This window comes from Gymnoscopelus braueri, assembly GCF_963280865.1.
Source record: "Gymnoscopelus braueri genome assembly, chromosome: 16".
NCBI lineage: Eukaryota > Metazoa > Chordata > Actinopteri > Myctophiformes > Myctophidae > Gymnoscopelus > Gymnoscopelus braueri.
Window position 1 is genome coordinate 108,667 of NC_137616.1, and position 72,089 is coordinate 180,755.

General features: G+C 44.6%; 1 protein-coding gene across 1 annotated transcript; it reads left to right on the forward strand.

Moving 5' to 3' along the window:
* Positions 1-12,277: 12,277 nt before the first annotated feature.
* Positions 12,278-31,249, forward strand: LOC308103905 (extracellular calcium-sensing receptor-like; the record flags this gene model as incomplete). The annotated part of the gene is made up of 10 exons (XM_080454114.1): positions 12,278-12,430; positions 12,574-12,843; positions 17,901-18,129; positions 19,080-19,135; positions 24,470-24,745; positions 25,197-25,335; positions 26,274-26,476; positions 29,811-30,038; positions 30,128-30,251; positions 30,333-31,249. The coding sequence occupies 10 exons, from the start codon at positions 12,278-12,280 to the stop codon at positions 31,247-31,249; spliced, it is 2,595 nt and encodes an 864-aa protein (XP_080310240.1).
* Positions 31,250-72,089: the final 40,840 nt, after the last annotated feature.

The following is a 72,089-nucleotide window of genomic DNA, read 5'->3' on the forward strand; positions in this document are numbered from 1 at the left end:
CCGACATAGCATGATTTGGCGTGGCCTATTTGCCTGATCTTCTCTGTATCGCTCCAATTTCCGCTCATTCCTATGGTGGGTCCCAATCTTCTCTGTATCGTTCCAATTTGTGTCCTATTTGTCCTATTTGCCTGATCTTCTCTGTATCGCTCCAATTTCCGCTCATTCCTATGGTGGGTCCCAATCTTCTCTGTATCGTTCCAATTTGTGTCCTATTTGTCCTATTTGCCTGATCTTCTCTGTATCGCTCCAATTTCCGCTCATTCCTATGGTGGGTCCCAATCTTCTCTGTATCGTTCCAATTTGTGTCCTATTTGTCCTATTTGCCTGATCTTCTCTGTATCGCTCCAATTTCCGCTCACTCCTATGGTGGGTCCCAATCTTCTCTGTATCGTTCCAATTTGTGTCCTATTTGTCCTGGGTTAGGGTTAGGGTTAGGCTGTCCGATTTGGCCCCCAGTTACCCAGCATGAAACTGTGCTTCCACACAGACATTTTACAAGCATTTATATTCTGACACACGCGTTTTATCGCGTATAAAACCGCAACCGTGTAAATCCAAGATGCTAAACTGAGACCTATATATCTGTGGTCAAGGCAGGGTGCTCCTGTGTCAGCTTCTGCTGCACATATACTAAAATTGGAACGATACAGAGAAGATTAGCATGGCCGCTGGGAGCAGCCCCCTGCCCGTTCTTTGAGGTTTTGGGCCCCCACGCCGCATGCCCCCGCAGGGGACCTGCGGCGAAAAATGTTCGACCCGGTCCCCGGCCCGGGATCACCCGGGCTCGGGAAACGCGGCCGGCTCGCCCCGGCGCGGCCCGGTCCGCCCGTGGCGGGCGTCCTCGCGGAACATCGGAACGCCCCGGCGTTGCGTTCCCATTCCGCCGGTGCGTTCCGTTTTCTCGAACACGCCCTCAGCGCCGGGGAGGCGGGCACGGCCCGGACTCATTCAAATTAGCCATGCTGTCGACAACGTTCTGCTCTTCTCTCTGATCCATTTTGAAATCACAGATAAATGTCTAAAAAGTACTGGAGCTGACTTTGTCCTGTGTGCTTATCAGAGCGAGTGACTGTCTGTCTGTCTGACTGACTGACTGACTGAATGCTTGTGTTCATTTTAAAGGGTGTTAGATGGTGCTAGATCGTCAGTGCACTGCGGGACAGTTTCATTTAGTATTTCAAAGTGTAAAGCAGAAATGTCTATTTGTATTGTAACTCAAAGTGACATTAATATAACCTCAGTGACATTTGAATAGGGTTTGTTTGTGCAGGCTTACTGTCTTGGTGTCATTTTTGTTCTCTGTGCAGGCGAGTAATAGAAATGAATGACCACTGGATGGATTTGCACTTAAACAGTGACTATTTAAAATAAGGTTGTAATCTGAACACAGCATCTTGACACTCTAGTTTAGTGAAATTGTGAATTGTGAACATACAACAGGACACAGGTGATACAGTCAGCAGGGCATTGCAGGGAATTGCACCCTGTATCCAGCAGAAGCTAGAAGTACTTTACTACCAATGCCGTTTGGCTTTGTAACACCATTATTTCCCTTCAAACATGCAGTGAATAATCATGTATGTGTGTGTTATCAATTCAATTTTATTAGTGTCCCCCACCATATCCCGTGTCAAATCACAACAACTTGTCTCAAGAGACTTTACATGTAGAGAGACCCGACAGTCTGAGCAAGCAATTTTGCGACGAAAAACTCCCACTTAACCCATTTTGGGCGGGAACCCCCATTTGTAACTATACCTTTCAGGACGGGAACCCCTTTTGGGGTTCCTGTTGCCATGTTCAGTATATAGCAACAGGCATTTTTTGTTATTTTTGAATACATATTTCAAGTTTTTCAGAAAACTGTCAGTACGGCAATACACACAAGATAAAGAAAGGGAAATCCACAATTGCATAGTGATGAATAAATGTAGGGCTACTTCACCTCTGCACTGGAGGCTGGCGGCTGGGGAAGAGGCTCTCTTGGCCCTCTTGGAGCCGTAGCAGACGAGGCAGCAGACGACGACGCAGCAGCTGGTGTCTTGGCTTTAGCTTCTGCAAAGGACAGACTCACTCAAAGCCATTCTTTCACGCGAAGCGCATTTTCCCCCAGCAAAGTAAGGAAGCGTGTTATACCTTATTACATCATGAAGCCGACATGACAAAGTGCTGAATTGCATTAAGCCTAGGTCCTATGTTAGTGAAATGAGAAATGGCACAGCATGGCCTGAGGACAGACAGTGATATGAGCGGCGACTGAGGGTGAAAACGATTAACTATTAATTTTAGTTCAGGTTACATGTGCAATGACTCTTAAGACAGTGTGTCTCTTAGACAAATGTGATTATTCACAACACAGCTACATGTTCTACAACTACACAAAGACACAGTCAAAGCACCCTAGCTCATGATAGCACATTCATTATTTGAGCATTACGATACGATGAAGAGATGACTGAATGAAATGTTTGAATCAGCCACATCAATTTTCCAGAGCAGCAAAGCCATGCAGCTACAGATAACTAACGCCCGGGACCACACTTACCAATTGTTATCGCAACTGATATTACCTGATTCACTATCGACATTATCCATGGACAGCTAATAAATACAAATGATATAAACAGACATGGTTATTTATAAAAAATATATTTCTATATGGGTGTGTGTGTGTGTGTGTGTGTGTGTGTGTGTGTGTGTGTGTGTGTGTGTGTGTGTGTGTGTGTGTGTGTGTGTGTGTGTGTGTGTGTGTGTGTGTGTGTGTGTGTGTGTGTGTGAGTGAGTGAGTGAGTGAGTGAGTGAGTGAGTGAGTGAGTGAATTTGCACGAGCGCGCAAAAGTGTACTCACCCAGAGCATCGACCTCTTGAGCAGCAGCGAGCAACTCCTTGTCCTCTTCCTCTACGCACTGAGGACGGGATGCTGCTCGTGCTTGAACACAAAGGGATAAAACACATTTTGACATGTACATTCCTGCAATAAGTTGGACATTGGTTATACACTTTGTAAACAGATTCATTACTTGTGCGCTGCTGGGTGGGAGTTTGAGCTGCCGTCTCCTGGTCCCGGGCCAACACATAGGTCTTCAGTTTATGGAACTCACTCCCCTGCGTGATGACCGGATGTGTCCTCACAAACTGCACATACCTGACAGACATGACAGCAACAAAGGAGCGCCTAAGTCCACAAACGTCATCACATCATCTTTGACATCACTTTCAGTACTTAACAGATAACAGGCAAGAGGACATCAGCACTTCCATATATACAGCAGACAAAATATCACGGTGAAAAAACACAATGAAGCCCTAAGGCTTGTTTACATCGTGGTCCTCAAACTTACCCTCGACTCTCCTGGTTGGTGGACTCGTAAAGAACACTGAAGGTGACACCTTTGCCCTTCCACTGTTGCAAAGTCACCACACACTCGTCATTCACCCTCGCTGGCCTCCAGGGCCCTACGCTCCCTGATGGAAGTTGCTACCTGTCGGAACAACACAGCGTACGACTGGAGGGCATCTTTGTTGTCCATGAGGGGACTGTGTGTAGTGTCACCACTGTCTCTCTCCTTCTGGTGGGACGCCACAATCTTTATCACCCAGCCCAAGTCTTGGCTCAACAGCCACTTGAATGTCTGACCCCGGTATATACCAAACTGGATCTCACTCTCACTGAGAACCAGCTTGGTGTTCAGGGGGTCTCCTCCGGCCTGAAGGATGCGATCCTTCGCCTCCTTTTCCACCACTTCAGGCTTCTTAACAGTCGTGGACACCTTGCCCTTGCCGATGCGGGCGGCAACCCTCTCTGCCTCAGGTGAAGCCTTAAGGGTAAGCTCATACATACATACATACATACATACATACATACATACATACATACATACATACATACATACATACATACATACATACATACATACATACATACATACATACATACATACATACATACATACATACATACATACATACATACATACATACATACATACATACATACATACATACATACATAGATAGATAGATAGATAGATAGATAGATAGATAGATAGATAGATAGATAGATAGATAGATAGATAGATACATACATACATACATACATACATACATACATACATACATACATACATACATACATACATACATACATACATACATACATACATACATACATACATACATACATAGATAGATAGATAGATAGATAGATAGATAGATAGATAGATAGATAGATAGATAGATACATAGCTACATAGATAGATAGATAGCTAGATACATAGATAGATAGATACATAGATAGATAGATATATAAATAGCTACATATTTAGATAGATAGATAGATAGATAGATAGATAGATAGATAGATAGATAGATAGATAGATAGATAGATAGATAGATAGATAGATAGATAGATAGATAGATAGATAGATAGATAGATTCATGTAGATTACCTGTGTGATGTGTTCCTCACTGTTGAATGACAGACTCAGTGTTGCCAGATATCAAGGGGAAATAAGCAGGCAGGTCTATGTAATCAAGCCCAAAATAAGCAGTTATAGGCCACATGAGCACTTCAAACCTATATGTATGTATGTATGTATGTATGTATGTATGTATGTATGTATGTGTGTTTGAAAATAGACGAAGTACAAGCTGACAAACACAACTTTCATTTTTTGCAAGCAACTTTACAGGGAAAAATTGCCTGAAAAAAAGGGGATCAGCGCCAACAGAACCTGGCAACACTGGAGCAATGGCACACTGCAGCTTCAGTGAACCAAGGAGAATAATAACACAGAATATCACCTAGAACTATGCTAAATATGTCCCCAAAAATATTAAAACTAAAGTCGGACCTTTATCTAAATTAGCTTTATATTTATAGGATAATAACAATTTTGTAGGTACATTCTGTAATGTATTATAATTAATTTTATGTTGACTTTTTGTCTACTTGTCCTGTGGGCAACAATGGCCGCCGTTCAAAATTTTTCAGACTAGAGAGGGGGCGTCTCCCTGCATGATTGACAGCTTTTAGCACCAATGGGGGGGATTTGATTTAGGAAAGTTTAGGAATGAAGCCAGGGGGGCGTCTCCCTGTATGATTGACAGCTTTTTGGACCAATGGGGGGAATTTACTTTAGGAAAGTGTAGGAATAGGCCCAGGGAGCTTGCAGATTGGGCGAGAGGGAGCTGTCAGTCAAAAGACAGGGTGTGGCTTAGAGTAGGAATCTTTAGGACTTTCTTACAGAGAAGATCAGTGTCCACTAGGCGCGAAGATGACACGCAAATTCGTGAAGCGTTCCTTATTTTTAACCATTTTGAGGAAATAGAGAAAAAAAAATATTTTATATTTTTAAAATTATTTTTAACACATTGGGTGCCAAAACCGTATATATACGTTTTTTCAAAAACTGACGTCGAGTGCCAAAACCGTATATATACGGTTGTTCCACTTTTCATTGGATTACTGTACATTGATCCCTAATGCAGCCTCTCACTGAATTTGGTGCGGCTACATGAAAGAAAACCCCAAAAATCACGTGATGGAAGTCATATGACCAAATCTTGGGCTTTAAAAAGAGGACCAGCGGGCCGCAGTCTTCCTGTGCATTCCAAACTGTTATTTGTAAAGAGCCATTGCGAGTGAGAGAGAGACCGACAGAGACAGACAGACTGAGAGCGAACAAGTGAGTGTGAGGGTGAGGGTGAGTTTGAGTTTGAGTTTGAGTTTGAGTTTGAGTTTGAGTTAGTGATAGTGATAGTGTTATAGTTTAGATAGATAGATTGATTGACAGAGTGATAGATACATTTGATTTAGAGAGTGAGTGATAGATAGATAGATAGATAGATAGATAGATAGATAGATAGATAGATAGATAGATAGATAGATAGATAGATAGATAGATTATAGTTATAGTTGTAGAGTGAGATTGTATTGTGAGGTTGAGTGTTGAGTTTATTGTGAGGTTGAGTGTATATTGTATTTGTATTGTATTGTATTGTATTGTAAGCCTAGTGAGCTATTATTATTTTGGGTTAGAAAGGGCGAGGAGGTTATAGATTTAGCAGAGATAAGTGGAGAGATATAGTGGGTTAGAGTGGCGAAAAGATATAGAAAGGAGAGAAGGAGTATTTACATAGTAGGTTTAGAGGGGCGATACGGTAGATCTATAGGTGAGAGCTATAGATTTATAGTTTAGCGTAGTTATAATGTCAGGACAGAAAGGGAACAACGGCTCTAAGCGGCGCGGTCGAAAACCGTCCGGTGGTCCGCCGCAACAGCAGCAGAGGACAATGCGGGACTTCTACGCTCCCTGTACGAGTGGAACAGTAGCACCACCACCAGAGCTTCCATGTATTCCACCTCCAGTGGGCCCTGGTGGGGCCGGGTCTGTGGTCCAGGACCACGATCACCATGAACCGGTCATTGTGCCTGCTCCCCGTCGGAGCGCAAGGAGGAGGTTGTCAGTTCATCTCCCTGCTGCTTCAGGGAGCGATGAAGAGGAATCATCGTCTTCCCTTTCAGATGACGGCTCTGATGCGTGGGAACCAGCAGCCAGTGGTAAGAATACATACATTTTATCGTGTTTGTGTCGTATTTGATGGGTTATCTAGTTGATATTACGGAGAAAAGTTCGGAAAGTCTTGTCTGGGTTACGCTAATTGTTGCCAGGTCTGCTTATTGTAAGCCACTATGGGCTTGTTTTCTCTGTAAAGCTGCTTGTAAAATGGTTGCGAACTTGCGATTGTGAGCTTGTTGTTAGGCTACAATGTAGGTGAATCGTATGTCTATCAAATATTTACTTTACTGAGACACTACACTGTCTCTCTGTACAGAGAGACAGTGTAGTGTCTCAGTAAACTATAGGATCATAGAATACAGAGACAGTGTAGTTTCTCAGTAAACTATAGGATCATAGAATACAGAGAGACAGTGTAGTGTCTCAGTATGCTACTATGAGATGCCTGACAGAACATATGCATTTTATTAGCTAATTGTGCTTATTGGAAGTCCCTCTGGATAAGAGTGTTTATGGCTAAATAGATTTGATGTACTACACACTGTCTCTGTATTCTATGATCATATAGTTTACTGAGACACTACACTGTCTCTCTGTACAGAGAGACAGTGTGTCTCAGTAAACTATAGGAGAATACAGAGAGACAGTGTAGTGTCTCAGTATGCTACTATGAGATGCCTGACAGAACATATGCATTTTATTAGCTAACTAATTGTGCTTATTGGAAGTCCCTCTGGATAAGAGTGTTTATGGCTAAATAGATTTGATGTACTACACACTGTCTCTGTATTCTATGATCCTATAGTTTACTGAGACACTACACTGTCTCTCTGTACAGAGAGACAGTGTAGTGTCTCAGTAAACTATAGGATCATAGAATACAGAGACAGTGTAGTTTCTCAGTAAACTATAGGATCATAGAATACAGAGAGACAGTGTCTCTGTATTCTATGATCCTATAGTTTACTGAGACACTACACTGTCTCTCTGTACAGAGAGACAGTCTCAGAATCAGAATCAGAATCAGTTTTATTGTCACATCACAGGTTTACAAGGTAAAAAAGTGGGTGAAATTCTTTTTTGTACATCGTTCCCATCGCAACGTTAGTTTCCATAGAAAGAAGGGGGGGGGGGGGGGGGGAGAAGAAGAGGGTGGGGGGCAAGTGGGAAGGAGATCAAAACAAGAGAGCAACAGAAGGCCAGACAAGTTATCTACATATTTACAAATTACCTGAGATAATAAAAAACTAAAAAAAAACTAAACTAAGGTGCCTGAGCATAGCAGCAATGTATTGTATACTGTGCATGTTATACTTATACTGTGCATGATAGATAATGGACGTTAAGGTGCTTAGAGGAAAAGGAGCACAATAAAAAAAAGGAAAAAAAAGTCAGTGCGTTATACAAGGGATTAAGGTGCAAAAGGTCAGTGCGTGTCCACCTAGAGTGGACTGACCCTAGTATAATCCGCAAGTAGCTCCATGAGGGAGTGCAACAAAAAGTAATTTGTACCTGGTGTAGTCCACAGGTGTGTCCGAGGGGGGGCTAAAGTCCAAGTCATTGTCCCTGGTATAATCCACAGGTGTGTTCAGGAAGAGCCAGAAAAGTCTGCGCCGCCTGTTGTCAGGCTGCTGAACAAGGCCTATGCCTCATTCAGGCTTTATGCCCCATTCAGCATTCTGACAGCAGCCGGATTGAAACTACACCAGAACCTGGTGGTGGAACTCTTGATACTGCGGTAGAGCCCCTTGCCCGGTCGCGGTCGTTGTAGGGGGTTGAACAGTCTGTGACTTGAGTGGTGCTTGTCCTTGATGATGCGCTTGGCTTTGACCACGCACCGCTTTTTGTACAGTTCCTGGAGCGCTGGGAGCTCGATTCCCATTATCCGCTCTGCCGATCGCACTACTCGTTGTAGGCTGATCTTTTCTCGGGCAGTGCAGTTCCCGTACCAGGCCGTGACACAGCCTGTTAGGATGCCTTCAACAGAACTGTTGTAGTACAGCCTGAGGATGCGATGTCCTACTCCGAGCTTCTTCAGGCGGCGGAGCCAGTACAGTCGCTGCTGAGCCTTTTTCCTCACGTGTGTGGAGTGCGTCTCCCATTTGAGGTCCTCCTCGATGTGTACTCCGAGGAACTTGAACTCGCTGACCCTTTCCACTGCAGCACCGTCGATGAGGATGGGCGCATGGTCTCTCCGCGGCCTCCTGAAGTCCACGATCAGTTCTTTGGTCTTGTCGACGTTAAGAGAGAGGTTGTTCTCCCGGCACCAGCGTGCCAGTGATTTGATCTCCTCTCTGTAGTCAGACTCGTCGTTGTTGACGATTCGGCCTATCACTGTCGTGTCGTCCGCGTACTTTATGATGGTGTTGGAGACATGTGTGGCTATGCAGTCATACGTGTACAGGGAGTAGAGGAGAGGGCTCAGCACGCATCCCTGGGGTGCTCCGGTGTTGAGGGTCAGGGGGTCGGATGTGATGCTGCCCATTCTCACCACCTGATGTCGGTTGGACAAGAAGTCATGTATCCAGTCGCACATGCTTGGGTGTAGCCCTAGGTCTCTGAGCTTTTTGTCAAGTATTGCTGGGACAATGGTGTTGAATGCTGAGCTGTAGTCCACGAACAGCATACGTACATATTTGTCCTTCAGCAGCTTGTTGTTCATGTGCGAGAGGACGGTGTGGAGAGCCATGGCAATAGCGTCGTCGGTGGATCTGTTTTTGCGGTATGCATACTGCCACGGATCCAGCGAGGCAGGTAGCGTGGAGCTGATGTATTCCCTCACCAGTTTCTCGAAACACTTGCTGACGATCGGGGTGAGAGCAACAGGTCTCCAGTCGTTCAGGCATGTCACTTTGGCCTTTTTGGGAATGGGCACAATGGTTGACATTTTGAACCCTGCAGGGACCACAGCCAGGGAGAGGGAGAGGTTAAAGATGTCAGCGAAGACACCCGCCAGCTGGTCTGCACATGTCTTAAGGACCCGGCCTGGAATCCCATCAGGGAAACAGTGTAGTTTCTCAGTAAACTATAGGATCATAGAATACAGAGAGACAGTGTAGTGTCTCAGTATGCTACTATGAGATGCCTGACAGAACATATGCATTTTATTAGCTAACTAATTGTGCTTATTGGAAGTCCCTCTGGATAAGAGTGTTTATGGCTAAATAGATTTGATGTACTACACACTGTCTCTGTATTCTATGATCCTATAGTTTACTGAGACACTACACTGTCTCTCTGTACAGAGAGACAGTGTGTCTCAGTAAACTATAGGATCATAGAATACAGAGACAGTGTAGTTTCTCAGTAAACTATAGGATCATAGAATACAGAGAGACAGTGTAGTGCCTCAGTATGCTACTATGAGATGCCTGACAGAACATATGCATTTTATTAGCTAACTAATTGTGCTTATTGGAAGTCCCTCTGGATAAGAGTGTTTATGGCTAAATAGATTTGATGTACTACACACTGTCTCTGTATTCTATGATCCTATAGTTTACTGAGACACTACACTGTCTCTCTGTACAGAGAGACAGTGTGTCTCAGTAAACTATAGGATCATAGAATACAGAGACAGTGTAGTTTCTCAGTAAACTATAGGATCATAGAATACAGAGAGACAGTGTAGTGCCTCAGTATGCTACTATGAGATGCCTGACAGAACATATGCATTTTATTATAGGATCATAGAATACAGAGATAGTGTGTAATACATCAAATCAGAGACAGAGACAGTGTAGTACATCAAATCTATTTAGCCATAAACACTCTTATCCAGACGGACTTCCAATAAGCACAATTAGTTAGCTAATAAAATGCATATGTTCTGTCAGGCATCTCATAGTAAGATTGTTTATGCCTAAATGGATTTGATGTACTTATATTGACCAAGTATATTTTATCTTAGGCTCCGACACGGAGGATGAACTGGAGGATGATGCTGGTGCTGCGTCTGTGTATCATCAGCGTGGTAAGTAAAGACATTACAACAGGAATAAAAATGATTCATTCTAAGGTGTGGACGAAATCAGATTATGTTATCATGATTGCTTATGTTACCTTGTTGTCAGTACATTATGTTGTTTATCTTATTCTATTCATTTTTCTGCTCTATGATACATTTTAGTTTACATGATGTAGAGCCAAGATGTCTCTCCTAGGCCTGATGGCTATTGTTTATAGTACAGCTTGTCCTTGTACCATGACAGTATAGCCATGTTCTGATTACTTGTGCTCTTGGCAGAAGGGTTGTACAATCCTCCATCGTCCACAGGGGTGAAATTAGTTGATTTCATTTTGTGTAAATCATATTTACAACTATTTCATATTTTACTGTGATTACAGACACACAGTCGAGGGAGGAGGAGGAGGAGGAGGAGGATGACGAGGAGGACACACCTGTAATGCCACCTGTCAGCCGTAAACGAGGTAAGAACGTTTTCTGTTGTCACATTGAGCTCTCTTTTACCACACAAATGACAAAATATGTATTTTACGCAGGGGTCATCAATATGTCTGTACACGGACACGGCAAGACTTTGCCTTGCCAAATGTTTTTACACACCATTTTATAGTGTTCTTATTTTGATCATAACACCACCCAATTATTGAATGTCAGTCTCCAGGTTTTCTTCAGAATATGTGTGACACTGATTTACTATGACACCATGTATTGAACATTTTATTTTCAAGGACCCCCATAACTCGAGTTACGGGTCCATTTGGTTCCATTTGTACACACTCAGAGTTACAGACTTGTAATGGTCATTTAGGGCTAGCTCTTTATGTGTTTGTCTATATTGTATGTCCATTGCAAAAATAGAATTTTGTCAAAAATGTCCACCACAAGCCAGCATGGCGATGACACCTGATGTTATGGTAACTTATGCATTTCTAATTTCTAGGTGGTGGCAGGCCTCGTAGCGGCGCAGTTCCTGAGCTTGTGTGGTCTGAGTCAGCAGACTCTTGGCAGCCGAAGGACATCCCTTTCACTGCTGGGACTCCAGGTCCTCGGAGCAGGGCCGCTGACCTGCAGTCTGAAGAGCCCATTGATTTCCTGCAGCTGCTCATCACAGATGAGCTGCTTGCTCATATCGTGAAGCAGACCAATATCTATGCAAAACGCCTTGTACCAAGCGACCTGCCATTTTCCAGAGGGCTCGCATGGAAGAAGGATCTGACTGTTGGGAGCTGAAGAAGTTCCTGGCACTGATTTTCCTCACCGCACTGATAGGGAAGCCAAAGATTGCAGACTATTGGCTCACTGATGAGATCCGAACCACTCCCTTCTTCCACAAAACCATGCCCAGGAACCGGTTCCAACTCATCCTGAGTAACCTCCATTTTGATGACAATGAGACCATGCACACTGAGGACCCGCTGTGCAAAGTCCGCACAGTCTTGGACACCTTGCTGTCTAACTTTCAAGAGATGTTCCTGCCAGGCCAGAACATTAGTATAGACGAGGGAATGCTGTGTTGGCGTGGGCGGCTTTCTTGGAGGGTTTACAACCCAGCTAAGCCCATCAAATACGGCATTAAATCCTACATAATGTGTGATTCGGCCACTGGGTACATGTACAACATGAAGCCGTTCTGTGGGGAGACGGTGCCCCTGCAAGCCACCACCACTAACCTCCTTGGTGACCTAAAAGGTTACGGTTTCCATTTATTCATGGACGCACAAACAGAGGGGAGCCACCAGCCATCAGGGAACTGACCATTTCGAAGCTTCCCATTGGGTCAACCCTGATGCGTCACACCGACGACGTGATGGTTGTGGCATGGCACGACAAACGCATCGTGAAGATGATCACCACACTCCACCAGCATGAGACGACCACTGCTTCCCAGTGGAGGAGGGGGAAGAAGAAGAAGGGCCAACAAAGGGCCCACAGCCAGCAGGTCAAAATACAGAAGCCAACATGCATTGTCGAGTACAACAAGTATATGAATGGTGTCGACAAGTTGGACCAAAATCTGGCATACTATCTATTTGTCAGGAAGACATGCAAGTGGCCAAAAAATTTGTCAATTATCTGTTTCAGATTAGCATGTTCAATGCCTTTGTCCTGTTCAAGGCAAAACATCCTAAAGGCACTGCCAGCTGTACAAACCTGAAGTCCTTCATCTACCACGTCATCAAATCCTGGACCTCCCTCGGATACTTTGGGGAGGAGGGGCCCCCCCCTCCTCCCCAAGAGGAGGAGGAGGAGGAGGGGGCGGCACCTGCACCACCTGTACACGACCCACGGTGGAGGGCACCAAAAGAAGACCCCATGAGCAGGCTGAACAGGATCGTGACCGACCATGAACTGGTCAAATACCCTCCAACCAAATGCAAAAGTAACCCTCAGAGGGCATGCAGGATTTGCATCCGGAAAGGAATAAAAACAAAAAAAGACACAAGGTGGATGTGTAAAGGCTGTAAAGTCCCCTTGCATGTTGAATGTACAACATTGTACCACTCGAAAAAATAACCTCACTAAATGGTAGAATCACAGAATGCCCTTTTTTTTGTTGCCTAATGCATATTTTTGCTTATTATTTTGTATTGATTGGCCTAATGCCTACTTTTGTATAATTTGTTCTACTAATCATAAGAAGCTTATTATTTTGAGCCTAATGCCTAATTGTTTTACTTTTCATATGAAGCTCACTAAACTATTTGCTGTGTATATAGTGTGGCCTAATGCCTAATTGTTTTACTTTTCATATGAAGCTCACTAAACTATTTGCTGTGTATATAGTGTGGCCTAATGCCTAATTGTTTTACTTTTCATATGAAGCTCACTAAACTATTTGCTGTGTATATAGTGTGGCCTAATGCCTAATTGTTTTACTTTTCATATGAAGCTCACTAAACTATTTGCTGTGTATATAGTGTGGCCTAATGCCTAATTGTTTTACTTTTCATATGAAGCTGACTAAACTATCTGCTGTATATAGTGTGAAGTGTGCTGTATTATACTGTGAAGTACAACCTTGAACCTCTTATTTTTGTAATACTTTGCACTATTACTTTCCACTAAACTATCTGCTGTATATAGTGTGAAGTGTGCTGCTTGGAGTGAAACTTGTTTTCATTCATTATATTGTTATTACATAATGATGCTGCTGCTGTCTGGTTGGAATCCAACCTGGACACAAGAAAGAACAATAAAGTACAACCTTGAACCTTTGACATTTGATTTATTGTTATTGTAGTATTTGAAATTGAAATTAGCTGAACTAGATGCACTTGAAATACATTGGAGTGAAAACGAACCTCTTATGTTTTCTGTAATTATTCTATTACTATGCTGCTGCTGTCTTGTCTGAAACCAAGGTTGATGTATTATTTATTATTTGAGAACTTTGAAATTGAGTTTGAAATAAGCTAAACTAAACTGTGGTACAACCTTGAACCTCTATTTTTGTAATACTTTGCACTATTACTTTCCACTAAACTATCTGCTGTATATAGTGTGAAGTGTGCTGCTTGGAATGAAACTTGTTTTCAATCATTATATTGTTATTACATATGCTGCTGCTGCCGTCTGGTTGGAATCCAACCTGTACACAAGAAAGAACAATAAAGTACAACCTTGAACCTTTGAAATTTGATTTATTGTTATTGTAGTATTTATTGTGATTTGAAATTGAAATTAGCTGAACTAGATGCACTTGAAATACATTGGAGTGAAAACTAACCTCTTATGTTTTCTGTAATTATTCTATTATTACTATGCTGCTGCTGTCTTGTCTGAAACCAAGGTTGATGTATTTATTATTTGAGAACTTTGAAATAAGCTAAACTAAGATGCACTTCAAAGAGATTGGAGTGACAACGAGCCTTTATGTTTCCATATCATTATTCTATTGTTATTACCCATAGGAGTGAAAACGAACCACAAAAGTATTTTCAAAAGCGTTTTTTTTTCTTTTTCTCTAAAGCAACTACTGTACTATTGAGATGACTACTGTCACTGAAGGCAAAAATAAATGTCAAATTATTTTTAAAAAAAAAACTGAAGAGGAAAAAAAATAGATTTACTAAAATGGCCATAACTCTGATTCTAAAGAAAAGGTGCTGTTTTTGGTGAAATCAAGCTGTATTCAACAGCCAATATCTCAAAAACAGAACATGCTATCAACTCACTTTTTCCTGGTTAAAGTAGAGATTCCAATCTTTCTTTTGAGATATTTGGTGTTTACATAGCAATAGCACAGAACATTCTGTGGTCCTTGAAAGATGAGTCAGAAAGCTCAAAAATGCTGGCACTGACTGTACATTATTTTAGAAAGCCTCTGGCACCCAATGTGTTAATACCCATGTAGCAGGGATTGCTGAAGCTGAACATGGTACATTTTTTTACATTAATAATGCCTGGCTTAGACCCCGTGGAGATCTGTCATTGTTTACAGTTTGGGGGTTATGGGATCATTTGCGTCCTTTGCGTCATTATGTCAACTCCAATGCATACTGAACGGGGATAAATTAAAGTAGTGAAAATAGCCGATCTACAAGCTCACAAAGTGTTGCAAACTACCCCATCCCCCTCTCAAGCTGACTATGACATCAATCAGTCTGAAGTGAATGGTATAGCGACCTGCTTCTAGCAGCTTCTCTTTGGATCCGGAGATTGGTGGTTCGAATCTAGACAATCTCAACCCTTTCCAACAGATTTAAGTTGGAACTAATTAAAAAGATCCATGCAAAACACTGCCTTAATATATTGGCAGTGTTTTGTATTTTCTTTATAATTAAGTTAAAATTCAAGTACAACTAATTAAGTCAAAATTAAAACATATTGAAGTTGGGACAGCTGAACCTTTTTTCAAAATTCAAATAAATCAAACTTTGATGTTTTATTTGTATATTCGTTTCGAACACCATTAGTAAAAAGTCCCTATAAAATAATGTTTAAGTTTTCCCAACGTAAATGTGTTTTCAGTTTGACTCTGACCCTTCAGTTCTCACACTACAGACAGACAGACAGCCAGACAGACAGAGTAAAATACAATGGCCTGCCCGACTGCATGTGAGTGGGGGATGGGAATCTCCATAAACTCTTCCAGTCATGAACTTCCAAATAAGCCAAGGAACTCAAGTTCCCTAACCCCCCCCCCCCCCCCCCCCACACACACACACACACACACACACACACACACACACACACACACACACACACACACACACACACACACACACACACACACACACACATCTCTTCGCCTCTTCCTCAGCTTTTTGGCGGAAGGGCTGTAAAAGTATACATAGTATATTATAATTATAATTATAATGATTCTTATATATATATATATATATATATATATATATATATATATATATATAATGATCATGATCATGATCATGATCATGGTCTACTAGAAGCGGTCTCTCTCTCTCTCTCTCTCGTTCTCTCTCTCTCGTTCTTCGACAACTGTTAATAAAGTATTCAATCAATACTCTGTGCGTGCGTGTGTGTGTATGTGTGCACTTATGCAGTGAAACAAGGTATTTTTACATATACGGTCAAACAACATCTTACTGTAATGAGTGCACTGTAGGCCTAGTAATTATTATACAGGAGTCAGGACCAGTGGCGTTTGGTGGAGTCTAACGTTGACCGGGCCAGAACCGGGCCAGAACCGGTTTGACGGCTAAACTGGTTTTTAATGGCCACTCATTAACAATTCGGCCGAATGCAAATGAGCCCCACTTGAAAACAAAGGCAACTTTCTGTGGTCGGCTACAACAGAATAGGGTGAGGGGCTGCTAATGTTGATTTTTAGTTTTTTCCCCCTGGATTGCCCCTACACAGGGACAAGCTGGGTTTACAGACCGGGCCATGGCCTCGTTGGCCCTAATGACGATATGCGCCTGGTCAGGACATTCAATTGAAACTTTTATTTTTGTACTGCCGCACAATAAAGGCATCAAGTTTAAGAAAGAGACGGCATAAGTGCACACACACACACACACACACACACACACACACACACACACACACACACACACACACACACACACACACACACACACACACACACACACAAACCCGACTATTTCCATCATGTTAGGCCCGAAACCCGAAAGAAACCCGAGGGTGGAAAAAAAAGAAAAAACGTTTTTAGATATTATTTTTTTTAGATTTTTAATATTATTATTATGTTCTGAATGTGTATTTATCTATTATGAAGATGGCGCTGACGGCGCTGACTGACATTAACTTACACTGTGCTGATTTAAATGAAGTTAAATCCTTGTCTTGCTCACACACCTGTGCAATGCAATGCATCGTCTGCATTGTAGGGGGGTACTTTAGAATGGAATGCAAACTATGCAGTGTACATAGACTCATTGTTTAAGTATGAAAGGACTACATTTGCATGGCAAATTCATTAATCAAGTGTCTGTAGGCTACTCTTTTGTTAATGTCCTATAATAATCAACGCTCATTAGTAGCCTACACGTATTTTACATATAAGGGCAAAACAACACCTTACTGTAATGAGTGCACATATAATATAATTGAAAACGAGATATATTCAAAGATATTGATATTGTAGGCCTAGTAATTATTATACTGACTGAACACTGGTTTAATAATGAACGAAATATAATGAATAATTATAAACAAAACACATTGGGCAATTGAAACTTTTATTTTTGAAACACACAAGGACCTCAATGGAAACAATGGAACAAGTCAAAGTACAGTATTATAAATGTAATTGTGCTGTTTACATTTCTTTGTCGAATAAAATCCTCCCACACAAGCAACTACATTAAAAAAGTATGCATTTAATTTGCCTGTTTTGCCATGTACATAAAAAATGGGTCATGGTGGACATCATAAAAAAACAGTATCAAATAATTTAGGTTCTCCTGCTGTGTTTTGTTCTCTCTGTACGGAGATACTCATTAAGTTTATTCATGCACAAATTACAGCATACAGTATTAGAATTAAAAACACACTGTTCTACTACTACTGGATTTATTTCCCAGTAGGCCGTCCACCTTTTGCGATTACGTCACGGCAAACAGTATGCAAGTGACTAATGTACTTGTTGCAGCGTTCCACAGACAGTTTTGTTTCCCAAAATGTCAGAATTGCAGCTCTAAGTTCTTCTTTGTTGCTTGGTTTTGCTTCGCCTTTGACAAACGCCTTCAGATCCTTCCAGACCAGCTCAATTGGATTCATATCCGGAGACCTAATGAGAGAAAAAGACAGTTGATTCGTTAGTGAATATGTTAGGCTACAGTATGTGTCACAAGCGATAACAAATAAAATAACAAATACAGTGTGAGTCAATCATTTAACAAAGACAATGTACTGTGTACTTACTCTGCTGGGGTACGAATCCAATTTATGCCCTCCATGCCCAGGTGGTCGAGCCAGGACCATCCACGCTCAAGCGCCGAGCTACCACTACCCCGACGGGTGAACCTGGAATCGGTCTTTCGATGCCAAAGAAGAAGAGAGCTGCCCAGCTTCCCGCCGGACCTCCCAAGACGTCGCCTTCACTGGCTACACGGGCACAGAAGGCTCTGACAAAGCAGACAAGTCCAGCACTAGAGTTGGCGGCCAGTCGAAATACAACAAGATCAAAGTCAAGTGCACCGATACGCAAGAACATTGTGCGCAACATTGCTAAGAAACGAGCCAAAGCAAATCCATCTACCCTATGGCACAAGTGGCCACTTTCCCCATGCGAAATTTCACGCATGGGAGAGGGAGGGAGCCCTTGAGCTCCTGGGCTTTCCGGAGCGTTTTTCTGGTTTTTCGGCCGCAGTTGCCCCGGGTAGCATCCAGGGGGGTGGGCACTGACGCGTGCGCACCCCCGGCCCGGATCCAACGAGCCCTCTGCCGGGCGCCGGCCCCGGGGACCCACGGCCCGGTCGGTACCGGCCGTTTTAGCCCAAAAAAGAGCAGATCGACAAGCCGAAAAAAGTTTAGATTTTCGGCTGGGGGTCCTCCAGGGGGTCCCCGGGGACCTCTGGAGCCCATGCAGACACTTAGAAACATTTTCGATTTTTTTTTTTAGAACCATGATTTTGGGCCTCGCTGAACCCATCGCTACCCCAGGAAGGTGCCTCTGTCCTGGGCATAACTATCCGATGGCACAGGTCGGCCTTCCAGGCACCTGCAAGAAAATTCCCGGAGGCAGGAAGGCAGGGGCCCACCTCCTCAAGGGAGCCCTGGACTTATAAACATTTTAGATTTTTTTTTGATAACCAGGATTTTGGGCCTCGCTGAACCCATCGCTACCCCAGGAAGGTGCCTCTTCCTGGGCATGGTCACTACCTATGAGATGGCACCAGTCGGACCTTCTCCCTGGCTCTCCCCTTCACCCAGGGGAAGGGCCAGGGAGCCCAGTGCCTCACGGCACAGTGCCGGGTGCACACTCGCCCGCTCTACCCGCCCTGGGAGCCACCGTCCCTGGGTAGGAGGTGGTCCATGGACCCCCGATGGGGACCGGGGACGGCGCCGCCTTGTGGACGCCGGCGGTATTGAGCCCCAAGACAACAGCCTTTTACAGTCTTGTGGATATGCTCTTTTTCCAGCCTTTTTTAGCCCGGATTCCGGCTGTCGGAGCAGCGGGGCGTCGGAGCAGCGCCACGTACCCAGCTGGCAGGCGACGTGCGTCGGGACCTAAGGCCGCTAAGGTCTCTGAGGTTGCGACCTTAACGACCTCGGCGGCTAAGGTCGAGACTTGGACGTCGTAAATAGCTATGCTGGGTCGCGACGCTGCTTCGAGGCTGGCGACGTGGCTGGCATGGCGATGTGCGTCGGGACTTTAGCGACCTCTGCCGCTAAGGTCGCGACTTCCGTTGAGGTTGTGACCTTAGCAACCCCGGTTGCAACCTTAGCGACCCCCATCGAGGTCGCAAATGGATCTCGCTGTCCCTCCAGACAGGCATTCCTCAGTACGACAGCTGTCAGTATAAAGGGTGAAAAGTACAGCTGAGCTTACACAACCCTGAGGAGCACTAACATTACGTCGCCTTGCTAAACTAATAGCCTAAGTATTTTTTTTTTGTTTTTCAGGAAAAATAAAAAACTGATCCAAAACAAAACTATATGATATATAGGTTTAAATAGGATTACATCTGACATAGGCCAAAAAATTACTTAGGCCATTAGTTTAGCAAGGTGACGATTAGTAGTTAAAGATGGAGTGCCATGATATTTTTCAACCCTAAAACCTGATCATAAGGTATTATTATTATGTAAGGATTTTTTTCAACAAAAAAAAAGTGTACAGTAAGTGTTAAAATGTTGTTTTTATGTAGACACACCCACCACATTAAGTATACCTGGTTCTCACCTTAGCACCTCCTCCACCACCTTAGCACTACCCACCTGTCCTAGTCCCTCCTCCTCCTCATGCCCACACCACCGGGGGGCTTAATGAAGTTCTATCAACCTCATAGACACATGAAAAACAGAAAAAGTGCAAAAACATGGCACCACCTCTTTAATGCTGAGGAGAGGGTTCTGTTCGCTTTCACTCTCTGTACTCTGTTAGTAAGGAAAGAAGCATACCAGTGAATTAAGTATGGATTCAGTTCCAACCGTTTTGATTCATTGAATATTTTATTAGACAAAAAAATTAAAACAGCACAGTTATATTTAAAATACTTTGTCTAACAGGTCCGTTCATAAAAGTCCTTGCGGACTTGATTCCAATGAGGGCCTTGGTATTCAATTCATAGGCATATATAGTGGCACCACAGTTCAAATATCATTAAAAAATAAACAGCAAAAAAAATAACACTATGTACAACAAAAAAAAAAGAAGGGGAAAAAAATATATATATATATGTACAAGAAGAACCGTACCATCTTTGACACTAAAATATCAGATTGTATTGTATTGAAAGCTGATGAGAATGTAGTACTGTATTGTTGCCCATCCCTGAATGGCACTCATGTTGTTAATTAATTTCAGCATGTTTTGAGCAGATCTCCAGTGACTCATTCCCCTCATTAGACGTACAAAAATAAATAATAATTATCTTCCATCATTGCACCTGTTGAGCCGGTGTTTCATCAGCCCTGGACCACATGTCATCAGTAGTAAACACACACCTATCCACCTGGGGATAGTCTGCTGTTGGCACATGATGTGAATAAGCAAAGCTCAGAACAGAGGTTCACATGCACATCTACACCCAAAGGACCACTGAGCTCAAAGCTTTTATTGTGTTTTACCCTTTTTACAGATATGATGTACAAATACATGGTTATGTATATGCAAATGTATTATTCCAAAATGTATTGCATTGCATTGCATTGCATTGCATTGCATTGTATGTATTACTGATGTATTGTATGGTATGGTATGGTATGGTATGGTATGGTATGGTATGGTATGTATTACTGATGAATTGAGTACAATGGAAACAAGCCCCCTGGGTTTTTTTTGTTCCCCTGTGACATACTCCAGGGGGTGTACTTGTACATGAAGCCGCCTCACAATACACAAACAGGTAATAGGCTCCTGCCCTCTGGGCCACATGGCCCCCTTCCTCTGCTCAGATTGACGTTGTGAAAGATTACGTAATAGAGGCTATGTGCGTGACATCATCGTACCCGGAAGTTATGCGGGAGCGCCTACTGAGTGGCAAAAAACTACTTTCTGGCCTTGACAGCCCATACATCCAAACAGAAAAGTCCTATCTGATTGTATTAAACAATGTTAAACTCACTAACATGGCAGCTTGAATTATCCTCTTTCTATCTGCAAAGTTTTTGTTTAACAAAAATCCACAGTAGACATTATATGAGCTGCGTTCTGTCAATAAATGATGTGCAGGTAATTATTTTTGTCAGAGTTTGGAAGCGCTCGTTTTCACTAACGCAACTTCCTGCTGCCTCCTGCATTATGTGCAATTTAGAAACAGGTGGTACACAAGACCGTTGAGGGATTTACAACGAGCGCTTCCAAACTCCGACACTCCATGCTGCTCAATGTTTTGCCACTCAGTCTAGATGAGGTGGCGTCTCCCGGGGGAAAAGTGGCGCATGTGCATACTCTCTATAGCACAAGTTGGCACAGGGCACAAAGCACTGTGTATAAAACTGGACAATGGATTTAGAGAAGGGAGGGGGGTTGTTAGACACCGGAGGACAGTCATGAGGGCTTCTCTAGACACACACCTGCTTTCATACTTGATATTGTTCTCTTCCTTCTCTCCTTTGTCTTCCTCATCTTCCTCTTCTTGTGAGTTACAGGCACAGTTTAATCTCAACAGAATCTACAAGCCTGGGGACTTGGTTCTGGGTGCCGTGTTTGATATCCACCTCTCCTCTGTCTTCCCTGATCTGTCTTTCACCTCCGAGCAACAGGACCCCATTTGCTATGAGTGAGTATCACACATACAACAGCAAGCAAGAGCACAGGGATCTTGTTTTGATGTATGGTACCCCACGATTAGTTGATGTTGTATGCTGTAATTCTACAAGGTGGCATTTTGTGTGTTAGTTTCGACATTGATGAGTTCAGATGGGCCCAAACCATGGCTTTTGCCATTACGGAGATCAACAGAAACCCCAGCTTGCTACCCAATGTGACTCTGGGGTATATTCTCTATGATACCTGTTACACGCCTGGAGTTGGATTCCGTGCAGCGTTGTCATTGATCAGTGGGAGAGAGGAGGGGTTTCAACTGGATGAGAGCTGTGTTGGCTCTCCTCCAGTGCTCGGAATTGTGGGTGATCCTTCCTCAGAACATATTATTGCCAAGTCTAGTGTATTAGGTTTGTACAGAGTGCCGCTGGTAAGTTGCTTACTTGAACCCTTACCATCACCTATTGATGATGATGTTATTTGATGGTTTATCATATCGTTGCTGTCGGGCAGAAACCTTGTATCTCTATTATGAATGCCCTACTTGGTCAAACTACAGTATCACAGAAAAGTAGCAAAAATAGCCGATCTGCAAGCTCAAAGCGCATCACAATGCGACACGTTTTGAACTTGTAGATTGGCTATGTTTGCTATTTTTGAATTTGAATACTGAAAAGTAACAGTTTTGGACATATGAGGTTTCCACCCAACAGCAACGATATACACCCACTGAGCATTTTTCGGGCTGTCTAATGGCTACACTAAAACCGGGTTATAACTGATCTAAAGATTACAATTTTTTAAGCTTCTATAAATAGACCGTCTACATTATAGCTGTTGAAATGATGTCTATATATAGACACTTAAATAACAGCTAAAACAAACTTTCACTTTTAGACCAGTTATAATTTTAGTCTAATAGCCGACTATGGGTCACTGGGTATGATGTACAATGCATATAAAAGCTTGACAGACATATTTAATTGCAGGCAGAGCATGTGAGCGGAGCAGGCATATTTAGAATGTAGGTTTTCATAAGGTCAGTGCAATGTATCTGAGTTCCAGGTTTGATTCAACCCGGACCTAAAAGTAAGACCCTGTGTCAAGCTGAGTCAGTATACAAACACATATAATGTGTTTGTATACTGGGGTTGGGCAACAAACATTAATTTGTTCATTTATTTATCTATGCATTTATGTGTAGCAGTGAGTGTGGCGTTCAGCAGAGCGGGCAACAATCGAGGTGTGCGGTGCAGCGAGTTGAGCAGAGTGACAGGTTGAGTGGAACATGACAACAGCCTCGTCAGTCCTCGCTCCACTCACATACTTAGCTTGCCGAGGACATTAGTCCCAAAACAAATGTTGTATATTACATAATGTTTTGTTTTTTGTCAGATTAGTTCCTATGCCCAGTGCTCCTGTCTGAGTGACCGGAACCAGTACCCTTCCTTCTTTAGAACAATGATAAGTAATACCATCCAGGTGAACTTCTAAGTACTGCATCATGTTCCACACACTTGACAAATACCTCCTTCTAGTGAGTGTAATTAAGCAATATTACACGAGAGGGTATGCTTTACCGTCATTATTGGCACGCCTGTGATGCGGTCAGGAACGAGGTGCAGCCGAGTTCCGCGTCCGCATCACAGAAGTGACAATAATGTAAGGTAAAGCACACCCTCGAGTGTAATATTGCGATTATACAACAGTTACCAACAAAACACATCCAAATGTATTCATATTGTGGAGCAATTCATAATAAAAGTGTTTCGCTATTATCCGTTTCCCTGTAAAGAGAAGAGTTTTTCACTGAGACATTAAATAGTCCCTGTAGCAGCGCTTTGAGTTTGAGGCACCGTCTCATCAACACAGCCGAGCTATCAAGTGCGCACTGGAATGAATTCCAGTGGGCTATATGCTCCGTCGTACGACCGTGTCACGTGGCCAAAATAACTGATCTACAAGCTGACAACGCGTCGCGATGGCAACGTGTTGTGAACTTGTAGATCGGCTATTTTCGCCGTGCGATACCTTCGTACGATAAGTATAACATACACTGGACTGTTAACGAAATGGGAGTAATTTTACTTTAACACAGGAGGATATTTATAACCTTCTAACCATTGCTCAACCGTAAGTCCACCAAATAAGTCAAAATTAACAACATAGTCCATTTTGCAAAGCTGTATGTTCTCCGGTGGCGGCGGTGGGTCAGGCTATGCAGGCTACTGTCTGTTTGTTTTCCTACCGTGGGACAGCGTGACTTCACAGCACAGATGTGCGCTATATGGTCTAATCAGGTGCGGACTGCAGTGCGGAGTGATTTATTAATGTGATTAGGCCCGTGCTATGATGCTGGTTTGAAGCACGGCTAGAAAGCTATTTCAGCCAATCAGATTGCTTGGTCGGAACTACCTGTTGTATAATTGGTCTTTGTGTATTACTGCTGGAGCCTAAGGTCTCTCTCTGTTAACAGCATCAAAAGAGAATTTCCTTTTCATTGTGGAATCTATGTTGTGTCACTGATTTAGATTAGAAAGAATTTACCACTATGTGAATACTGTAATTTAAGCACTTATCTTTCCATTTTTATCCAATCAGGTGCGAGCTATGCTCCAGATTATGAGACGGTTCGAGTGGACTTGGGTAGGAGTAGTGTTTACGGATGATGTCTATGGCCACGATGCAGCCCACATCATCCAGTCTGAGCTGGCCCAGTCTGGTTGGGGTTGCCTGGCTTACTTGGAGGTTCTGCCCTGGGACCGCGACCCAGCTGAGCTCCAGAGGATTGTCTCTATGATGAAGACATCCACAGCTCGTGTGGTCATTGTGTTTGAATATGGGATGCATCTGATTAAACTCATGGACGAGGTTCGGGTTGGGATCCATACAATGTGGGATCGCATAATTATAAGGAATCTGAAATGAGTTATATTGAAGTGAACACATCCCTATATATATATGTATATCCTTATGTATGTATGTATGTATGTATGTATGTATGTATGTGTATATATATATATATATATATATATATATATATATATATATATATATATATATATATATATATATATATAATAAAAGGTTACATTGCATTGCAATTTTGCAATTTAATCACAATTAAATTATAATGCAATTTAATCAGTCTTAGGATCACCAAATTAATTGTGTATTTTTACACTTTCTTCTCTGCACAATAATCAAATAATCAAACCATTCACACTAAAAAAAAACAAAATGTTATATCGTTAGAATTGTATTAGATTGCATTTGTCTTGATTAGTTTACAGAAGAGCGTATTATTATTATTGATTACAATCAACAGGTGGTAAAGCAGAAGTTGACAGGTCTGCAGTTGATAGCTGATTTGAGTTTTATAGAACAGCCAAAGCTCCAGACTCCACACTACATGCCATATGTGAGAGGCACCCTGGGTATTGCAGTCCGCGGTGGAGAGATACCAGGTCTCAAGGACTTCTTGTCGAAAATACGTCCTGAAAATGACCTTGACAACAGCCATGAAAACATCATAGTGAGTCATTTGTATAATTTTGACATTCAAGGTGATCTTTATTGTTGCATCTTGTGTAAAAAGGTACATACGATCCTGCTCGGACCTTGCAGCAGCATAGGAACAATGATAAAGACAATAAAACAATGATAAAGACAATGATAAAACAATGATAAAGACAATAAAATAATATGATGGAATCAGAATGGGGCGGCAGTGGCTCAGGGGTAGAGTGTGTCGAAGTGTCCTTGAGCAAGACGCTGAATCCCTAATTGCTCCCGATGAGCAGGTTGGTGCCTTGCATGGTTTCCTCCGCCATGTGTGTGTGAGTGGGTGAATGTAATGTACAATCTAAGCGCTTTGGATAAAAGCGCTATTTAAATGCACCATTTATTTTTTAGAATCAACTTTATTTTCACATCACAGGTTTACAGGTGTCAATAAGTGTGTTTTTGTGCAAGCTCCATCGTTTTGGTTGTTTTCAGGAAGAGTAAAAGAAAAGAAGTGGGGGCAGGGAGACGAGGAGAAAAATAAATCAAACTAAAGAAAAACACATCACAACACAACACAAATCTAAAATATGTATAGCATAATCCAGCTGGTACTCTATGTACATGAGGTTGACATGAAGTGCATAAGGTAGTAGCCATACAAAATATATATTTTAATGGCTTTTTAAAAGGATATTTATGTGTTGATGCAATCGGCTGTCCGCAAAAGATATATTTAGTGTTCAATCAGAATTTTCAATCTGATCTGTTTTCAAATATTCACAAGATAATATATATTTCTGTTTGAATATTACTATTATTTTCCTTCAGGTTAGGCAGTTTTGGGAGCTCACATTTCAGTGTAAATTTTCACCCCTTCCATCAGAGTGGGTGGATGCAGGTGGAAGGGTGTGTACTGGACAAGAGGACCTGGGAACAGCAGACACTACCCTGCTGGATTTTGATCTCAGGCAAGAGTATAATGTTTACAAGGCTGTGTATGCTGTGGCCCATGCCCTCCATGACATGTTGCAATGTGTGCCAGGAAGAGGGCCTTTCACGGGGCACAGCTGTGCCAGTTTTCACACAATACAGCCATGGCAGGTGTGATATTAATAATCAGTTACTAGAGTTTCTAGTTGAATAATTTTGTTCATAATAATGAATATATACATAATGACACTGGTACAAAGCATGAAAGATTGATGAAACTATGAATCATTTTCTTATATAGCTGAGAGGGAATTCGTAAAAAACGTTTTAGATTTTTGGCATGGTGTTAGGTATGGGCATAAGGTTTTCAAAAACCATCGCAAGCAAGTTGAGATCATAGGTCAGTATATGGTTGAAAATCCAAATAATTGATAAAAAATATTTTTTCAATGGATTCTGTTACTTTTGGGCATGATAAAAAGCATAATAAAAATCTAGGAAAATATAAGTTGTAGAAAGGCATTATTTTCAAGATGGCGTCCGCGATGGCTGCCAGGAGCTTAAAATAGCTTTAAGCTTGGAGGGAATATGTAAAAAATCATCAAGATCGTGCACTTGGTGACAAGCTTTTGATTTTTGGCATGGTGTTAGGTATGGGCATAAGTTTTTCAAATACCATCGCAAGCAAGTTGGGATCGCCCCCGGCCCCTAGTGGTCTGTTTACAATGATTCCAATATTGGATTGGTCAGTAAAAGGTTGGAACCCCAAATAATTGATATAAACGTTTTTTCAATGGATTCTGCTACTATTGGCCACGCTAAAAAGCATACTAAAAATCTAGGACAATCTAAGTTGTGGAAAGGCATTATTTTCAAGATGGTGTCCGCGATGGCTGCCGGGAGCTTAAAAGCTGGGAGGGAATACGTTAAAAATCCTCAAGATCGTGCACTTGGTGACAAGCTTTTGATTTTTGACATGGTGTTAGGTATGGGCATAAGGTTTTCGCCAATGGAGCATCATCCGTGTGTCTGCTTCTTCTTGCTGACATGGTGAGTACAAGGGCCGCCTTTGTTGTGAAGAGGTGGTACTGTGAATTAACTATTTTCTCCTTAAGTTCCTGACTGATGAATTGAAACAGCTGGTCTTTATTTGACTATCTTTGAGGAACTTCTGCCATTGGGCTCCCTTTGGCAGAGGTATCTTGGCTGAGACTCGCGTTCTGCACCCTGCACCACCCCGCTTGACACAAGTTTGGGATTTGAGACTTGCCTCTATATATGTGTCCCAGACCGCATCCACTCTTGCAGGGACAAAAAAGCTTGTTGATGAGAGCTGTATTTGCCTTGGCAGACCCCAGCTTGTTAGCACCCTTTTTCAGATCCACAGGTGGCCAATTGTGAACAATTTGGCCCTTGGAATGACATCAGATAAGGGTTTGGTGGCTCCATGAACATGGCTTTGCCAATCTTTAGAGCTTCCCTGAGGCCGTTTGAGATCTCAGGGTCCATGAACTCACCAGTGTCTAAGGTGATGAGATCTGGACCCATTTCTTTGAAGGGGTTGACAACTTTATCATCCTTGACAAGATCACATAGCCATTTCCAATATGTACAATAGTAACAGAATCCATTGAAAAATATTTTCTATCAATTATTTGGATTTCCAACCATATACTGACAGATAATATTGGAATGATTGCAAGCAGACCACTAGGGGTCGATCCCAACTTGCTTGCGATGGTTTTTGAAAAATCAAAAGCTTGTCACCAAGTGCACAATTTGTATGGGTTTTTACATATTCCCTCACAGCTAATAGCCATTTTAAGCTACCGGCAGCCATCGCGGAAACCAAATGGAAAAATATTTTCTATCAATTATTTGGATTTTCAACCATATACTGACCTATCTAATATTGGAATCATTGCAAACAGACCACTAGGGGCGATCCCAACTTGCTTGCGATGGTTTTTGGGTTTTTGAAAACCTTATGCAACACCATGCCAAAAATCTAAAACTTGTCACCAAGTGCACGATCTTGATGATTTTGGCTATTATGTACTGCAGGCAATACTACAGGCAATACTACTTATTGCCTGCAGTAAATGTTTACCAGGTTGGTAAAGACTATGTTTTGCCCCCTGTCCGTTCGTGTGTGTGTGTGTGTGTGTGTGTGTGTGTGTGTGTGTGTGTGTGTGTGTGTGTGTGTGTGTGTGTGTGTGTGTGTGTGTGTGTTCATTTGTTTATCTGTCCGTCCGTCCGTCCGTCCGTCCGCATGTCTGTGGACAGCTAATCTCCGGCACGACGTGAAACTGTGTACACACACTCCCTGGATGCCAGAGCAGAGTCTCTGCCCCATTTTTTTCAGATCGGCCTGTTATAGCGCGGCCAGGAGGCCTATTTTTGCAAAACATTTTTTTTATATTACTCCTGCATGCAAAGCGGTACTCATTATCTCAATAATCATGTACAGAAGTTTGGGAAAAAATATAGTTCATGTTTAAATTGTGTTGTAAATACTGCAAGCGTGTAGTTCATACAGTAGTACATAAACAGTCATTGTCAGTGTCACTATAGTGCAGTGGTGTCCAAACTTTTTTCAAAGGGGGCCAAATTAGAAAATATGAAAACACCCAAGGGCCAGCTTAAACTTTTTCGATTATAGGCGGATTTTGGGAATTTTTTTTTGGTTTTCAGGCGGATTTTGGGCGTTTTATTGTTACTTTATTTCGGTTTTAGGGTTAAGCAAGAGCTAGAGAAGGTGCAACCATCCTGAGGCAACGGAGGAAAATGCAACTTTCACTTTTATAAATCTTTTTATTTTTTTGAAGGTGCAGGCGGGCCGTTCATAATACAATTTAGGAATGAAGCCAAGGGCCGTATAAAATGTGTCCTCGGGCCGCAAATGGCCCGCTGGCCGGACTTTGGACACCACTGCTATAGTGTATTACATTACATTACATTACATTACATTACATTACAGTCATTTAGCAGACGCTTTTATCCAAAGCGACTTACAATAAGTGCATTCAACATAGGTAGGGAACGAAAACCACTAATCACCAGAAGTTTTAAGTGCATTTTCTGCAAAAACAAGCAACCAAGAGTATACCTAGCGCTACGGTAAAAGTGCAATATATTTCCTTAAACAGATGAGACAAAATAGCTAAATCAAATGAGCAGGAGCTAAAACAAATAATTGTATCGACTAAACAAGATCCAATAAAACAATACAACAATAAAACAAGCGTTCGTACAACTAGTTAACAACAAGTAGGCCAGGCAAAGAGGAAGGGTAGTGTTTCCTGAAGAGGTGGGTTTTCAGCCTGCGGCGAAAGATGGGCAGTGACTCTGCTGTCCTGTCCATCAGTTCATTCCACCACTGTGGGGCCAGAACAGAAATAATTTGTGACTGTGTGGATCGGCCAGAGGGTAATGTGTATCTTGTACACATTACGCTTATTAAAAATCTCTTGCTCTTCATAATTTTCCTCATCACCGTTTCTAGCTTGTGTATTACCTGGAAAAGGTCAACTTCACCACATCATTTGGCGATCATGTATCATTTGATGAGAATGGTGATACTTTACCAATCTGTGATATCATGAACTGGGTGTGGCTCCCTGATGGAAGCACAAAGGTTCACAATGTAGGTATATTCAAGAAGTCAGCCTCCGGAGAGGAAAAACTCATCCTTGATGAAGACAGAATCTTCTGGAACTTTGAAACCAACAAGGTCACTTTGGCTTTCTAAAATAATTAATGTTGAGCTCATGACGAGAATGTAATTTAGTTTGGACTGAAATGTATTTATTTCCTCTGTAGTCTTCTAGGTCAGTGTGCAGTGAGAACTGTTCCCCTGGAACCCGTCTAGCCAGAAGGAAAGGGGAACCTGTCTGCTGCTTTGACTGCATTGCTTGCTCTGAGGGAGAGATCAGCAATGAGACTGGTAGGTTCACATTCTTTATGTACAGTAGGATTTGGATTACACTGTACTTGTCTGTCCCTTTAATCTTCTCTTCTTTGTTAGATTCTACAGAATGCACCAGTTGTCCAGAGGACTTCTGGTCCAGTCCCCAGCGTGACCACTGTGTTCCTAAGAGCATGGAGTTCCTCTCCTACCACGAGGGCCTGGGTATCTCCTTGACAACCATCTCATTGCTAGGCACACTTATCTGTGCCATTGTCCTGGGAATCTTCGTCTATCATCGAGACACACCCATGGTACGCGCCAACAACTCAGAACTCAGCTTCCAACTTTTGCTGTCACTCAAACTGTGTTTCCTGTGCTCACTTCTGTTCATTGGCCGTCCCAGACTATGGACTTGTCAGCTGAGGCATGCAGTATTTGGGATCAGCTTTGTGCTTTGTGTATCCTGTATCCTGGTAAAGACTATGGTGGTGTTGGCTGTGTTCAAGGCCTCCAAGCCTGGGGCTGCAGACATTATGAAGTTTTTCGGTATTATGCAGCAGAGAGGAACAGTTCTGGCTCTTACTTCCATCCAGGCAATAATCTGCACAGCCTGGCTTGCGTCTGCCTCACCAACTCCTTATAAAAACACACAATACCATAGTGATAAGATAATCTATGAGTGTGAAGTAGGATCAACAATTGGTTTTGCAGTGTTACTAGGTTATATTGGTGTATTGGCACTCCTCAGCTTCGTCTTAGCATTCATGGCAAGGAATCTTCCAGACAACTTCAATGAAGCCAAGTTCATCACTTTCAGCATGTTGATCTTCTGTGCCGTGTGGATAGCCTTCATTCCAGCATATATCAGCTCTCCAGGCAAATATGCAGATGTAGTGGAGGTATTTGCTATTTTAGCATCTAGTTTTGGCCTTTTGGTGGCGCTGTTTGGACCAAGGTGTTATATAATCCTTTTGAAACCTGAGAGAAACACTAAAAAGTCCATCATGGCTCGCAGTAACATCAAGACAAGATAATAATGTTTTGTGTATTATTAATACAATATGGATATAGTTGATTGTTGATCACCTTGTTAGCAATATATTGGGGTGTCTACCAGATTAAACTAAATCCAGTCTGAGATGCAAACATCTATTATCTAATTTACTATAAAGAAAGATGGTGAAAACTTGATTAAAGACTAAGTTTGGTGATTTTAGACCAATATAGACAAGAAAAAATGTGCAAGTCTCATTCCCCTGTGGGTCAAAGTACTTTATGTAAGAGGCAAATTATGAATAGGTTTAAAAATGTAAGATGTACCCTTTAGCTATTATTGTCAAACAGCATTATTGTTTAAGGCCTCTGGTTTCAATGGGTTAAAGCTGCTTTGTGTGATATTTTCATGGTCAAAAGACTTGAATGCAATATTCTCTGTTGAAGGCCATTCATGCACATCTTTTAAAGGCATGTTTGCTGGACTAACTCTAAGCTCCCTTGTTGCTCACCCCTCCCATAAGCCTTGCTTCCCACTATGGCAGGTTATTCAGTGCAGGAAAAGCACTTAATTGCGCAACAACCATTTACTCTATAATGAATACTGTAGGTAACAACGTTATCAACACGTTAATGGACACTCATTTCCAGTGTGCCAGAAAGCCGACACTGATAACAAGTAACAGCTTCTCACATTAACTCATTTGCAAAAGTGGTGGCCGGTAAATAGTGCGCCGCACCACCTCTTCCAAACGTAGATCTCCCTATAAATATAAATATTGTTTTAAAATGTACACTATATTCTAAAAATAAAAGTGAAAACATTTTTTATCCACCCAGCTCTTGTCCACAGTGCATTTCATCAAACTTACAGATCTAGTTTGACTTTGACTGTACCTTCTTCTATCATAGCTTTGGATCAATCCAGGAAATGGTGAAATCTTATTCCCCAATAAAGAAAAACATCACATGGATGCAACTGGGACGTATCATCAGTGTTGTAGCCTGGGGTCATCGGGTGTTTGGGGTCTCGCAACATACAACATACACCCTCGCCCAGGTGACCCAGCCAGGGTTGATCAAGCCCCGACTTACGTCCCAGTAGTTACCCACGGTCAGTCCTATAGGGAAAGACAGGGCCACTCAGTCCGCTTCTCCGGAACTACTCTGCCGGGACTCGGGGAGGCTCTGGCACGTGGAGGGACTAGGCTCTGTGGGTTGTCTCCTGGCCGGACTCCTCCTTCGTCTCACCAGGTCCAGGACCTGAGCGCTGTGCCAGATCCGGTCCAACACTGGTGTATAGCAAAAAATAATGTTTCCTTCACTATCATCTGTTAAAGGGAGTGGAAGTGATATTTCTTTGTTAAAATAAGTGTTAAATAGCTCTATATTCTGGTAGCAAGCATTGCTATAGGTCAGGGGTAGAGATGCACGATATAATCGGTAACGTATCGGAATCGGCCGATATCGGCCCTGAAATGCCACATCGGTATCGAACCGATCTCAAAATAAACCCGATTAAATTCACCGATATTGTATATATTGTATAATAAAATGACAGAGAGGAGTCTGTCTGCCTGTCTCTGTCTCTTTAAGAAAGTCAGCTGTAGCTCCTCCCCCCTTCACACACTCTACATGCCGTGTCTCTCAGACACACAGTGCACTGCGCAACAGGCTAGGCTAAGCTGCTGCGTGAACAGAGACATGTAGACAAACTAACAGCAAACAAACTCTTCACGTCCATAGTTCATACCCAGAACAGTCAGAGGGTTTCTTGTACATCTTAAATTAGGTTAGAGTATTGATACTGCGTGCGGAGGATATATTTTCAACACGAATGTGTACATTGCCTCGTTATTTAACATCGACGTAACAAACACTCGTTACTCGAGTCGAGTGCAACCAGCGGCCGCTTTAGAACAAACAAGCTGCTTGTGTATTTAACCACAGAGAATGAGCACAAATTAGCTCTCAGCTGGTAATGTTTCTGTCTTTGACATCCTGTTGTCCTACTTAGTGTAGTGTACGAAGCAAGCTGCCCCTCCTAAACTCGCTGCTGTATGATACACACACACACACACACACACACACACACACACACACACACACACACACACACACACACACACACACACACACACACACACACACACACACACACACACACACACACACACACACACACCTCCAAGGCCTTAAAAACAAGGCTCCAAACATCCCAAAACAAACTTGTAAGGCTACTTCTTGGCCTCAACCACAGAACCCATCTAACCCCTGCTCATTTTGCTAGGATTGGATGGCTTAGGGTTGAGGACAGAGTACAGCAATTTGCTATGGGCCTGGTCTTCAAGATACACCACAACATTGGGATCCCCCTGTATTTGTCAAAATACTTCCAAAATGTTAATGCAGTCCATGATCATAACACCAGAGGCAGCTCCACAAATCATGTTCAACCCAGATTTGGCTCAACTAAGGGTATGAACTCGTTCTCATGCTATTCATCAAAAATGTGGAATGCCCTACCAAAAGGAGTAAAGGAGTGTAAAACCCTACTCACTTTCAAAACTGCCCTAAAGATACACCTTCAGGAGGCTGCAATTCGAAAATGGCTTAACCTACCCCCCCTAACCCCCCCCCCTCCTTCATTTTCCTCTTTTGTATATATATATATATATTTTTCTCTCGTCATACCAGTAACCTGAAAGCTGACTGTATGACATTCTGTATAGTAGTGTGTATATCTGCCTGCCTCTTATATTTCATCATGATTTGTGTGCATGGGGTTCTCATCTTAAAAAAGCTTAGCGCTTAATGAGGGTTTCCAGTTTAGTAGACCTTGTATTGTGAATTTGTACTTCCACTTGTACTGTTATGTACTGTCATGTACTATTCTCATGTCTTTCTAAATAAACTACATCAATCAATCAAACACACACACACACACACACACACACACACACACACACACACACACACACACACACACACACACACACACACACACAGTGTGGTGGCTCCAGGGAGTTGTGATTGGGAGAGCTATGGGGGGCTTTATTGTTTAGAGCAGACTGGCTAATTAATTTAGGCAACAGACAATATGAATAACACTAATAACAAACTAGATTCAATGATCTTAGTTCCATAGGCCACATAACATATGGTTTTGTGTTATACAAAGATACAAATAATTCTGTGATGGCTTATAGCATACAAAAATGTCATAGTTAAGTTTGTTACTTAGAAGAATATATATATATAATTAATGTATTTATTCCATACATATTTTTCATCACAGTAGGGCTAGTGGAGAGGGGGGGTTTACCATCAACTTTCACCAGTAAAACAAATTAAAATAAGAAAATTCAGCAATGAGCTCAATATAAATATAATATATAATATATCGGTATCGGATCGGTATCGGCCGATATGACCCAGCAAATAATCGGTATCGGTATCGGTTTCAAAAAAACAATATCGTGCATCTCTAGTCAGGGGTCTTCAATTTTTTTCAGGCCAAGGACCCCTTAGCTGAGAGAGCGATGAAGCAGGGACCCCCACTACATATCTATATTACAAGTGGCAAACTGCGCATGCGCCGTTGACAATTTGTATGTGGTCGTGTGTCTGCCTGTGGCTGTGGTAGTGTGTCTGCTCGCGCGCACGAGCAACCGCGCACAAGCCTCGCACAAGCAACCCCAGCGCACGAGCCTAGCCGCACGGGCGCCTCTGTGTCGGATGCGCGCCCTCATCGTACACACACAGCATTAGCTGCTAACGTGGCCTGCAACTTGGATTATGTTGCTGCTGGTTGTTAATGCAGCCTGCTAATAGTGTCTAAAGCATGTATGGGAATGTTTATGTCCATTACTGTGTTGCCGTTAGTTGGGTTACATGACTATTAGCCAAGCGCTGCCTATAATGAGCCGTTAGCGTGTAGCTAAGCTAACGAACGTGACTTTATCATGCGGTTAATGCTAACGCTGTTGTCGTGACTGAAACGGCTATGTTACACATCCTACCAACAACCTGTATGAACGTTAGTCTGGTAAATGTCATCAATGCTACCTAATTAGCCCGTTAAAGCAGGGGTCTTCAACAGGGGGTCCGGGACCCCTAGGGGGTCCTCAGAGTTGCTACAGGGGGTCCGCGAAATCTCTGTGTGATAGGATCATTGTTTTTTACATTAACCACTTGAACCCTAGCATCCCTATTCTAAGGACAACTTTAGCCGAAAATAGCCGATCTACAAGCTCACAACGTAACCACTTGAACCCTATCATCCCTATTCTAAGGACAACTTTAGCCGAAAATAGCCGATCTACAAGCTCACAACGCCTCGAAGCTTGTAGATCTGCTATTTTCGGGAAAAAAGAGCAGACCAAGTACAGAGTGAAAGTTCACTAAGTATTGATGGTTTAAGTCGTTAAATGTCTGAAAATACACATTAATATGAATCCAACATCTATGAAAAGCTTTAATCTGCAACACAATTTTATGTAATATATAGTGGGGGTCCCTGCTTCATCTCTCTCTCAGTTAGGGGGTCCTTGTATGTTGTGGGACCGCAGACCTCCTTTATTTATTTATTTTTTTCCCATGATTTTGTACCCCCAAACACTATTTTATTTGGGGGGGGGGGGGGCCTGCCAAGTGGGCGCTGCGTGGGCACTAGACGTTCGGCCCGCCATAGGTTCAAGGTTCAAGGTTCAAGTTTATTAATGTCCCAGAAGGGCAATTGGGTTTACAGCCAGAGTAGTGGTTTAAAACATACAGACAGTACAGGACAACAGCAGACATGAAACACCATAGCATAAAAACATAGATCCGGGCGCATCTAGTGCAATCATCATCGTCATCACAGTAAAGTGCAAGAGATAAAGAGATAAAGTGCTTGTTTTCATCACCATCATTATCATCATCAGATAAAGTGCTTGTTTTCATCACCATCATTATCATCATCACAAGAGATAAAAAGGGAATTATAAAGTGCCGGCATAAAGTGCTTGATCCATCGTCATCATCATCATCACAGTAAAGTGCAAGAGATAAAGAGATAAAGTGCTTTTTCATCATCATCATCATCATCACAATAAAGTGCAAAGAGATAAGATAAATAAAGGGCTAAATTCAGAATATAAGGTGCCTGCATAAAGTGCTTGTTTCTTATTCACCATCACCATCAGTCACATTATCCTCTATCGGTCCCTGGCAACATTGTTTGCCTGAATTGAGGCAGGAACAAATGAGTGCTTGTATCTATTGTTTTTGATACCAGGGGCACTCAGACGTCGGCCAGATGGCAACAGCCTATACTCTGGCTCGAGTGGGTGTGCATTATCTTCTCGAATGGACCTGGTCTTCAAGAGCAGTTGTCTGCTATAGAAGGGGTCAAGGCTCTCCAGTTGGATGCCAGTGATTTTGGAGGCAGTTTTCACTATCCTTCCTAAAGAATTGTTATCCTTAATGGCGAGGTTACCATACCAACAGATGATAGAGAAGGAGATAACAGAGTGTACATAGGCACTAGTGGTATACAATTGTGTTGCAGACCAACCGTTTTCATATATTTCATAGATAGCTTTATATGCTTGTTTGACAACAACATTGTTCAAAAAAAGTGGATCAGTTTACCCCACGCTGGTTCACTTTACCCCATAGATTTTTCTGGTTTGTCTCGGTTTACCCCAGACCTGGGGTAAAGTGAGACACCAGACCACTTTTTTTTTTCATATTTTCACTGCCTTTTGTCTTGTATACATTCTGATAATTTCCATTGTTAGGAAACATCCCAAATGTATGGGAAATGTGTACATTTTACTGATATATAATTTTAGCTCACCTAGAGGGGAGAAAATGTAAAAAGTGTCTCACATTACCTCAATTTTTCCCTGCCCGGATATATGGACCAGTGTGCGGACGCTGGGGACGGAACGCAGGCAGGCCGCCCCGGATGGCGGGCCTGCCGGCGGGCCGCTAGTCGCTGCACTGTGAACCACCGGGAACCAGGCCGCCCCGAAGGCCATGGAACCCACCGCTTTCTCTGACTGATTGGCACTCGTAGCCCGCCTCTTGCAAGGGCCCCGCCGACACCTCTGGTGCTTCGGCAGACGCTGCTTGCAGCCTGCGGGCCCGACCAGGCGCGGAGGGACCACGTGCGGAGAGGCCTCGGTGGCCTGTCCTCCGCACTCCTCCGCGGCCAACCCCGTCCTAGCGAGACCGAGACGCCCCGTCTGAGGGCCCCCGCAGTCAGCATCATCACCTGTAAAACTAAGTTTGTGGTCTATCTGCTAAAATGCCCTTGTGGCCTTTGTTATGTGGGTAAAACCAAAAGAGAACTTAAAGTTAGAATTTCAGAACATAAAAGTAATATTAGAAACAAGGATGAAAAATCACCTGTTGCTAGACATTTTAATGCGGTGGGACATGAAGTCTGTGCTTTAAGGTTTCAGGGTATTGAGGCAATAAATAAATAAGAGCCTAAATGGATTTAAGTGAGTGCTGGCATTCCTTTCTATGAACTTTATCTGCCTGAGCCGTGCACCCTGTACTTTGGTACTTCGAAAACTCGTCTCATGAGTGCTTGCTTCCTTCCTTTTCAAGGCCCCCCCCGCATACAGAAGATCCGTATGCTGCGGGGGCGCGAAGGCGCGCTCCGGAGACTCCGTTTCTCAAACCCTGCTTGCGTCGCGTACTCCGGCGACCGACCAAACAGCTGCGCAATGGGCCACGGGTGCCGATCCCCCGTAACATGCCGTCGACCTGGCTAGGGGGCAAAGGAGGAAGTGGTGACCGTCGCAGTACGCGCCGCCGGGAGACAACCGCCGCCCGCCCCTCACGGGGTGGGCCTCGGCGGCCTCCGCGGACCGGCAACCTCACGGCGCGCGCCTCAGCTGGGCGCGCTGTCGCGGCGGAACAGGAGGCCTACCTGGTTGATCCTGAATCAAAGATTGAGCCATGCATGTCTAAGTACAAACGGCTTGTACAGTGAAACTGCGAAAGGCTCATTAAATCAGTTATGGTTCCTTTGATCGCTCCTCAGTTACTTGGATAACTGTGGTAATTCTAGAGCTAATACATGCAAACGGGCGCTGACCTTCGGGGATGCGTGCATTTATCAGATCCAAAACCCTTGCGGCGCGGCACTCTCGGGCGCCGCGTCATCCGCTTTGGTGACTCTGGATAAACTCGGACCGATCGCCCGCCCTCCGTGGCGGCGACGTGTCATTCGAGTGTCTGCCCTATCAACTTTCGATGGTACGCTACGCGCTTACCATGGTGACCACGGGTAACGGGGAATCAGGGTTCGATTTTTCGTTTTTTTTTTAATTGAAGGAGGCTTGACTTGTCAATATTGTTATCCCTTGCAGCAGCTCTTAACTTCTTTCCCGCCTTGACCTCAGCGGCTGACTTCTTCATCTCCTCAAGGGGGATTTGGCGCCAGGTTGTCTTCCTCGTATGTTCTTGGCATTTTCTACAATGTTTATGACATAAAAAATAAAACATATGCAATGTAATATTAGATTAAAATATGTTTAATCAACTTAAATACAACTTTCCTAAACTCAAATTCCAATATAATCATTCTCCCATTTGTGTCACTAGGAATGTATTTGATGTTACTTACACTTCCCTCTTTTACTAGAATAGCAACACCACATGACCTTTTACTCCCATTGTTGGCATACATCACCCCTTTCCATTGCTTTTTGAAGTTCTCTATAATTTCATCATCCCAGTTAGTCTCTTGAAGACATATAATTTCAGAGTTACATAGCGCCACCACCTGGTCAAACTTAGATATTTTCCTCAGCCCATTTGTGTTAAATGATGACACATTCAACATGAGGCATAAGAGAGTTAGTATGTACCCCCAGACTCTCATACCTTACGTCTTCTGCCGTTTGGCTTCCTTTTGCACCTTCTTTGCCTGCCTCGCTGCTTTTCTCCTGGCCTGAATGGATATAATGTCATTCCATTCTCCTTGGCTCATCTCATCAGATAGAGCACTTGTGAATGTACTGTCTTCATCTCCCATGTCAACATCTTGCACAGGGGGGGTCTCAGTCACCACCGACCCAGTGCTCCCTCCTCCGCCCTCTCCATCAGCTCCACCAACAGCCTCTCCATCTCTCCTCTCTGTGCTGCCTCCAGGATGTTCCGTGCCCTCAGGGGTACTCACATGGTCTCGGCGTGGTGCAGGCACCCTCTGGGCACGCGCTCCTACATCGTTTCCAATCTTTCCCCTATCGGACTCTACTCCATCCAGGACCACGTCGTCAAGGCTGCTCCCGATGGTGTCATGCACCTGCTCTGCAACTGCATTCACCTGGGTCACCGCTGGTACCGTCTCCACCTGGTTCAGGTTCTCCTCCTCCTCCACGTCGTTGTCGTCATCCTCCTCCTCCTCATCATCCTCCTCCTCTTCAACCTCCATGTTATTGTCGGGGGCGAAGAGGTCGTCACTTCCCTCCTCATTGCATTTACAAAAGGCTCTTCTTTCCTTGCATTGTTGACAAATGTCTGCTGAACGGGGGCATTCCCTGGCATAATGTCCCTGCTGCCTACGTTTGTGACACTTAAATTCTGGGCATTCTCTCAGTATGTGTCCTGGCTGTATGCACAACCGACATACTTTGATCTGTCTGTCATGTATGCAGCGGAAATATTCTGCACCCTCCAGAGTGTCAAACTTAGTAGAGTATGGCAAAGATTGTACATTTTCATTAAATTTGACTTTCACAAATCTTGTGCCATCCGCAATGTCAGTTCCCTTCCAGAGCTTTCTCTTTATGGGTGAAATTGCACTCACCCCCCATTCTGCCAGTTTATTCAAAATCATCTCATCTTCAATGTAGGTTGGGAGGTTCAAAAACGATACCACCAATTCATCACTGGACAATTCTCTTGCCATTATTCTGCTATTCTTTATCTTGAAACCCTCCATAAGTCTCTCTTTACCTTTGACAGAATTCATGGTGATTTCATATTTCTTCTGTGACTTGAACCGACATCCAATGACATTTCCGGATACTTCTTTTAGTCCTCTCAATAAATCCATCATTGTGATGAATTCATCTCCAACAATCTCCACTGCAACTGTCAATTTTCTCTCAAAAACATTGTCCTTTTCTCTGGTAGTCACCTTCTCTTTCCCAGCTTGTGCTGTGTTCAGTGCCATTGTGTGTCTCGACAAAGTACTGATTAAAGTTCCCCCAGACAGCAACGTTGCTGGGGGTAGCAATCACTGTTCAGAGATCTGTTGACTCAATAGTTTCCTTGTGTAAAAAATCCAAAAAGACTAGTATATCACTGGAAAAGCTCTCCCATACAAACACTAGGCCACACTCTGCTGCACTTCCTCAATGGGCGTGTTCAGGGTGGTATGGCCGTAAGCAACAGCAGCAGCGGCCGGTAGGCCTTATATAGATGACAGTGGCCCTGCTGTGGAGTGTGTTTATTCCTTCACTCTACTTAGGCCGGGCTGCTAAAGGTTAGAAGTGACATTTTTCAGCAGTGACATTTTGTTAGTTAGTGCTGCATTCATAAACGTGACGATTGCTCATTCAGTCTGCAAAATGAGAAAAAGCTTACAGCACCTGGTATTCCCAGGCGGTCTCCCATACAAGTACTAACCAGCCCCGACCCTGCTGAGCTTCCGAGATCGGACGAGATCGGGCGTGTTCAGGGTGGTATGGCCGTAAGCAACAGCAGCAGCGGCCGCTAGGCCTTATATAGATGACAGTGGCCCTGCTGTGGAGTTTGTTTATTCCTTCACTCTACTTAGGCCGGGATGCTAAAGGTTAGAAGTGATATTTTTCAGCAGTGACATTTTGTTAGTTAGTGCTGCATTCATGAACATGACGATTGCTCATTCAGTCTGCCAAATGATAAAAAGCTTACAGAACCTGGTATTCCCAGGCGGTCTCCCATCCAAGTACTAACCAGGCCCGACCCTGCTTAGCTTCCGAGATCGGACGAGATCGGGCGTGTTCAGGGTGGTATAGCCACAAGCAACAGCAGGAGCGGCCGGTAGGCCTTATATAGATGACAGTGGCCCTGCTGTGGAGTGTGTTTATTCCTTCACTCTACATAGGCCCGGCTGCTAAAGGTTAGAAGTGACATTTTTCAGCAGTGACATTTTGTTAGTTAGTGCTGCATTCATAAACATGACGATTGCTCATTCAGTCTGCCAAATGAGAATAAGCTTACAGCACCTGGTATTCCCAGGCGGTCTCCCATCCAAGTACTAACCAGGCCCGACCCTGCTTAGCTTCCGAGATAGGGCGTGTTCAGGGTGTTATGGCCGTAAGCAACAGCAGCAGCGGTCGGTAGGCCTTATATAGATGACAGTGGCCCTGCTGTGGAGTGTGTTTATTCCTTCACTCTACTTAGGCCGACCCTGCTTAGCTTCCGAGATCGGACGAGATCTCGCGTGTTCAGGATATGGCCGTAAGCAACAGCAACAGCGGCCGGTAGGCATTAAATAGATGACATTGGCCCTGCTGTGGAGTGTGTTTATTCCTTCACTCTACTTAGGCCCGGCTGCTAAAGGTTAGAAGTGACATTTTTCAGCAGTGACATTTTGTTAGTTAGTGCTGCATTCATGAACATGACGATTGCTCATTCAGTCTGCCAAATGAGAAAAAGCTTACAGCACCTGGTATTCCCAGGCGGTCTCCCATCCAAGTACTAATCAGGCCCGACCCTGCTTAGCTTCCGAGATCGGACGAGATCGGGCGTGTTCTTTTTTTTTATTTTTATCTTTTTATTTTATTCTTCAATACAGGTTCACATTCACTTTTTTATTGCTGTGCAACAGCATAATTATGAACACAAGTAAAAACCATAGAAATCAACCCATGGTTTTGTCGCCCTCAAGTGGACAATATCAACAACAACATCCAAAACCTTCTTTTTACCAGTCAAACAAGATGCCCCCCTCCTCTCCTTCTTGAATAAATGTGTTCCCACCCACAAAAAACTCTTTAACTCCTTTCCCCCCATATTTACAAATTAACCCCACATCCCTTCTCATTATAGATTTGAATAATTCTTTAACGTTCACCTTTCGGCCCTCAAAATGTGCATAATTCCGTCGAAAGACCACTGCAAGTCTGGCATGACTCAAAACAAAATGTATTAAACTGACTTTTTTGCTCTTTCCAAAAAGCCCAAACAAAAACAATTTTCTCCACCCTTCCTCTAGATCCAACCTCACACTAAAATGTATTTCCAACTGTCGCTATAGTATCTGATATGTCCCTACCTGGTATACTATAGCTTTGTGTTGGTTGTACTATTTCACCTATCACTCCCTTCACCCTATTTGCTAGCACCTTAGTCAGAATTGTATAGTCTACATTCAGTAAACTAATTGGCCTATAATTCTCTAAATCTAGCTTACTCCCCTTTTTCTTATACACTGTCGCTACAACCCCTTCCACCATCCTACCCTGCACCACCCCTGTTCTCTCCATAGCTCCACATACCTGCACTAAAATTGCTGCTACGTCATGCTTAAAACTCTTATACCATTCCACCACTATCCCATCACTCCCTGGGCTTTTTCCAGTTCTCAATCCCTCTATTGCTTCTATCACCTCATCCTCACTTATTTCTCTATCGCACCATGTCATATCCCCCACGCTCAGTTTCCTATCTACACTATCTAACACCTTTTCTATACTCCTCTCATCTACTCCCCCCCTCTTATACAAATCCCCATAGAACTCCTGCACTCTCTCCAATATCTCCACATAATCCTCTGTTGCCTCCCCATTCTTTAGATGTATCTCATGTATGTATGTCTTGCTCTGCCTCCTCTTCTCCAAACCCAAAAAATAGCCAGTGCATTTCTCTCCCTCCAATGCATACCTCGCCTTACTCCTCAATATGGCTCCTCTACACTTCTCTCTCTCATACTGTTCCAATTCCATCTTTACCTTTATGTAATTATCCATGCTATATCCCTCTGCATCCTCTGCCCTGCTCAACTCCACCTCCAACCTCTTCCTTAACCTCTTCTCTTCCTTCAATTTCTCCCACTTCCTTTTCTTGCTGTACTTAATGCTAATGCATTTGATTTGGTCTCTCATCACCTCCCATCTCTCCCCTATACTGTCATCTAAACTATCCTCGCCTGTATCCTCCTCCACCCCCTCCTTGTGCCTGTCAAATAACACCTTCATCTGCTGCTCATACTCCTCTTCCTCAACATACTCTGCATTTAGTATCCACATCCCACCCCCTATCTCGTCTTTTCCCACCTTGATGCTAAACCTGACCCCATCATGATCACTAAAGCTGTTCCTCTGGTGTCTTATTCTATCTATGTATTTAATACTCTCCCCGTGGACCAACACCAAATCTATCCTGCTCTGTTTCAATACCCCATCCCTCATCTGCCTTCTTGTAAATTCTCTCTTCTCAGGATTCTCATAGCTCCACACATCTATCAAGTCTTTATCTCTCATCACATCCATTAACATACCCCTTGACTTTTCCCATCTGAACTCCACCCCTCTACCAACATCTAACCTACTACACCTAATATTAAAGTCCCCTACTATAATACACCTCCCGACCACTAGCTCTCTCAACTCTGCTAGAATAATCCTCCTGTCTGCTTTAGGTACGTAAATATGAATTAGCCTAAAGCCCAACTTCCTATATTCAAATTCTATTACCAATATCCTCCCCGTGCTGTCCTTATAGACCTCCTTTACATTCTCTACTTTATCTTTTTTTTTAGCATTATTGCAACGCCCCTTGCATTCCTAGCACCATTATTATAGAAGATATCCCCCTCCCATTCCTTTCTCACATCCTTCATCACCACCCCATCCCAATTGGTTTCCTGTAAGCACAAAATATCACTCCTGTATGTATACAACAACTCTTTAACCTTCTCCATATTCCGTAAACCGTTTACATTTACAGTAGTTGGCCATGAGAGCAAAACAAAGAAAGCAAAATATAAAACCAGACATTATGCAAACATTTTAAGTATTACCTCGTGGTCCTTTAATCCTGTCATCCCATGCCTTGTCCTTTTCTGCCTTCCTCTTTGCAGTCAACTTCTGTGCTAGCCCTTCCCCCCTCTCCCCACCCCCCCTTTCCCCTCTCCCCCTCGGTCCTTTGACGTCTCTCTCTCCGTACCTCCAATCCATCTCACCGTTGTCTTCATCTTCCGCACTTTGGCCCTCCTCCTGTCCCTCCATTGAGTCTGCCACAGGCTCGCTGCTGGGTTGGGCCTCTCCCGACCCAGCAGCCGCCCCACCCTTGGTAGCTCTGCTGTCCTGCCCAGCGGGCCGGCCCGCCCGCTGCGGGCAGGCTACTGGCCCGCCAGCAGTGTTGGAAGCAGTGCTGGAAGCGGGAGGGCTGCTGGCCCGCCCGCCTCCATCACTAGCAGGCTCATCTTCATCCACCGCACTCTCTGGGGCCGGTGCCTCAGGCTCCGCCTCCTTGTCCTCATTCTGCACTCCCGTCTCCTCTTCTGCCTCCTCAGAACTGTCCTCGTCCTCTTCGCCTCCTCCCCCACCACCGTCCTGTGATGAGTCCTCAGAAGCCCCCTCCTCTGCAGTGTGGCAGGTGCACCGCTCTTTCTTCTCTTTGCAGCCTCTACAGCGCCCGCACTCCCGTGCATAATGGCCCTGGCCCGCACAGATATAGCACCTGAAGTCCGGACCGTCCATGAGAATGTGCCCGGGCTGAATGCACAGCCTGCACACCTTCACCTGCCGATCGTGAATCACCCGGAAGTACTCGGTCCCCTCCAGAGTAGTAAACTGGGCCGAATATGGCAGTGATGTCACAGTGTCCGTAAATCTGACCTTCAAGATCCTCGTCCCGTCTGCGATGTCGGTACCAGGCCACATCCTCCTTCTGATGGGGGATATGGGCTTCACCCCCCATCCAGCCAGCTTTCCCAAAATCGTCCCGTCCTCAATGTGTTGGCAGATTCAAAAATGAAACCACAAGCTCATATCGTGACAGTTCCTTTGCCAGAATCCTGCTCTTCTTGATCTTCAGTCCGTCCAGTAGTTTAGTTTTTCCTTTGTCGTCCTTCATTGTCACTTCATATTTGCCTCCTTCTTTAACTCTGCATCCAACAACAACTCTGCACTCTTTCTTCACTGCTGCTAGCATTTCCATCATAGTAACACTATCCTGCCCCTGTATTTCAACCCCAAGTGTTAGAGTCCTCTCATACTGTCCTTTAATTTAGTTCTCCTTCTCATTTCCCACCTCTGGTGCTTGCTTCTGTTCCGTCCCCATTGTTGCCTCGATCAAACAACAAAACGGACCAAAAACAAATCCCCCAAACAGCAAGCTGCTGGGAGATTAAAAACACCTACAAAAAAAACTACAGTTCTCAAGTAAGCAACAACTATAAGCAAAGTAAGTAGACTTCAGTCACTCCAGAAAACTCTCAATACTAAGGCCAAACTCTCCAAGCTGCACTCAATCGGTGTGTCAGGGTGGTATGGCCGTAAGCAACAGCAGCAGTGGCCGGTAGGCCTTATATAGATGACAGTGGCCCTGCTGTGGAGTGTGTTTATTCCTTCACTCTACTTAGGCCGGGCTGCTAAAGGTTAGAAGTGACATTTTTCAGCAGTGACATTTTGTTAGTTAGGGCTGCATTCATAAACATGACGATTGCTCATTCAGTCTGCCAAATGAGAAAAAGCTTACAGCACCTGGTATTCCCAGGCTGTCTCCCATCCAAGTACTAACCAGGCCCGACCCTGCTTAGCTTCCGAGATCGGACGAGATCGGGCGTGTTCAGGGTGGTATGGCCCTAAGTAACAGCAGCAGCGGCCGGAAGGCCTTATGTAGATGACAGTGGCCCTAATGTGGAGTGTGTTTATTCCTTCACTCTACTTTACATTACATTACATTACATTACAGTCATTTAGCAGACGCTTTTATCCAAAGCGACTTACAATAAGTGTATTCAACATAGGTAGGGAACGAAAACTACTAATCACCAGAAGTCTTTAGTGCATTTTCTGCAAAAACAAGCAACCAAGAGTATACCTAGCGCTAAGGTAAAAGTGCAATATATCAGCCACCTATTTCCTTAAACAGATGAGACAAAAATAGCTAAATCAAATGAGCATGAGCTAAAACAAATAAGTGTATCGACTAAACAAGATCCAATAAACAATACAGCAATAGAAAACAAGCGTTCGTACAACTAGTTAACAACAAGTAGGTCAGGCAGAGAGGAAGGGTAGTGTTTCCTGAAGAGGTGGGTTTTCAGCCTGCGGCGAAATATGGGCAGTGACTCTGCTGTCCTAACATCAGTGGGAAGTTCATTCCACCACTGTGGGGCCAGAACAGAAAAGAGTCGTGACCGTGTGGATCGGCCAGAAGGACCCTTGAGTGACGAGGCAATCAGTCGCCCCGAGGTGGCAGACCGAAGTGGTCGGGCAGGGGTGTAGGCATCGACCATAGCCCGGAGGTAAGAAGGAGCTGTTCCTTTCACTGCCCTATAGGCTAGCACCAGGGTTTTGAACTGGATGCGAGCCGCTACGGGGAGCCAGTGTAGAGAACGGAGAAGGATGGTTGTGTGGGAGAACTTGGGGCGGTTGAACACCAGACGAGCCGCAGCTTTCTGAACAAGCTCCAGAGGTCTGATTGCAGATGCCGGAGCACCAGCAAGGAGGGAGTTGCAGTAGTCCAGGCGGGAGATGACGAGAGCCTGGATGAGCACCTGGGCTGCCTTCTCCGTGAGGAAGGGGCGAATCCTCCTGATGTTGTAGAGGAGGAATCTGCAGGACCTTGTCACTGATGCGATGTTTGCCGAGAACGTCAGTTGATCGTCCAGGGTCACACCCAGATTCTTCGCAGTCCGAGTTGAGGTCACCACAGCATTATCAATGGTGATGGCCATGTCTCGGTGCGGACAGCCCTTCCCCGGGAGGAACATCAGCTCGGTCTTGTCCAGGTTGAGCTTCAGGTGGTTTGTCGACATCCACTCCGAGATGTCAGCCAGACAAAAGGAGTAGATGAAGGTAGAGAGGGGGGGGTGGCAGGCAGACGGGTGTGGGTGGTGCGCAGGGCACCAGCCGGGGGAGGAGGGAAGGAGGATCGGATATCGTTCACCTTCTTGTCAAAGAAGTTGGCGAAATCGTCGGGGAGGAGGGACGAGGAGGGAGGAGGGGGTGGTGGTTGCAGGAGAGAGGAGAAAGTTTCAAAGAGTTTTTTAGGGTTGGAAGCAGAAGCCTGAATTTTAGTGGAGAAAAAAGCAGCTTTAGCAGCTGATAGAGAGGAGGAAAAAGTAGAAATGAGAGATTGGAAGGTGAGAAGGTCCTCCAGGAGGTTGCCATTTCTCCATTTGCGCTCAGCCGCTCTCAGGCTCCGTCTCTCAGTCCGCACTGAGTCCGACAACCAGGGGGCAGGTGGAGTTTGGCGTGCAGGCCTGGTGGTGAGGGGACAGAGATGGTCGAGAGAAGAGGATAGAGTAGAGAAAAGAAGATCTGTGGCGGTATCAGGGGATAGAAGAGCAAAGGATTCAGGGGCAGGGAGAGCAGTGAGAACAGAAGAGGAAAGATCAGTTGAGGAAAGTGAGCGAAGATTGTGACGTGAGGAAATCATGTGGGTAGGGAGGGGCTGTGAGGGGGGAGAGGAGAGAGAGAGTAGGACATGAAGTAGTGATCAGAGAGTTTCTTACCCTTTTCACTGGAAAGAGGAGTGACAGACAGGTTAGCAATAGAGCAGCCTCTGGTGAAGATCAGGTCCAGTTGGTTGCCCGCCTCATGGGTAGGAGGAGATGGGGAAATAACTAGGTCAAAGGCGGCGAGAAACGAAAGTAGTGGGTCTAGCTGCTTCTCAGTCGGGAGGTTGAAGTCACCCAGAAGGATGAATCCAGAGCCATCGACAAGGAAGTGGGAGACTAGATGGTCCAGCTCCTCCAGGAAGCCACCAGCAGGGCCCGGTGGGCGATAAACAACTGCAATGGTGAGCTTGACTGGATGAGAAACAGTGACCACATGAAATTCAAATGAGGTAGGAGAGAATTGTGACAGTGAAACAGGAGAGTATTTCCATTTTCTGGAAATTAGCAAACCAGCCCCACCACCTGTCCGCACGGCTCTGGGAGTGTGAGAGAAAGAGTACACATCTGACAGAGCCGCGGGCGTAGCAGTGTTTTCTGGTCTGATCCAGGTCTCAGTCAGAGCAAGGAAGTTAAGGGAGAGCAAGGATGCGTAGGCTGAGATGAAAGCAGATTTGCCTTCCACCACAGCCGAGTGGCAATTCCAAAGCCCTCCCGTTACCACTTGCTCGACGTGAGTTGAAAGAGTCGGATAGATGAGATTAGTTGTGTCGCGACATCTGGGTGTAACCCAGTGTTTGTGCGACCACCAGGAAGAAGAGAGGACAGGAATAGGAAGAAAACACATTGTAGATCACTAAACATATACTACTATATCTATCACACTACTATATATGTCAATAATCAATGATACAGCTTATCGTTCATTGACGAAGTCGGACTTTGACAAAGTCGCCTGTCGCCTTAGTTCGCCTGGCCTTCGTTTGCTGGACGCCGCTTAAAAGCTGACGCTTTCAGCTGGTGGTATAAGGCCACTTCAACTGATTGCTAATCGTCTGCCAGGAGTGCTGCCCAAACGACACACTTCACAAGGCAATCAAGTGGCCTCTACAGGGTGAAACTACTTCGACTACTACAGTGCCAATAGCCTACTGCTTCAAGCACAAAAACAATACAACTATAAACTACAGACTACCACACAAGCTAATAATATAATACTAATAGAAAAGCACTTAGGGTACCACTACTAGCAGCTTGCTAAATAACAAAAGAATGCTACTATACTCAACTACCAGGAGGTCAGGAGCTCTGTTCACTTCAGATGTTGGTTACACTCAACTCTTACTTAAGCCGGGCTGCTAAAGGTTAGAAGTGACATTTTTCGGCAGTGACATTTTGTTAGTTAGTGCTGCATTCATAAACATGACGATTGCTCATTCAGTCTGCCAAATGAAAGTGAAGGAATAAACACACTCCACAGCAGGGCCACTGTCATCTATATAAGGCCTACCGGCCGCTGCTGCTGTTGCTTACGGCCATACCACCCTGAACACGCCCGAACTCGTCCGATCTCGGAAGCTAAGCAGGGTCGGGCCTGGTTAGTACTTGGATGGTAGACCGCCTGGGAATACCGGGTGCTGTAAGCTTTTTCTCATTTGGCAGACTGAATGAGCAATCGTCATGTTTATGAATGCAGAACTAACTAACAAAATGTCACTGCTGAAAAATGTCACTTCTAACCTTTAGCAACCCGGCCTAAGTAGAGTGAAGGAATAAACACACTCCACAGCAGGGCCACTGTCATCTATATAACGCCTACCGGCCGCTGCTGCTGTTGCTTACGGCCATACCACCCTGAACACGCCCGATCTCGTCCGATCTCGGAAGCTAAGCAGGGTCGGGCCTGGTTAGTACTTGGATGGGAGACCGCCTGGGAATACCAGGTGCTGTAAGCTTTTTCTCATTTGGCAGACTGAATGAGCAATCGTCATGTTCATGAATGCAGCACTAACTAACAAAATGTTACTGCTGAAAAATGTCACTTCTAACCTTTAGCAGCCCGGCCTAAGTAGAGTAAAGGAATAAACACACTCCACAGCAGGGCCACTGTCATCTATATAAGGCCTACCGGCCGCTGCTGCTGTTGCTTACGGCCATACCACCCTGAACACGCCCGATCTTGTCCGAACTCGGAAGCTATGCAGGGTCGGGCCTGGTTATTACTTGGATGGGAGACCGCCTAGGAATACCAGGTGCTGTAAGCTTTTTTTCATTTGGCAGACTGACTGAATGAGCAAACGTCATAGGCTATTCATGAATGCAGCACTAACTGACAAAATGTCACTGCTGAAAAATGGCACTTCTAACCTTTAACAGCCCAGCCTAACTAGAATAAAGGAATAAACACAGCAGGGCCACTGTCATCTATATAATGCCTACCGGCCGCTGCTGCTGTTGCTTACGGCCATATCACCCTGAACACGCCCGATCTCGCCCGATCTCGGAACCTAAGCAGGGTCGGGCCTCGTTAGTACTTGGATGGGAGACCGCCTGGGAATACCAGGTGCTGTAAGCTTTTTCATTTGGAAGACTGAATGAGCAATCGTCATGTTTCTCCAGTCAATAATGGGAGGGATCAGGTTAGTTTATGGTTAGGTTAGTTATCCATGTCAACACGTCTTAATGTTCTAGGAGTAACAGTTATAAGTGGCTGCCGTTTAATCTAGCTGAAGAGGCAATTCATTGACCACAGTTTTGCACAACTTTAACATCCCAGATCGATTGAAATATTAATCCACTGTGCTGATTGATACACCATGACATAGAAGTACAAAAACGTTGCATTATTAATAAGAACGTAATCACATTGTGGTTGCACTGACTGTAATGCAACCATATGCTAAATATGTAATCACAGGGCTATCTGCTTGATGTACTATAATTAAAAGTGCATTCAGGTATTATGAATATATGAATTGAGTGCTAACATTTTATGTAAACATACAACAGGACAACGGTGAAACATTAAGCACAGCGCTGCAGGGACTCGAACCCTGTTCCCAGCAGAAACCAGGAGTACCTACTACCAGTGCTTTTTTGCCATGTTCACACCATGCCCTTACTTGCATGAAAATGTATGAAAAGATATGAATAACCTGGCTTCACCCACACAGCTTTCCTTAAGTGTTTATGATTGACCTGTAATCACACTATACAATAGCACAGTGATTCTCAGATTTGATATAGTATAAAAATCAGCTAGCCACTATAAACCCTATATACATCATCTATTTGAAAATAGCCGATCTACAAGCTCACAACCCCTCACAGGTGGTTAAATGTCTGAAAATACCCATGAACGTGAATGCAATATATCAATAGAAAAAAATCATGTGTAAACAAAAAACATGAATTAAGGAAACACTGATGATACTGAAAAATTTTAATCTGAAAGACCCGTTTTGTTTAATGAATGTTTTATAGAGATACTGTGTACCGATTTACGTGACGTTTGGACAAAATCTGTAGGAGTACTGTCAAAAAAATTGTTTTGCAAAAAGCGGCCTCCTGGTGGCGCTATAACAGGCCCATGTGAAAAATTTGGGGCAGAGGTTCTGAATTGGCATCCAGGGTGTGTGTGCACAGTTTCGCTGCGATCATGCCAACGGTCCTAGAGATTAGCTGGTCACAGACGGACGGACGGACACACACACGGACGGACGGACAAGGTGCAAAACATACTCTCTCGCCATGCCTTTTGGCCTGGCGGAGACAATAATATGAACGCATAGTATCCTCTATCACAGTGGTTCTCAAACCTTTTAATTTCAAGGACCCCTATTTGAACATTTTCTACCTCTGGGACAGCAATCTATACTTTATAATCCTAACTCTAAGAGTGTATAAATGGAACCAAATGGACCTGTGAGGGTCCATTTGGTTCCATTTGTACACCCTCTGTTTGAGAACCACTGCCCTATCATGTACACTAAACAAGAGCATAGGAGCCTAGACATAAATAAATATCTCAGATACAGTAATTTGGTTAGAATCAACATATCTGCAATGCAAATTATCTAAAACAGTCAATCACTCATTTGATTTCTCACCATTTCCTCTGCTGTAGCATTTGGCCTAAAATCCATGTTACACATTTTAATAATAATAATAACAATAAAAGTGGTGTCCATTTCAGGGAGTCCCAATAGAAAATCCTATGGCCCGTGGACAACATACTGCCGGTGGACTCGGCACGGTCCATTTCCCATATTGGCTATGGAGTGTGGACACGAAGCCTAGTCTCTGTAACGGCTACATTTTCTCAATGGGGGGCAGCAGAGAGCCATGGTCTCGCCTACTACAGCCTGGTTGAGCTTCAAACAGCCTTGTACTGCCATGGTTGGTTCCCAAAGTGTGGTTCAGGGACCTCTGGGGGTCCCTGAGGGGTTTCCAAGGGGGTCCATGGCTGGTTCCCAAAGTGTGGTTTGGGGACCCCCGGGGTTTCCAGGGGATCCATGACTAGTTCGCAACAACATAGAGCAGCCATGGCTGGTTCCCAAAATGTGGTTCGGGGACCTCTGGGGGTCCCTGAGGGGTTTCCAAGGGGGTCCATGGCTGGCTCCGAAAGTGTGGTTTGGGGACCACCGGGGCTTCTAGGGGGTCCATGGCTGGTTCACCATAAGTGTAATAGTGTAATAAGTGTAATATTGTAAGAGGTGTAATAGTTTAATAGCGCAATAGGTGTAATAGTGTAATAGTTGTGATAGTGTAATAGTGTAATAAGTGTAATAGTATCATAGCACAATAAGTGTAATAGGTGTGATAGTGTGATAGTGTAATTGTGTAATAAGTGTAATAGTATAATAGCACAATCAGTGTGATAGGTGTAAAAGTGTAACAGTGAAATATGTGTAATAGTGTAATATTGTGATATTGCATTAAGTGTAATAGTATAATAGTGTAATAGTGTAATATGTGTAATAGTGTAAGAGCGCAGTAATAGACCCTGGATTCTGGTGGAGCCTGGTGGAGCCTATTGCAGCCTGGTGCACCCTTGTCTAGCCTATTCCAGCCAGATCCAGCCTTGTATAGCCTAGTACAGCCATCCAACTACCCCCTCTCCTTTTCTATTCCCAGTTGGGAAGGCTAGACTGGGCTGGACTTGGGTGTGCTGGGGAATGCTGTGCTCTGGTGGGCTGTATTGGGCCCTGGTGGGCTGTGCTGGGCTCTGTTAGGCTGTACGGGGCAGTGCTGCACTATAGCGTAGAAATGTTCATGTAAAACTATTGGCCGTGGACACAAACTCATGTAAAACTATTGCCCGTGGACACAGTGGTTAATCTCAAGTGCAAAGGGGCTACAGGGCTGAAAAGAGCCTAGTACAGCCTAATAGAGACTAATAGAGTCTAGTAAGGCCTAGAACACCCTAGTTTAGCCTATTCCAGCCAGACCCAGCCCTGTATAACCTAGTACAGTCATCTTACTACCCCCATACCCTAATGTAAAAAGAAAGCCAGACTGTACCATGATGATTACATTAAACTTGTTAAAAGTGTCAGGGCAAGTCCACTGTACCAGGAACAGAGAGGCTGATGCCCATATTATAATCTGCCATGAACGCATGTCAACATTCAAACACATGTAGGCCTAACTTTAAATCAACATAAGTGTTAGTTTTCTTATAAAGTGCTTCTAAGTCGCTCCAGTGTGTTTGTGTCGACAACAACCGTGTTGTTTGTGGCGTTTAATTAATCCACAGAGAAAATCTCTCGCAAGCCGCGTTGCTGCCGCAGCGGACCAGCGGTTCTTGTATTCCTGACACTGTATTTGTTTTTACTGAGGATAAGGTTAGAAATAAGTTTAGGGTTAGCCATATTATTAGTTTTACTGAGGTTACGTTTAGGAATAAGGTTAGGTTTTAGGCATAGTTTAATGAGGTTACGTTTATTGGATTTCCTGGGGTGACTGTTTTGGGGCGAGAGTTTTGGTTTTCGTCTGTAGTGGGCAATTGTGAAAAAAAAAGTGGGCCCTATGATCTCTCTCTCTCACACACACACACACACACACACACACACACACACACACACACACACACACACACACACACACACACACACACATATATATATATATATATATATATATATATATATACACACACCGTATATCTGGGTGTGCCCTGGGATCTTTTGGCTATGCCAGGTGTACCTTGGCACCAAAAAGGTTAGGAAACACTGCCCTATAGGCTATTCTCCCACTGGGCTGGACTTGGGTGTGCTGGAATGTAATGAACTGCTGGGCTCTGGTGGGCTGTATTGGGCTCTGGTGGGCTGTGCTGGGCTCTGTTTGGCTGTACGGGGCAGTACTGCACTATAGCCTAGAAATGTTCAAATTATTGGCGGTGGACACAAACTCATGTAAAACTATTGCCCGTGGACACAGTGGTTATATATATATTATATATATATATATATATATATATATATATGTTTCATATAATTTATCTAAAAGTCAGAGGTCACGTTGTGCACAAATATGATGTGGCATTCTGTGAATACTTTGATTTGAGTGAGGTAGAAAATGAAACACATTGTATTTCTTTATCCTTTATTACTATTACTATCATGTAAAATAGCTACTTTCATTATTGGTATTGCAGCCTTCAAGAAATTGTGTATGAGAGAAGCTATTTGTTTAAGAAGTGCCAATAAGAATAAACCATTTGATAATAGAATAATTCAATTCCTAATACAGTCTCTGCTATATTTTGTAAATGGCTACAAAACATTGTTTGAGGCAGGACAATAATTATTTTTATTTTATGTTCAATAATGAACAATGATCTAATATTCAGAAAATATCAGTGAATAATAATAATTAATATTTTCCTAACAACATAAATTTTCATGCATAATGTGTGTATTTTTGTAACAACATTAATTTTCATGCATAATGTGTGTAATCTTTGAGTACAGTTTGGATATTGCAGGCAGCTATGTTCAGGTATATTTATAGCCAGACCAATGCTGTCATCTTCAGAGAGGTGTTTGCAAGCTGATCACCTAACATTCCAATCAATTAACTCAATTGTCGCCAGCTGGTGGCTGTGTGAATTAACCACTGTGTCCACGGGCAATAGTTTTACATGAGTTTGTGTCCACGGCCAATAGTTTTACATGAACATGTCAAGGCTATAGTGCAGTACTGCCCCGTACAGCCTAACAGAGCCCAGCACAGCCCACCAGAGCCCAATACAGCCCACCAGAGGCCAGCAGCCCAGCACACCCAAGTCCGGCCCAGTGGGAGAATAGCCTATAGGGTATGTGGGTAGTTAGTTGGCTGTACTAGGCTATACGGGGCTGGGTCCGGCTGGAATAGTCTAAACTAGGGTGTTCTATGCCTTACTAGACTCTAACAGGCTCTATTAGGCTGTACTAGGCTCTTGTCAGCCCTGTAGCCCCTTTGCACTTGAGATTAACCAATGTGTCCACGGGCAATAGTTTTACATGAGTTTGTGTCCACAGCCAATATTTTTACATGAACATGTCTAGGCTATAGTGCAGTACTGCCTCGTACAGCCTAACAGAGCCCAGCACAGCCCACCAGAGCCCATTATAGTCCATCAGAGCCCAGCACAGCCCAGCACATTCCAGCACACCCAAGACCAGCCCAGTGGGAGATTAGCCTAGGTTATGGGGGTAGTTATACGACTGTACTAGGCTATAAAGGGCTGGGTCCAGCTGGAATAGGCTAGAATAGAATGTTCTATGCCTTACTAGAGTCTAATAGGCTCTATTAGGCTGTCCTAGGCTCATGTCAGCGCTGTAGCCCCTTTGCACTTGAGATTAACCACTGTGTCCACGGGCAATAGTTTTACATGAGTTTGTGTCCACCGGCAATAGTTTTACAATAACATTTCTAGGCTATAGTGCAGTACTGCCCCGTACAACCTAACAGAGCCCAGCACAGCCCACCAGAGCCCATTAAATTCCACCAGAGCCCAGCACAGCCCAGCACATTCCACAACACCCAAGTCCAGCCCAGTGGGAGAATAGCCTATAGGGTATGTGGGTAGTTAGATGACTGTACTAGGCTATACAGGGCTGGGTCCAGCTGGAATAGGCTAAACTAGGGTGTTCTATGCCTTACTAGACTCTAACAGGCTCTATTAGGCTGTACTAGGCTCTTGTCAGCCCTGTAGCCCCTTTGCACTTGAGATTAACCAATGTGTCCACGGGCAATAGTTTTACATGAGTTTGTGTCCACCGGCAATAGTTTTACATGAAAATGTCTAGGCTATAAAGCAGTATTGCCCCGTACAACCTAACAGAGCCCAGCAGAGCCCACCAGAGCCCATTACAGCCCACCAGAGCCCAGCACAGCCCAGGACATTCCAGCACACCCAAGTCCAGCCCAGTGGGAGAATAGCCTATAGGGTATGTGGGTAGTTAGATGACTGTACTAGGCTATACAGGGCTGGGTCCGGCTGGAATAGGCTAAACTAGGGTGTTCTATGCCTTACTAGACTCTAATAGGCTCCATTAGGCTGTACTAGGCTCTTGTCAGCCCTGTAGCCCCTTTGCACTTGAGATTAACCAATGTGTCCACGGGCAATAGTTTTACATGAGTTTGTGTCCACCGGCAATAGTTTTACATGAAAATGTCTAAGCTATAGTGCAGTACTGCCCCTTACAACCTAACAGAGCCCAGCACAGCCCACCAGAGCCCATTATAGCCCACCAGAGCCCAGCACAGCCCAGCACATTTCAGCACACCCAAGTTCAGCCCAGTGGGAGAATAGCATAGGGTATGGGGGTAGTTAGATGACTGTACTAGGCTATACAGGGCTGGGTCCGGCTGGAATAGGCTAAACTAGGGTGTTCTATGCCTTACTAGACTCTAACAGGCTCTATTAGGCTCTACTAGGCTCTTGTCAGCCCTGTGGCCCCTTTGCACTTGAGATTAACCAATGTGTCCACGGGCAATAGTTTTACATGAGTTTGTGTCCACCGGCAATAGTTTTACATGAAAACTTTTAGGCTATAGTGCAGTATTGCCCCGTACAACCTAACAGAGCCCAGCACAGCCCACCAGAGCCCATTACAGCCCACCAGAGCCCAGCACAGCCCAGGACATTCCAGCACACCCAAGTCCAGCCCAGTGGGAGAATAGCATAGGGTATGGGGGTAGTTAGATGACTGTAGTAGGCTATACAGGGCTGGGTCCGGCTGGAATAGGCTAAATTAGGGTGTTCTATGCCTTACTAGACTCTAACAGGCTCTATTAGGCTGTACTAGGCTCTTGTCAGCCCTGTAGCCCCTTTGCACTTGAGATTAACCAATGTGTCCACGGGCAATAGTTTTACATGAGCTTGTGTCCACCGGCAATAGTTTTACATGAAAATGTCTAGGCTATAGTGCAGTATTGCCCCATACAACCTAACAGAGCCCATCACAGCCCACCAGAGCCCATTACAGCCCACCAGAGCCCAGCACAGCCCAGCACATTCCAGCACACCCAAGTCCAGCCCAGTGGGAGAATAGCCTATAGGGTATGTGGGTAGTTAGATGACTGTACTAGGCTATACACGGCTGGGTCCGGCTGGAATAGGCTAAACTAGGGTGTTCTATGCCTTACTAGACTCTAATAGGCTCTATTAGGCTGTACTAGGCTCTTGTCAGCCCTGTAGCCCCTTTGCATTTGAGATTAACCACTGTGAACACGGGCAATAGTTTTACATGAGTTTGTGTCCACGGCCAATAGTTTTACATGAACATGTCTAGGCTATAGTGCAGTACTGCCTCGTACAGCCTAACAGAGCCCAGCACAGCCCACCAGAGCCCATTGTAGTCCACCAGAGCCCAGCACAGCCCAGCAAATTCCAGCACACCCAAGACCAGCCCAGTGGGAGAATAGCCTAGGTTATGGGGGTAGTTATACGACTGTACTAGGCTATAAAGGGCTGGGTCCAGCTGGAATAGGCTAGAATAGAATGTTCTATGCCATACTAGAGTCTAATAGGCTCTATTAGGCTGTCCTAGGCTCATGTCAGCGCTGTAGCCCCTTTGCACTTGAGATTAACCACTGTGTCCACGGGCAATAGTTTTACATGAGTTTGTGTCCACCGGCAATAGTTTTACATGAACATTTCTAGGCTATAGTGCAGTACTGCCCCGTACAACCTAACAGAGCCCAGCACAGCCCACCAGAGCCCATTACATTCCACCAGAGCCCAGCACAGCCCAGCACATTCCACAACACCCAAGTCCGGCCCAGTGGGAGAATAGCCTATAGGGTATGTGGGTAGTTAGATGACTGTACTAGGGTATACAGGGCTGGGTCCGGCTGGAATAGGCTAAACTAGGGTGTTCTATGCCTTACTAGACTCTAACAGGCTCTATTAGGCTGTACTAGGCTCTTTTCAGCCCTGTAGCCCCTTTGCACTTGAGATTAACCATGTGTCCACGGGCAATAGTTTTACGTGAGTTTGTGTCCACCGGCAATAGTTTTACGAGAAAATGTCTAAGCTATAGTGCAGTACTGCCCTGTACAACATAACAGAGCCCAGCACAGCCCAACAGAGCCCATTATAGCCCACCAGAGCCCAGCACAGCCCAGCACATTCCACAACACCCAAGTCCAGCCCAGTGGGAGAATAGCCTATAGGGTATGTGGGTAGTTAGATGACTGTACTAGGGTATACAGTGCTGGGTCCGGCTGGAATAGGCTAAACTAGGGTGTTCTATGCCTTACTAGACTCTAACAGGCTCTATTAGGCTGTACTAGGCTCTTGTCAGCCCTGTAGCCCCTTTGCACTTGAGATTAACCAATGTGTCCACGGGCAATAGTTTTACATGAGTTTGTGTCCACCGGCAATAGTTTTACGTGAAAATGTCTAGGCTATAGTGCAGTACTGCCCCGTACAACCTAACAGAGCCCAGCAGAGTCCACCAGAGCCCATTACATTCCACCAGAGCCCAGCACATTCCACAACACCCAAGTCCAGCCCAGTGGGAGAATAGCCTATAGGGTATGTGGGTAGTTAGATGACTGTACTAGGGTATACAGGGCTGGGTCCTGCTGGAATAGGCTAAACTAGGGTGTTCTATGCCTTACTAGACTCTAACAGGCTCTATTAGGCTGTACTAGACTCTTGTCAGCCCTGTAGCCCCTTTGCACCTGAGATTAACCAATGTGTCCACGGGCAATAGTTTTACGTGAGTTTGTGTCCACCGGCAATAGTTTTACATGAAAATGTCTAAGCTATAGTGCAGTACTGCCCTGTACAACATAACAGAGCCCAGCACAGCCCACCAGAGCCCATTATAGCCCACCAGAGCCCAGCACAGCCCGGCACATTCCACAACACCCAAGTCCAGCCCAGTGGGAGAATAGCCTATAGGGTATGTGGGTAGTTAGATGACTGTACTAGGGTATACAGGGCTGGGTCCTGCTGGAATAGGCTAAACTAGGGTGTTCTATGCCTTACTAGACTCTAACAGGCTCTATTAGGCTGTACTAGACTCTTGTCAGCCCTGTAGCCCCTTTGCACCTGAGATTAACCAATGTGTCCACGGGCAATAGTTTTACGTGAGTTTGTGTCCACCGGCAATAGTTTTACATGAAAATGTCTAAGCTATAGTGCAGTACTGCCCTGTACAACATAACAGAGCCCAGCACAGCCCACCAGAGCCCATTATAGCCCACCAGAGCCCAGCACAGCCCGGCACATTCCACAACACCCAAGTCCAGCCCAGTGGGAGAATAGCCTATAGGGTATGTGGGTAGTTAGATGACTGTACTAGGGTATACAGGGCTGGGTCCGGCTGGAATAGGCTAAACTAGGGTGTTCTATGCCTTACTAGACTCTAACAGGCTCTATTAGGCTGTACTAGGCTCTTGTCAGCCCGTTAGCCCCTTTGCACTTGAGATTAACCAATGTGTCCACAGGCAATAGTTTTACATGAGTTTGTGTCCACCGGCAATAGTTTTACATGAAAATGTCTAAGCTATAGTGCAGTACTGCCCCGTACAACCTAACAGAGCCCAGCACAGCCCACCAGAGCCCATTACAGCCCACCAGAGCCCAGCACAGCCCAGCACATTCCAGCACACCCAAGTTCAGCCCAGTGGGAGAATAGCATAGGGTATGGGGGTAGTTAGATGACTGTACTAGGCTATACAGGGCTGGGTCCGGCTGGAATAGACTAAACTAGGGTGTTCTATGCCTTACTAGACTCTAACAGGCTCTATTAGGCTGTACTAGGCTCTTGTCAGCCCTGTAGCCCCTTTGCACTTGAGATTAACCAATGTGTCCACGGGCAATAGTTTTACATGAGTTTGTGTCCACCGGCAATAGTTTTACATGAAAATGTCTAAGCTATAGTGCAGTACTGCCCCGTACAACCTAACAGAGCCCAGCACAGCCCACCAGAGCCCATTACAGCCCACCAAAGCCCAGCACAGCCCAGCACATTCCAGCACACCCAAGTTCAGCCCAGTGGGAGAATAGCACAGGGTATGGGGGTAGTTAGATGACTGTACTAGGCTATACAGGGCTGGGTCCGGCTGGAATAGACTAAACTAGGGTGTTCTATGCCTTACTAGACTCTAACAGGCTCTATTAGGCTGTACTAGGCTCTTGTCAGCCCTGTAGCCCCTTTGCACTTGAGATTAACCAATGTGTCCACGGGCAATAGTTTTACATGAGTTTGTGTCCACCGGCAATAGTTTTACATGAAAATGTCTAGGCTATAGTGCAGTATTGCCCCGTACAACCTAACAGAGCCCACCACAGCCCACCAGAGCCCATTACAGCCCACCAGAGCCCAGCACAGCCCAGGACATTCCAGCACACCCAAGTCCAGCCCAGTGGGAGAATAGCATAGGGTATGGGGGTAGTTAGATGACTGTACTAGGCTATACAGGGCTGGGTCCGGCTGGAATAGGCTAAACTAGGGTGTTTTATGCCTTACTAGACTCTAACAGGCTCTATTATGCTGTACTAGGCTCTTGTCAGCCCTGTAGTCCCTTTGCACTTGAGATTAACCAATGTGTCCACCGGCAATAGTTTTACATGAGTTTGTGTCCACCGGCAATAGTTTTACATGAACATTTCTAGGCTATAGTGCAGTATTGCCCCATACAACCTAACAGAGCCCATCACAGCCCACCAGAGCCCATTACAGCCCACCAGAGCCCAGCACAGCCCAGCACATTCCAGCACACCCAAGTCCAGCCCAGTGGGAGAATAGCCTATAGGGTATATGGGTAGTTAGATGACTGTACTAGGCTATACAGGGCTGGGTCCGGCTGGAATAGGCTAAACTAGGGTGTTCTATGCCTTACTAGACTCTAATAGGCTCTGTTAGGCTGTACTAGGCTCTTGTCAGCCCTTTAGCCCCTTTGCATTTGAGATTAACCACTGTGTACACGGGCAATAGTTTTACATGAGTTTGTGTCCACGGCCAATAGTTTTACATGAACATGTCTAGGCTATAGTGCAGTACTGCCTGGTACAGCCTAACAGAGCCCAGCACAGCCCACCAGAGCCCATTATAGTCCACCAGAGCCCAGCACAGCCCAGCACATTTCACAACACCCAAGTCCAGCCCAGTGGGAGAATAGCCTATAGGGTATGTGGGTAGTTAGATGACTGTACTAGGCTATACAGGGCTGGGTCCGGCTGAAATAGGCTAAACTAGGGTGTTCTATGCCTTACTAGACTCTAACAGGCTCTATTAGGCTGTACTAGGCTCTTGTCAGCCCTGTAGCCCCTTTGCACTTGAGATTAACCAATGGCACACCCAAGTCCAGCCCAGTGGGAGAATAGCATAGGGTATGGGGGTAGTTAGATGACTGTACTAGGCTATACAGGGCTGGGTCCGGCTGGAATAGGCTAAACTAGGGTGTTCTATGCCTTACTAGACTCTAACAGGCTCTATTAGGCTGTACTAGGCTCTTGTCAGCCCTGTAGCCCCTTTGCACTTGAGATTAACCACTGTGTACACGGGCAATAGTTTTACATCAGTTTGTGTCCACGGCCAATAGTTTTACATGAACATGTCTAGGCTATAGTGCAGTACTGCCTCGTACAGCCTAACAGAGCCCAGCACAGCCCACCAGAGCCCATTATAGTCCACCAGAGCCCAGCACAGCCCAGCACATTCCACAACACCCAAGTCCAGCCCAGTGGGAGAATAGCCTATAGGGTATGTGGGTAGTTAGATGACTGTACTAGGCTATACAGGGCTGGGTCCGGCTGGAAAAGGCTAAACTAGGGTGTTCTATGCCTTACTAGACTCTAATAGGCTCTGTTAGGCTGTACTAGGCTCTTGTCAGCCCTTTAGCCCCTTTGCATTTGAGATTAACCACTGTGTACACGGGCAATAGTTTTACATGAGTTTGTGTCCACGGCCAATAGTTTTACATGAACATGTCTAGGCTATAGTGCAGTACTGCCTCGTACAGCCTAACAGAGCCAAGCACAGCCCACCAGAGCCAATTATTGTCCACCAGAGCCCAGCACAGCCCAGCACATTCCACAACACCCAAGTCCAGCCCAGTGGGAGAATAGCCTATAGGGTATGTGGGTAGTTAGATGACTGTACTAGGCTATACAGGGCTGGGTCCGGCTGGAATAGGCTAAACTAGGGTGTTCTATGCCTTACTAGACTCTAATAGGCTCTATTAGGCTGTACTAGGCTCTTGTCAGCCCTGTAGCCCCTTTGCATTTGAGATTAACCACTGTGTACACGGGCAATAGTTTTACATGAGTTTGTGTCCACGGCCAATAGTTTTACATGAACATGTCTAGGCTATAGTGCAGTACTGCCTCGTACAGCCTAACAGAGCCCAGCACAGCCCACCAGAGCCCATTGTAGTCCACCAGAGCCCAGCACAGCCCAGCAAATTCCAGCACACCCAAGACCAGCCCAGTGGGAGAATAGCCTAGGTTATGGGGGTAGTTATACGACTGTACTAGGCTATAAAGGGCTGGGTCCAGCTGGAATAGGCTAGAATAGAATGTTCTATGCCATACTAGAGTCTAATAGGCTCTATTAGGCTGTCCTAGGCTCATGTCAGCCCTGTAGCCCATTTGCACTTGGGATTAACCACTTTGTCCACGGGCAATAGTTTTACATGAGTTTGTGTCCACCGGCAATAGTTTTACATGAACATTTCTAGGCTATAGCGCAGTATTGCCCCGTACAACCTAACAGAGCCCAGCACAGCCCACCAGAGCCCATTACAGCCCACCAGAGCCCAGCACAGCCCAGGACATTCCAGCACACCCAAGTCCAGCCCAATGGGAGAATAACATAGGGTATGGGGGTAGTTAGATGACTGTACTAGGCTATACAGGGCTGGGTCCGGCTGGAATAGGCTAAACTAGGGTGTTTTATGCCTTACTAGACTCTAACAGGCTCTATTATGCTGTACTAGGCTCTTGTCAGCCCTGTAGCCCCTTTGCACTTGAGATTAACCAATGTGTCCACGGGCAATAGTTTTACATGAGTTTGTGTCCACCGGCAATAGTTTTACATGAACATTTCTAGGCTATAGTGCAGTATTGCCCCGTACAACCTAACAGAGCCCATCACATACTTGAAAAAGACCGAAAGGGTCGAAACGTCGTATCAGCTGTATTGTGAAATAAAACCTGGAGCATCAAAGTGAGTTGCGAGCCATACCTTTGTTTTATTATTACTGTTTTTACAGTTTAAAGCTCAGCGCCAAGGAACGGAGGATGTGCGTTGTCTATGTTTCTCAATAGTTTTACATGAACATGTCTAGGCTATAGTGCAGTACTGCCTCGTACAGCCTAACAGAGCCCAGCACAGCCCACCAGAGCCCATTATAGTCCACCAAAGCCCAGCACAGCCCAGCACATTCCACAACACCCAAGTCCAGCCCAGTGGGAGAATAGCCTATAGGGTATGTGGGTAGTTAGATGACTGTACTAGGCTATACAGGGCTGGGTCCGGCTGGAATAGGCTAAACTAGGGTGTTCTATGCCTTACTAGACTCTAATAGGCTCTGTTAGGCTGTACTAGGCTCTTGTCAGCCCTTTAGCCCCTTTGCATTTGAGATTAACCACTGTGTACACGGGCAATAGTTTTACATGAGTTTGTGTCCACGGCCAATAGCTTTACATGAACATGTCTAGGCTATAGTGCAGTACTGCCTCGTACAGCCTAACAGAGCCAAGCACAGCCCACCAGAGCCCATTATAGTCCACCAGAGCCCAGCACAGCCCAGCACATTCCACAACACCCAAGTCCAGCCCAATGGGAGAATAGCCTATAGGGTATGTGGGTAGTTAGATGACTGTACTAGGCTATACAGGGCTGGGTCCGGCTGGAATAGGCTAAACTAGGGTGTTCTATGCCTTACTAGACTCTAATAGGCTCTATTAGGCTGTACTAGGCTCTTGTCAGCCCTGTAGCCCCTTTGCATTTGAGATTAACCACTGTGTACACGGGCAATAGTTTTACATGAGTTTGTGTCCACGGCCAATAGTTTTACATGAACATGTCTAGGCTATAGTGCAGTACTGCCTCGTACAGCCTAACAGAGCCCAGCACAGCCCACCAGAGCCCATTGTAGTCCACCAGAGCCCAGCACAGCCCAGCAAATTCCAGCACACCCAAGACCAGCCCAGTGGGAGAATAGCCTAGGTTATGGGGGTAGTTATACGACTGTACTAGGCTATAAAGGGCTGGGTCCAGCTGGAATAGGCTAGAATAGAATGTTCTATGCCATACTAGAGTCTAATAGGCTCTATTAGGCTGTCCTAGGCTCATGTCAGCGCTGTAGCCCATTTGCACTTGAGATTAACCACTGTGTCCACGGGCAATAGTTTTACATGAGTTTGTGTCCACCGGCAATAGTTTTACATGAACATTTCTAGGCTATAGCGCAGTATTGCCCCGTACAACCTAACAGAGCCCAGCACAGCCCACCAGAGCCCATTACAGCCCACCAGAGCCCAGCACAGCCCAGGACATTCCAGCACACCCAAGTCCAGCCCAATGGGAGAATAGCATAGGGTATGGGGGTAGTTAGATGACTGTACTAGGCTATACAGGGCTGGGTCCGGCTGGAATAGGCTAAACTAGGGTGTTCTATGCCTTACTAGACTCTAACAGGCTCTATTAGGCTGTACTAGGCTCTTGTCAGCCCTGTAGCCCCTTTGCACTTGAGATTAACCACTGTGTACACGGGCAATAGTTTTACATGAGTTTGTGTCCACGGCCAATAGTTTTACATGAACATGTCTAGGCTATAGTGCAGTACTGCCTCGTACAGCCTAACAGAGCCCAGCACAGCCCACCAGAGCCCATTATAGTCCACCAGAGCCCAGCACAGCCCAGCACATTCCACAACACCCAAGTCCAGCCCAGTGGGAGAATAGCCTATAGGGTATGTGGGTAGTTAGATGACTGTACTAGGCTATACAGGGCTGGGTCCGGCTGGAATAGGCTAAACTAGGGTGTTCTATGCCTTACTAGACTCTAACAGGCTCTATTAGGCTGTACTAGGCTCTTGTCAGCCCTGTAGCCCCTTTGCACTTGAGATTAACCACTGTGTACACGGGCAATAGTTTTACATGAGTTTGTATCCACGGCCAATAGTTTTACATGAACATGTCTAGGCTATAGTGCAGTACTGCCTCGTACAGCCTAACAGAGCCCAGCACAGCCCACCAGAGCCCATTATAGTCCACCAGAGCCCAGCACAGCCCAGCACATTCCACACCACCCAAGTCCAGCCCAGTGGGAGAATAGCCTATAGGGTATGTGGGTAGTTAGATGACTGTACTAGGCTATACAGGGCTGGGTCCGGCTGGAATAGGCTAAACTAGGGTGTTCTATGCCTTACTAGACTCTAATAGGCTCTGTTAGGCTGTACTAGGCTCTTGTCAGCCCTTTAGCCCCTTTGCATTTGAGATTAACCACTGTGTACACGGGCAATAGTTTTACATGAGTTTGTGTCCACGGCCAATAGCTTTACATGAACATGTCTAGGCTATAGTGCAGTACTGCCTCGTACAGCCTAACAGAGCCAAGCACAGCCCACCAGAGCCCATTATAGTCCACCAGAGCCCAGCACAGCCCAGCAAATTCCACAACACCCAAGTCCAGCCCAGTGGGAGAATAGCCTATAGGGTATGTGGGTAGTTAGATGACTGTACTAGGCTATACAGGGCTGGGTCCGGCTGGAATAGGCTAAACTAGGGTGTTCTATGCCTTACTAGACTCTAATAGGCTCTATTAGGCTGTACTAGGCTCTTGTCAGCCCTGTAGCCCCTTTGCATTTGAGATTAACCACTGTGTACACGGGCAATAGTTTTACATGAGTTTGTGTCCACGGCCAATAGTTTTACATGAACATGTCTAGGCTATAGTGCAGTACTGCCTCGTACAGCCTAACAGAGCCCAGCACAGCCCACCAGAGCCCATTGTAGTCCACCAGAGCCCAGCACAGCCCAGCAAATTCCAGCACACCCAAGACCAGCCCAGTGGGAGAATAGCCTAGGTTATGGGGGTAGTTATACGACTGTACTAGGCTATAAAGGGCTGGGTCCAGCTGGAATAGGCTAGAATAGAATGTTCTATGCCATACTAGAGTCTAATAGGCTCTATTAGGCTGTCCTAGGCTCATGTCAGCGCTGTAGCCCATTTGCACTTGAGATTAACCACTGTGTCCATGGGCAATAGTTTTACATGAGTTTGTGTCCACCGGCAATAGTTTTACATGAACATTTCTAGGCTATAGCGCAGTATTGCCCCGTACAACCTAACAGAGCCCAGCACAGCCCACCAGAGCCCATTACAGCCCACCAGAGCCCAGCACAGCCCAGGACATTCCAGCACACCCAAGTCCAGCCCAATGGGAGAATAGCATAGGGTATGGGGGTAGTTAGATGACTGTACTAGGCTATACAGGGCTGGGTCCGGCTGGAATAGGCTAAACTAGGGTGTTTTATGCCTTACTAGACTCTAACAGGCTCTATTATGCTGTACTAGGCTCTTGTCAGCCCTGTATCCCCTTTGCACTTGAGATTAACCAATGTGTCCACGGGCAATAGTTTTACATGAGTTTGTGTCCACCGGCAATAGTTTTACATGAAAATGTCTAGGCTATAGTGCAGTATTGCCCTGTACAACCTAACAGAGCCCATCACAGCCCACCAGAGCCCATTACAGCCCACCAGAGCCCAGCACAGCCCAGCACATTCCAGCACACCCAAGTCCAGCCCAGTGGGAGAATAGCCTATAGGGTATATGGGTAGTTAGATGACTGTACTAGGCTATACAGGGCTGGGTCCGGCTGGAATAGGCTAAACTAGGGTGTTCTATGCCTTACTAGACTCTAATAGGCTCTGTTAGGCTGTACTAGGCTCTTGTCAGCCCTTTAGCCCCTTTGCATTTGAGATTAACCACTGTGTACACGGGCAATAGTTTTACATGAGTTTGTGTCCACGGCCAATAGTTTTACATGAACATGTCTAGGCTATAGTGCAGTACTGCCTCGTACAGCCTAACAGAGCCAAGCACAGCCCACCAGAGCCCATTATAGTCCACCAGAGCCCAGCACAGCCCAGCACATTCCACAACACCCAAGTCCAGCCCAGTGGGAGAATAGCCTATAGGGTATGTGGGTAGTTAGATGACTGTACTAGGCTATACAGGGCTGGGTCCGGCTGGAATAGGCTAAACTAGGGTGTTCTATGCCTTACTAGACTCTAATAGGCTCTATTAGGCTGTACTAGGCTCTTGTCAGCCCTGTAGCCCCTTTGCATTTGAGATTAACCACTGTGTACACGGGCAATAGTTTTACATGAGTTTGTGTCCACGGCCAATAGTTTTACATGAACATGTCTAGGCTATAGTGCAGTACTGCCTCGTACAGCCTAACAGAGCCCACCAGAGCCCATTGTAGTCCACCAGAGCCCAGCACAGCCCAGCAAATTCCAGCACACCCAAGTCCAGCCCAATGGGAGAATAGCATAGGGTATGGGGGTAGTTAGATGACTGTACTAGGCTATACAGGGCTGGGTCCGGCTGGAATAGGCTAAACTAGGGTGTTTTATGCCTTACTAGACTCTAACAGGCTCTATTATGCTGTACTAGGCTCTTGTCAGCCCTGTAGCCCCTTTGCACTTGAGATTAACCAATGTGTCCACAGGCAATAGTTTTACATGAGTTTGTGTCCACCGGCAATAGTTTTACATGAAAATGTCTAGGCTATAGTGCAGTATTGCCCCGTACAACCTAACAGAGCCCATCACAGCCCACCAGAGCCCATTACAGCCCACCAGAGCCCAGCACAGCCCAGCACATTCCAGCACACCCAAGTCCAGCCCAGTGGGAGAATAGCCTATAGGGTATATGGGTAGTTAGATGACTGTACTAGGCTATACAGGGCTGGGTCCGGCTGGAATAGGCTAAACTAGGGTGTTCTATGCCTTACTAGACTCTAACAGGCTCTATTAGGCTGTACTAGGCTCTTGTCAGCCCTGTAGCCCCTTTGCACTTGAGATTAACCACTGTGTACACGGGCAATAGTTTTACATGAGTTTGTGTCCACGGCCAATAGTTTTACATGAACATGTCTAGGCTATAGTGCAGTACTGCCTCGTACAGCCTAACAGAGCCCAGCACAGCCCACCAGAGCCCATTATAGTCCACCAGAGCCCAGCACAGCCCAGCACATTCCACAACACCCATGTCCAGCCCAGTGGGAGAATAGCCTATAGGGTATGTGGGTAGTTAGATGACTGTACTAGGCTATACAGGGCTGGGTCCGGCTGGAATAGGCTAAACTAGGGTGTTCTATGCCTTACTAGACTCTAATAGGCTCTGTTAGGCTGTACTAGGCTCTTGTCAGCCCTGTAGCCCCTTTGCACTTGAGATTAACCACTGTGTACTGTAATGGCAGCTTTTACATGTTACTTTATGTAAATTAAACAGATCAGGAAGATGCAGGACTCAGTTGTCAGGAACCAAACTCCATGTTTATTGTAGATCTCATCACAGCAGAGAGAGACTAGTGTCTCCCTCCAGGGCTTCCCCCATCACTCCCCAACACCAATGACTTACACATATTTATACAATCAGGAGAAGTACACAAGAGGTAACAACAGATGGTCACTCCTTACATAGGCTCTATTCTATAACTGACTCACCCAGAGTCAGTATGTTTGAAATAGGTTTGCATGAGTCGACTGTTTGTAAGGGAGAGGAGTTTAACAAGTAAGAACAGGTGATGATTGTTGCATCTACTAATACATTCTTACTAATACAATTAATCAATACCACAATGACTGTTATATGAATTTTATCCACTACATTCCAGCCCTTAGGGCATAAATATAAAGTATTTATGTCCTATAAAAATAGAGAAAATTCATAGAATGACAGGACATTATGCTAATTCAATGGGATGCAATCATGTACAAATATTCAAAACAAAACTGTATTGTTAGATACACGTGTGATGGCAGTGACAAGCAAGCATTGCGCATATGCTACTGGTCACGTATCCTCAAACAGTGTATTCAACAATTCTACAGTAATGGTTACAGAGAAAGTCAACACCAATAACCATTTTTTCCCCACACTTCACTTCTTATGTATTTAAAAATCATAGGACCTTTTGGCATACTGTATCTTTGATAATGCTATGCTCTTTGACATTTGTTAAACAACTGATCTGCAGTTTGTACATTTATACAATTTTTGGAAATGTTATATCTGATTTGCAGCTTGTAGATCTGCCATTTTTGGGAAAGATTCCCATTGCTTCTTTTAAATACTATTATGGTGGTGTAGTTCCACACTACAAACCTCATAGCTTTATTGTATTACCTATTTAGTAGCTAGTTAAGACCCAAATGTACCCATCAGGCAGGTAATTGACCCTTTGAAAAATAGAATCTCGGCCTGTCACCGGTCTCTGTTTTAGACTCCATATGATCTTGTTGACATAAAAGTCCTCAATCGAAAATGTATTTAATTTAATACATTTAATTTTAATAAAAATGTTCCCTTAATAAAAATGTTCCCTTACCCCCCAAAGTTTGTAAGTAACTTTCAGGAAATAATGGACTGACCAATGGTCAAATAATGGTCGGAAATAAATGTTCCCTGACCCCCCATAGTTTGTGAGTACTTTCATAGAATAATGGACTGACCAATGGTTCTGCAGAAACCATCGGCCGGACCCATGATCCGGAAAGCTGCACACAAACTTTTTGCTATACAGTAAAATGTAATACTCAACCGAGGTACAGTTTAACCTGTCTTTATACTATCTCCATCAATCACTCAAAAATTGCTGTAACAATTTGCTTGATAACCATAAGTTCTAGCCTACGGATTATTACGGATTATTATTACATTTTTTTGTTCTTTTATTTTAAATTATATCAACACGTGGAATTTGCTACCGAATGGATTTTTCATCACGTATGGCATTATCAACACAGCATGGAATTTTCTTCACTCGGGCATTTTCACTACATGGAATAAAAAATATAGAATTATGTAAAATTTCTTGCCACATGGGAATTTGTCTACACATGGTGTGTTTATTTTAATCCGAGTTTTACTTAACATTTATCTAGCAAGAGCAGAATAAGTGGACTGGAGACAAATAAAATCTGTTTTAACTTCCTTGTAAAAAGGCCATCATAAATTACCCGTATCACATTATTGATTGAGTGCCTTGAAACACTACATTTTGAATAATTACTTTGATATATTTTAAAACTCAAATGTATTCCTGTTTCAGTGTTTGGTCTATCTCACTCACACACAGACACACACGGCCCCTATCACCTGCCACCCCCCTTCCCCCCTGTCAGCTATTCTGGGGAGAGGAAAGAAAGTGGGGGAACCAGACTGATGAGTGAACTATATCATGTGTGTGGAAATAGATTACAATACTGACTTACTCAAGTTCTAAGACATTATTGTCTTTTCTTTTAGGCATATTACCTGCACCATTAAACAATATTGTTCTTACATTAATTAGTAGAATATAATTCTCAATTTTGGATCGGATTGTACTGCGATTTTTAAGGAAGTACCATTAAACAATATTTTTCTTACATTAATTTAGTAGAATATAATTTTCAATTTTGGATCGGATTGTACTGCGATTTTTAAGGAGGTTATCTCAAATAAATTCATTTTTATCAACTATTTACCCTATTTTTAGCATGACAATGAATAGAACTTGCAAAGTAAATTAAACCGTTCAGAACATAACTCAGGACATGAACCTTTTATGTGTGTGGCCTGCTCCGCATGTAGTAGATTGGTGCCTGTTGTATTAACATTGTCACCTGGTCCATCTTGCCAAGGAGTCCGCGGAGCCCGACGTGGGGCAAGGCAGTGGATGTGGTCCACCCCGTTCTGGATAGTTGGCCACAGCATTTCCACCTGGCCCATAGTTGCATGGAACAGACCCTGCACCATATTGTTCGTGATCCTGGTCTGGGTGCTGCTGGTGCAGCCATGCCCTCCTTTCGACAGGACACTTCCTCTCCATGTGGTCATCTGAGGCACAGTAATGACATAAGACCGCTATGTCATATGGCTCACTGTTTCCTCCTCTTCTTTGCCTCCATTCACGGCTCCTTTTCTTCCTATGTGACTCCTGATTTGGTTGCTGCTGCTGTTGTTGTTCCTGTGGTGGCTGCCGGTGGTTCTCATAGAACATCAACTGTGCTCTTTCCAATTTCTTCTTCCTCCCGTCTTCTTGTGAGAGCATGTGCCTCTCAGCGTGCAGTGCATGTCCCCACACCTCAGTGAGGTTCTGACTTTCCCATCCAATACAGGAAGTCATAACCCGGTTATGGATGGACGGGCGAAAGCCATTGATCACGGCAGTTTTTAACAAGTCACTGTAAGCCGGGTTGTCTAGTGTCACACCACAATGCTTCTGAAAGCAGTCCTCCATTCTATTTCTGTAGGTGTCACAGGTTTCATCAGCCCATTGCTTAGTGCTGTGAATTTTCGGCCAATCAGTGTGTGCTGGAAAAGCTGCTTTCACCCTGTCAAAAAGACCATCTCGATTCTGCAGCTGTCCAGTGATGATGTCATCTCTTTCTCCAGTCACATCAAAGTTTCCCCTGAGACGTAGCCACCTTAATCCAAAAACTTTGCGAAATACTGATTCCAGCTCTCTTGTCGATGGCCCATACATCTCGATCAAATCTAACACAGCCGTACACCAACGTACCGCGTCAATTATGGGGTCTGGAAGGTCCTTCACAATGTCATTGAATTCATCAGGTGTCCAGT